This window comes from Jaculus jaculus, chromosome 6 (assembly GCF_020740685.1).
Source record: "Jaculus jaculus isolate mJacJac1 chromosome 6, mJacJac1.mat.Y.cur, whole genome shotgun sequence".
NCBI lineage: Eukaryota > Metazoa > Chordata > Mammalia > Rodentia > Dipodidae > Jaculus > Jaculus jaculus.
The window spans coordinates 43,769,985-43,842,073 of NC_059107.1; the positions used below are offsets into that span (position 1 = coordinate 43,769,985).

The 72,089-nt window shown below is 44.6% G+C and overlaps 1 protein-coding gene and 1 pseudogene across 1 annotated transcript; both read left to right on the forward strand.

Annotated features, from left to right (window-relative positions):
* The first annotated feature begins 27,882 nt into the window (after nucleotides 1–27,882).
* On the forward strand, nucleotides 27,883–28,250 carry LOC123461501 (annotated as a pseudogene).
* Nucleotides 28,251–31,114: 2,864 nt separating this feature from the next.
* Nucleotides 31,115–54,884, forward strand: Cd8b (CD8b molecule). The gene is made up of 6 exons (XM_045153600.1): nucleotides 31,115–31,196; nucleotides 35,028–35,384; nucleotides 41,034–41,123; nucleotides 49,715–49,804; nucleotides 51,891–51,927; nucleotides 54,738–54,884. The coding sequence occupies exons 1-6, from the start codon at nucleotides 31,154–31,156 to the stop codon at nucleotides 54,748–54,750; spliced, it is 630 nt and encodes a 209-aa protein (XP_045009535.1). The 5' UTR covers nucleotides 31,115–31,153; the 3' UTR covers nucleotides 54,751–54,884.
* The last annotated feature ends 17,205 nt before the right edge of the window (nucleotides 54,885–72,089 follow it).

The following is a 72,089-nucleotide window of genomic DNA, read 5'->3' on the forward strand; positions in this document are numbered from 1 at the left end:
ACAAAGTATGAAAATCTGAAAGAAATGGATGATTTCCTTGATCTATATGACCTACCTAAATTAAATCAAAATGAGATTAATCACTTAAATAGACCTATAACAAACATGGAGATCCGAGCAGTTATCAATAATCTCCCAACTAAAAAAAGCCCAGGCCCGGATGGATTCACTGCTGAATTTTACCAGACTTTTAAGGAAGAGCTAACACCATTGCTTCTTAAGCTTTTCCAGGAAATAGAAAAAGAAGGAATCCTACCAAACTCCTTCTATGAGGCCAGCATCACCCTGATACCAAAACCAGGCAAAGATAGAACAAAAAAAGAAAATTACAGACCAATCTCCCTCATGAACATAGATGCAAAAATTCTCAACAAAATATTGGCAAACAGAATACAAGAGTATATCAAAAAGATCATTCACCCTGACCAAGTAGGCTTTATCCCAGAGATGCAGGGATGGTTCAACATACGCAAATCTATAAATGTAATACATTACATAAATGGGTTGAAGGACAAAAACCACATGATCATCTCATTAGATGCAGAGAAAGCATTTGACAAAATCCAACATCCCTTCATGATAAAAGTCCTACAGAGACTGGGAATAGAAGGAACATATCTCAATATAATAAAGGCTATTTATGACAAGCCTACAGCCAACATATTACTAAATGGGGAAAAACTGGAAGCTTTTCCACTAAAATCAGGAACAAGACAAGGGTGTCCACTGTCTCCACTTCTATTTAATATAGTTTTGGAAGTCTTGGCCATAGCAATAAGGCAAGAGACACACATAAAAGGGACACAAATTGGAAAGGAAGAAATCAAGTTATCACTATTTGCAGATGACATGATTCTATACATAAAGGACCCTAAAGACTCTACTAGCAAGCTGTTAGAGCTAATCAAAACCTACAGCAATGTAGCAGGATACAAAATAAATACACAGAAATCAGTAGCCTTCATATATGCTAACAACAAACACACAGAGGATGAAATCAGAGAATCACTCCCATTCACAATTGCATCAAAAAAAAAATAAAATACCTTGGAATAAACATAACTAAGGAAGTAAAGAATCTATACAATGAGAACTTTAAGACACTCAAGCGAGAAATTGCAGAAGACACTAGAAAGTGGAGAAACATCCCTTGTTCCTGGCTTGGAAGAATCAATATCGTGAAAATGGCAATCTTACCTAAAGCAATCTACACATTTAATGCAATCCCTATCAAAATTCCAAAGGCTTTCTTCATGGAAATAGAAAAAACAATCCAAAAATTCATTTGGAATCATAAAAAACCTCGAATATCTAAAATAATACTGAGCAACAAAAAAGAGGCTGGTGGTATCACCATACCTGATTTTAACCTATACTACAGAGCCATAGTAACAAAAACAGCATGGTACTGGCACAAAAACAGACATGTAGATCAGTGGAACAGAATAGAGGACCCAGATGTAAGCCCAAGTAGCTATAGCCACCTGATATTCGATAAAAATGCCAAAAATACTCATTGGAGAAGAGACAGCCTCTTCAGCAAATGGTGTTTTGAAAACTGGATAAATATCTGCAGAAGGATGAAAATAGATTCTTCTCTCTCGCCATGCACAAGAATTAAGTCCAAATGGATTAAAGACCTTAACATCAGACCGGAAACTTTGAAACTGCTAGAGGAAAAAGTAGGGGAAACCCTCCAACATATTGGTCTTGGCAAAGACTTTCTAAATACAACCCCAATTGCTCAGGCAATAAAACCACAGATTAACCACTGGGACCTAATGAAATTACAAAGATTTTGCACCGCAAAGGACACAGTGAAAAAAGCAAAGAGGCAACCTACAGAATGGGAAAAAATCTTCGCCAGCTATATATCTGATAAAGGATTAATATCTAGGATATACAAAGAACTCAAAAAGTTAACTAATAAGGAATCAAACAGGCCAATCAAAAAATGGGCTAAAGAGCTAAATAGAGAGTTCTCAAAGGAAGAAATACGAATGGCATATAAGCACCTAAAAAAATGTTCTACGTCACTAGTCATCAGGGAAATGCAGATTAAAACTACATTGAGATTCCATCTCACTCCTGTCAGATTGGCCACCATCATGAAAACAAATGATCATAAATGTTGGCGGGGATGTGGAAAAAAAGGAACCCTTCTGCACTGCTGGTGGGAATGCAATCTGGTCCAGCCATTGTGGAAAACAGTGTGGAGGTTCCTAAAGCAGCTAGAGATTGATCTACCATATGACCCAGCTATAGCACTCCTAGGCATATATCCAAAGGACTCATCTCATTTCCTTAGAAGTACATGCTCAACCATGTTTATTGCTGCTCAATTTATAATAGCTGGGAAATGGAACCAGCCTAGATGTCCCTCAACAGATGAGTGGATAATGAAGATGTGGTACATTTATACAATGGAGTTCTACTCAGCGGTAAAGAAAAATGAAGTTATGAAATTTGCAGAAAAATGGATGGACCTGGAAAGTATTATACTAAGTCAGGTAACCCAGGCCCAGAAAGCCAAGCGCCACATGTTCTCCCTCATATGGGGATCCTAGTTACAGATGACTGGGCTTCTGTGTGAGAATGAAAATACTTAGTAGCAGAGGCCAGTAAGTTGAAAAGGAGACATAAAGGGTGGAGAAAGGAAGGGAAGAGGATACTTAATAGGTTGATATTGTATATATGTAATTACAATGATTGTAATGGGGAGGTAATATGATTGAGAATGGAATTTCAAACGGGAAATTGTGGGGGTGGGGAGGGAGGGAATTACCATGGGATATATTTTTTATAATCATGGAAAATGTTAATAAAAATTTAAAAAAAAAAAAATCTCTCTTAAGGGCTGGAGAGATGGCTTAGTGGTTAAGTGCTTGCCTATGAAGCCTAAGGACCCAGGTTCAAGGCTTGATTCCCCAGGACCCACGTTAGCCAGACATACAAGGAGGCGCATGCATTTGGAGTTAATTTGCAGTGGCTGGAGGCCCTGGAGAGTCCATTCACACACACACACACACACACACACACACACACACACACACACACACACTATCTCCCTCTCTCTCTCTCTCTATCTATCTATCTATCTCAAATAAATAAAAATGAACAAAAAAATTTTTAATCTCTCTTAATTAATGATGATTAGCCCATTGAACCTATGCTGACTTCATTCTCCTTTGAAGAATCTGTTTTTCTGTTTCAGAAGGCAGCTAGAATGAGGAGCTGAACCACGCTTTGCACATCAGCCAGGGCCCAGGCGAGACCTCAGAGGCACTGGAGAGACTGCTGCCTCCTCCGTGAGCCTGTCAGCCCACGCCAGGGGCATGGGGACAGACACAGGGGACACTTAAATTGCACCAAAGCAAAAATCTAGAACCTGCGGAGAGCACACCACCAAAGTAGACTTAAAACATACCCACCCGACACAGGGAGTTTTGCAGAAGAGGGGGCAGAGAGAATGTAAGAGCCACAGAGTGGACGGGAATGTCCAGAAGCACTGCCCCCCACCTTTACAATGGACTACTGATGTTCTCACATCCATGCCCCACAAGCCTGGGGGATACCAGCAATCCCACTAAGTAGGGCCCTCAGTGGAATGGGGATAGGGAGGATGGAAATGATGGTACTAACATGATGTAGCCATAAAACTTTCTACTTAATAAAAAGCAAACAAACACAAAAAATTTTTGTTTTGTTTTGTTTTCCAGGTAGGGTCTCACTCTAGCTCAGACTAACCTGAAATTCACTATGTAGTCTCAGGGTGGCTTCAAACTCACAGTGATCTTCCTACTTCTGCCTCCCCGCCGGAGTGCTGGGATTAAAGGCATCTGCCACCACACCCAATATGCCCCCCCACCTCAAGTAAGGTCTCACTCTACCCCAGACTGATCCAGAATCTCAGGCTGGTCTTGAACTCACAGCAATCCTCTTACCTATGTCTTCTAAGTGCTGGAATTAAAGCTGTGTGCCCCCGTGCCCAGCCAAATTGCTATTTTTATTTTTTTAATATTTTAATTATTTAAGAGAGAAAAAGAGGCAGAGGGAAAACGGGCACACCAGGGCTCCAGCCACTGCAAGTGAACTCCAGGTGCATGCATCACCTTGTTCAACTGGCTTACGCAGGTAGTGTGGAATTGAACCTGAGTCCTTAGGCTTCTCAAGCAAATCCCTTAACCAATTATAAGCCATCTCTCCAGCCTACTATTTCTATTTTGTATTTTGTGTCATATGTGATTTTTCAATACTTCTAGAGGCAAGTAAGAGTGAAAAAAGTAATTTTCACCACTCTCTCATTTAAAAAATATTTGAGTATATTTTTGTTTTAATGAACAGGTAATAGTTACACATACTTATGGGGTACAGTTGAACAGTTTGGCATTTCAGTATAGGCATACAGTATGTAAAGATCAGAGTAACTGACATATTTATCACCCCAGAAATTTACCATTTCTTTGTGCTAAGAACACTCAAAATCCATTCTCTGGATTGCTGTCAACCCTAGTTATCCTAGTGTGCAACAGAACTTTAGAAGTTAGTCCTCTCACCCAGCAGTACCCCTGCATAATTCTTTTCCCATCTCTTCTTCCCACCCCCTTCCCAGTCTTTGGGGGACCACAATGAAGTTACAATCTTTATTTTTTATTTTCTTTATTTATTTTGGTTTTTCGAGGTAGGGTCTCACTCTAGCCCAGGCTAACCTGGAATTCACTCTGTAGTCTCAGGCTAGCCTCAAACTCACAGTAACCCTCCTACCTCTGCCTCTCTGGGTGCTGGATTAAAGACGAGCTTCACCCCTCACTTATGCCTCATGTGCTAGTTATCAAAACTACCGCCTCTTAGAAGCAGTTGCAGCTTTGTTGAAACCGCCTTGTACACCAGTCTGGTTTTACCAGTTGGCCTGTGTGATTCTCTTCCAATAGAGGGCGCTAAAGTCATTGTAAATTAGTTTAGTTTTTTTTTGTTTTTTTTTTTTTTCTTTTTGGTTTTTCAAGGTAGGGTTCCTCTCTAGTCCAGTCCTGACCTGGAATTCACTATGTAGTCTCAGAGTGGTCTTGAACTCACGGTGATCCTCCTACCTCTGCCTCCCGAGTGCTGGGTTTAAAGGCGTGTGCCACCATGCCCGCGGTAAATTAGATTTTTTAAATATTTTTTTAATATTTTATTTATTTATTTTCTCAATTTTTATTAACATTTTCCATGATTATAAAAAATACCCCGTGGTTAAAATATTTTTATTTATTTGAAACCAGAGAGGTTGAGAGAGGCAGAGTATGGGTAGTGCACACATCTGGAGTTCATTTGCAGTGGCTGGAGGCCCTGGCGTGCTCATTCTCTCTCCTTTTTCCCCTCTTTCTCTGTCAAATAAATAAACAAAACAACAAAAAGCTACTACAGGCCACTCAAATACTTGGCAATCATTCTAGATCATTCTAGAACTGAAGGCTTCTCTGAAGAATCAGCACAGGATTGCAAGGGCCCAAGGAAAAGAGACCCAGTGCAGTAGCCAAGAATAAGCGTTCACATTCAAACAAAACCCCAGTAGCATATTACTAGAGTGAGCAACCTGCCATTTACTTTCCCCAGAGTTAGGAATTTATAACACACTGAAAGATCTTAAGTGGCCACTTGTAATTCTAGAATCAGGCAACACTGCAGCCTAGAAGATAGAATGTGTTCCTATGAATCATAGCTCCTCCCCTTCAATCAGTCTCTCTCTTATTTTGATGTCATTATCTTTTCCTTCTACTATGAGGGTCTTGTGAAGGTTTACTAGGCACTGCAGGGTCATGGATATCCAGGCCATTTTGTGTCTGGGGGTAGCACATTGTAAGGAGTCCTACCCTTCCTTTGGCTCTCACATTCTTTCTGCCACCTCTTCCTCAATGTACCCTGAGCCTTGGAAGGTGTGATAGAGATGTTTCAGTGCTGAGCACTCCTCTGTCACTTCTCAGCACTATGGTGCCTTTTGAGTCATCCCAGTGGTCACTGCCATCTGAAAAGAGAAGCTTCTCTACCCAAAAGTGAGAGTAGCATTAATACACGGGTATGCACATTAAGTAAAGTGCTTGAAGGGCCAGTTTGGTGAGCATAGTATATGCATTTTGCCAGACACCAGCAGACATTACACTCATAGGCTCATGACCTCCCTGGCCTCTCTTGATTTCTTAGTATACCTTGGCATGGAACTGTGCAGAAACTCAGTACACACCAATGACTGCTTCAAACTTCTCTATGAGACTGCTCAGCCATGAGTATTCATCATGGTATAAATGTGGAGAACACTACAGATTGAGACATGAAAACTTACCTATGCAAACATGCACGAACATGTACTGAGATAAACAGTCACACACAATAGCCTTGGGTCTCATCTGGGTCTCTCAATGGGTGATGTGCATTATTTTATTAAATAACATTGGAGGCCATTGTTTTGGACTAGGCCTCTGTACTGAGCCCCAACAGAACAGATTAAAAGTCAAAAGAAGACAGGCATGGTGGCGCACGCCTTTAGTCCTAGCACTCAGGAGGCAGAGGTAGGAGGATGGCTGTTCGAGGCCACCCTGAGACCACATAGTGAATTGCAGGTCAGTCTGGGCTAGAGTGAGACCCTACCTCAAAACAACAACAGTCAAAAGAGGTCTGGGGAAAGTGACGCAGTGGTTTAAGGTATTTGCTTGCATAACTTGAAGGCCCAGGCTCCATTCTCCAGTACCCATGAAAAGCCAGATACACAAAGCGATGCTTGTGTCTGTAGTTAATTTGTAGTAGCAGGAGGCCCTGGGCACCTAGTCTCTCTCTCTCTCTCCAAATACATAAATAAATAAATAAATCATACATGTATGCATACATAAATCCTCTATCTACATACATACATACATACATACATATATATATACATAGAGAGAAAGAGAGAGAATATGGGTGCGTCAGAGCCTCTAGCTACTGCAGATGAACTCCAGACACATGCTCCACCTTGTGCATCTGGCGTATGTGGGTCCTGAGGAATTGAACCTGGGTCCTTAGGCTTTGCAGGAAAGCACCTTGACCACTAAGCTATCTCTCCAGCCCCATCTCTTTTATTTTGATGTCATCATCTTTTGCTCCTATTATGAGGGTCCTGTATAGGTGGTGCCAGGCATTGTGAGGTCATGGATGTCCAGGCCATTTTGTAGCTGAAAGAGTGCATTGTAACATGTTTTACTTTTTTGAAACAGGGTGTCACAATGTAGCCCAGGCTGGCATTGAACTTGTAACAATCCTCCTGCCTCAACTTCCCAAGTGCTGGGATTATAGGCCAGAACCACTATGTCCAACTGAATAAATTATTATTATTAATATAATTTTTTTTTTGGTTTTTCAAGGTAGAGTCTCACTCTAGCCAGGCTGACCTGAAATTCACTCTGTAGTCTCAGGGTGGCCTGGAACTCATGGCAATCCTCTTACCTCTGCCTCCCCAGTGCTGGGATTAAAGGCATGCACCACCACCCCTGGCTTAATTATTTTTTAAATAAATTATTTTTAAAGAATATTTTATGGGCTGGAGGGATCGCTTCGCAGTTAAGGTGTTTGTCTGCAATGCCAAAGGACCCAGGTTCAATTCCTCATGACCACACATTAGCCAGATGGACAAGGAGGCACATGCATTTGCAGTGGCTGGAGGCCCTGACGTGCCCATTCTCTCTCTCTCCCTCTTTCTTTGTCAAATAAATAAAAAATATTTTTTTGTTGTTGTTATTTTTGTTTATGTATTTGAGAGAGACAGAGAGGGACAGAAAGAGGCAGATAGAGACAGGGAAAGAGAATGGGCACGCCAGGGCCTCCAGCCACGCAAACGAACTCCAGACACGTGCGCCCCCTTGTGCATCTGGCTAACGTGGGTCCTGGGGAGTCGAACCTCGAACTGGGGTCCTTAAGCTTCACAGGCAAGCGCTTAACCGTTAAGCCATCTCTCCAGCCCATAAAAAATATTTTACATGGCAGTGATCTTGGGATGACGCAGAAGATATCATGGTGCTGGAAAGAAGTGACAGGAGTGCTCAGCACTGCAATATCTCTATCACAGCTCCCAAGGCTCAGGGTCTATTGCAGAAGAGGTGGCGGAAAGAATATAGGAGCCAAAGGAAGCGCAGGACTCCTTACAACATGCACCACCAGACACAAAATGACCTGGATATTCATGACCTCACAGTGCCTGACATTACCTACACAAGACCATCATATTAGGAGGAAAAGATGATGACATCAAAATAAAAGAGAGACTGATTGAGAGGGGGAGAGGATATGATGGAGAATGGAGTGTCAAAGGGGAAAGTGTGTGTGGGGGGGAGAGGACATTACCATGGGATATTGTTTACAATCATGGAAGCTGTTAATAAAAAAAATTTGAAAAGAAAAAAAATATTATGCCAAGCGTAATGGCACATGCCTTTAATCACACCATTTAGAGAGGCAGATGTAGGTGGATTTCTGTGAGTTCAAGACCACCCTGAGACTAAATAGTGAATTCCAGGTCAGCCTGAGTTAGATTGAAACCTACCTTGAAAAAACAACAAAAAAATTATTTATTTATTTAAGAGAGATAGGAAGAGGCAGATAGACAGAATGGGCATAGCAGGGCATCTAGCCACTACAAACAAATTCCAGAGCCACCTGGTGCATCTGGCTTACATTGGTATTAGGGAATCAGATCTGGGTCCTTAGGCCTCACAAGCGAGTACCTTAATCTCTAAACCATCTCTCCAGCCCCATGAATAAATTATTTTTAACAAGAAGCTCACTCTGAGAGCTGGAATTGATGGGGGATGATAAAGGGTTTCTGTTTCTTTATGTAAAGATAAAAAATGTGGGCTGGAGAGATTCTTTTTTGTTGTTATGATGCTCATTTATTATTCATTCAGGGTCCTTCTTGTGGTGTGGTGGCCACGTATATTTCAGAAGTTCAGGAACTCTTACGAGCTCTCTGATGAGGAGGTCCACGAAGGCTCATGAAAGAGCAGAGGTTAAGGGAGTCTTGAGCATATGTGGAGAATTGATGACAGTCTTTTTGCATATTTCAGTGTCATAGGAACATTAAGTAATTTCACAATCAGTCTCAGGAGATAATTTTCTTGACTCTTAAAGCTGTTGGAAGATGCAGGAACAATGCATTATATTATGACCTTTTGTAATTGAATGACCCAAGATACTGTGTTAAAGCTTAGTAGAGATTTACATTTCTGAAATGATTAACACTAAGACCACAAAGGTTTTTTGTTTGTTTGCTTGCTTCTGGTTTTTTTTTATTCCCCCCCCCCCCGCCACCCCCAAGGTAGGGTTTCATTCCAACCCTGGGCTAACCCCTGGAACTCACTCCATAGCCCCACACTGGCCTGGAACTCACAGCTATCCTCCTACTTCTATTTACAAAGTGCTGGGATTAAAGATGTGTGCCACCACACTGGGCAAAGACCAGAAATTTAAAAAACATGTTAATGTTACTCCCAGAGTCTACAACATTATGCAGTAAAGAACTGCATGCTTTATCACTATTTACGTTCCAATCTCCCAGAACAACTGATAGTTAAGTACTACCTAATATATATATTAAAAAAAGAAAAAGACAATATAGGGCCAGGCGTAGTGACGCATGCCTTTAATCCCAGCACTCGGGAGGCAGAGGTAAGAGGATCGCAGTGTGTTCGAGGCCACCCTGAGACTGCATAGTGAGTTGCAGGTCAGCCTGGGCTAGAGTGAGACCCTACCTCGGAAAGAAAAAAAAGAAAAGACAATGTAGGGCTGAGAATGTAGCTTCATTGGCAGAGTATCTGACTAGCAAGCATGATGGCCAGCATTGAGTGAAGGGGCATAGTGACACATGACTGTAATCCCAGCACTTATGAGGTGGGAGCAGGGGGTCAGAAGTTCAAGATTATTCTCAGCCTACAGGATGAGTTCAAAGCTAGTCTGGGTTACATGAGACCCTGTCCAAAAAAAAATCATAAAGTAGTAATGGGTGCAGCCTACCTCAGATAATGATCCAATCCAGAAGGGTCGGGTGGATGAAGAAGAGAGCTGAAAGACAGGCTTTGTGATGTGCACAGAGCCAGTCTTTGTCAGAGGCCACCAAGTCCCCTCCCATCCTCTTGAGCACATGTCCTCAGAACAGCCAGAGGCACAGGCCAGAAGAATCTGTGCTACAATAGAGGATCCACCAGGCTGGCTAAGGGCCCCCTTCCCTCCCTGTGGTAGTTTGAACATAAAATATCTCCTATAGCTTTATGTGTTTTATAACTAATCTGCAGCTGATGGAGCCTTTGGGAAGTGCAGCCTTACTGGAGGAGGTGGACAGAACATGGGGTTTATCAGTCTAGCCCTGTGGGTGTTCAGAGCTTGCCCAGTCTTGCTACTTTCTCCCAGCGGATATATGATGATGTGAGCCCACTTCTTGCTGGTGCTATGCTTTCCCTGCCACGAAGAAGCTTCTCCTTGGAACTATAAGCCAAAATAAACCCCTTCCTTCCATAAACTGCTCTGGTTGGGTGTTTTGTCCCAGCAGTGAAGAAGGTAACCGCAGGCTGGAGATGGCTGAGCAGTTAAGGCCCTTGCCTGTGAAGCCTACAGACCTAGGTTCAATTCTCCAGTACCCATGTAAGCCAGATGCACATGGTGGCACATGCATCTGGAGTTTGCTTGCAGTAGCTAGAGGCCCTGGCATGCCCACTTCTCTCTCAAATAAATAAAAATAAAAATTTTAAAGAAGAAGGTAACTGCTAATATTTATTTTTACATTTTCAACATTTTAAAATTTTTTCAAAAAAATTTATTTATTTGCAAGTAGAGAGAGAGGAAGAGAGAAGAAGGACAGACAGAGAGAGAGAGCAGGTGTGTCAGGGCCCCCAGTTGCTGCGAACAAGCTCCAGATGCATGTGCCACTGTGTGCTTTAGGTGGGTGCTGGGGAATTGAACCCAGCTTGTTAGGATTTTCAGGCAAAACTGTCTTAACTGCTGAGCCATCTCTCCAGCCCCCATTTTCAACATTTTTTAATTAAGACACTAAGAAAATTAATTTGGAAAAACAAAATTAAATTTGTGCCTTTGGGGCAGTGGTGACTTTTCTATGGCTACCTGACTTTGAAATATAATATTGCACTTTAACCTGTACAGCATAAGCCAACCAGCCAAGTACGTCATAGTTTCATTGGCCTGTTGTGAATTTGGAAATCAACTTTAAAAAAATATATATTTATTTATTTATTTGAGAGGGAGAGGCAGATAGAGAGAAAGAGTGAATGGGTGCGCCAGGGCTTTTAGCCACTGTAAATGAACTCCAGACACATGAGCCCCCTTGTGCATCTATGTGGGTGCTGGGGAATCAAACCGGGGTCCTTAGGCTTCACAGGCAAATGCCTTAACTGCTAAGCCATCTCTCCAGCCCAACAATTTTGAGACAGGGTCTGTGTAGCTCAGTCTGAAACTTGAAGTCCTCCTGAGTTCCTGGATTACAGGGGAAATAGACTTTCCAAAGATTTTATTTGCTGTGCTTTTGGCATCTAATACAACCTCTTTCAACAGAAGAAATTCTGATTTCAGCCCTGCTCCCCCAACTGCCACCAGTGCTGAGGATTAAACCGAGGGCTTTCTGCACGCTAGTGCCCTGTGCCACCATGCCCGGCTTGTTTTCCACCCCCACCCCCCAATGCCCCAGGTAGAGTTTCACTCTAGTCCAGGCTGACCTGGAACTCATAGTGATCCTTGTACCTCAGCTTCCTAAGTGCTTTAACCTTGAACTTTGTTTTTTTTGACAATTTCCATAATTACAGGCAGTAAACCATGATAATTCCCTCCTCTCCTCCACTTTCCCCTTCACAAATCCACTTTGTAAATAGAAACTCAGGTATCCCAGGCTGGCCTTGAAGGTAGTCAAGATGACCTTGAATTTCTGGCCCGTCTGCCTCTGCTTTCTTAGTGTGTGCCAGCGATCTCAGTTTATGCAGAGCTGGAGATGGGGCCCCAGGCCTTATCAGCATTCTTTCCGCGGAGCCACATGCCCAGCCCTGGTCTTGAACTTTTGATCCTCCCGTCTCAGCCTCCCAAGCAGCTGGGGAGGCAGAACCGTCCCCCCCGGGCCCAGCTGCTCTGCTCTTACTGGTAAGAGTGGAATCACCAGCCTTGTACTTGAAGAGGATTATTCAACATAGTTTTGTTTCCACTTGGTTGGTTTGCTATTTGCAGTTTTTTCCTAAGACTAGAAAAGGAGATGTAGGCTTTTTTTTCCCCCCTTTGATTTGGTTTAGAACTAAATGTGAGATTTCCAAGTGGAAAATGAACACTGACTCAAACGAACAGCTTTTGTGCTTTTCACATAGTCCAAAGCAATCTCTGACAGACCCACCTCAACTGAGCTCATGTTGTGGATGTTTTCTGATTACAGTATTTTAATGGTTGCCTGTTCGGATGCTGGGTGGGGCTGAGCCCAAGGTCTCGTACAAGCTCTGCTACTCAGCTACGTCCCCAGCACTACTTTTTATTTATTTTTTATTTTAAAAGTATTTATTTATTTGAGAGAGAAAAGAGGTAGAAAAAGAGAGAGATGAGAGAGAGAGAGAGAACGAACAGGCACACCAAAGCCTCTAGCCACTGCAAATGAACTCCAGGTGAAAGTGCCATCCTGTGCATCTGGCTTTATGTGGGTATTAGGGAATTGAACCTCAGTCATTAGGCTCTGAAGACAAGCCCAGCACTACTTTTAAATGGTGTGTGTGCGTGTGTGTGTGTGTGTGTGTGTGTGCTCATGTGAAAATGCACGCACACGTGCTATGGGGATCGGAGGAGACCTCCGGGGCCAGGCCTTGTCTCCCGCCTTGCCTGAGGCAGGGTCCGGCTAGCTGCCCGGGAGTGTCTGCGGATTCTCCAGCCTCCACTGCGTGCAGGCCGATAGGAGGCCTGGGATTCCTCCCGTATGCTACTGCATCCAGCTTTATCTAGGTTCTGGGGATCCAGACTTAAGCCTTCACACTTACACAGCCAGCACTTTATCAGCTTGACATCTACACCCGTCCGTTTATCTATCCAGTCATTCCTTTAGCAGCGGTTTGCAGAGCGCCGTGGGCCTACCAGCTCAGCTGAAACAAGCAAGCGTTCAGCTTCACAGCCCTGACATAATACAGCACACTCAGCCTCACCAGGCCTGAACAATTCTTGTTTTGTGTGCTTTTAAAACAAACACTTAGAGCTGGAGAGATGGCTTCGTGGTTAAGGCATTTGCCTACAAAGCCAAAGGACCCAGGTTCGATTCTCCAGGACCCACGTTAGCCAGATGCACAAGGCGGCACATGCGTTTGGAGTTCGTTTGCAGTGGCTGGAGATCCTAATGCACCCATTCTCTCTCTCTCTCTCTCCACCCTCTCACTGTCAAATAAATAAATAGAAATAAAGTATTTTAAAACAAATATTTATTTATTTATTTAAAGGTGGGAGAAAGACTATGGGTACATCAGGACCTCTTGCCACTGCAGACTCCAGATACATGTGCCACTTTGTGCATCTGGCTTTACATGGATTCTGAGGAATAGCAAGCTTTGCAAGGAAATGTCATTTTCCTAGCCTGTGTGTGTGTTTTAATATTTTTATTAATTTGCAAGAGAGAGAGTGTATGGGCATGCCAGGGCCTCTTGGTGCTATAAAGGAACTCTAGACACATATAACCACCACTCTGTGTATCTGGCTTTATGTGGGTTCTAAAGAATTGAACAAAAGCCCACAGGTTTTGCAAGCAAGTGCTTTTAACCACTGAGCAATCTCTTTGGCCTGAGTGGTTTTTTGTTTTGTTTTTTTGAGACAGGGTCTCATGTAGCCCAGATTGGTCTTGAACTCACTAAGTTGCAAAGTGTACCAAAGATGACCTTGAACTTCCGATCCTCCTGCCTCCTCCTCCCAATTGCATCCACTACAGGTGTGTGCCACTATAACAATTCTTTTTAAAAAAATATTTTTTGGCGGGGGGTTCGAGGTAGGGTCTCCCTCTAGTCCAGGCTGACCTGGAATTCACTATGTTGTCTCAGGGTGGCCTCTAACTCACGGCGATCCTCCTACTTCTGCCTCCAAAGTGCTGGGACTAAAGGCATACACCATCACACTTGGCTTCTTCTTCTTGGTAGGATCTCACACTACTGATTCTAGCCCAGGATAGCCTTGAACTCACAGCAATCCTCCTATCTCATTCTCTCGAGTCCTGGGATTAAAAACGTGATTTTAATAGAGAGATTGGTTCCAGCTTCAGGTAGTTAGTTATAAACACTGAATGTCTGTCGATGTATTTGAAACACTTGAAAGTCACAGGAACGCTTCATACTGTGGCCCTGGCTTCCTTGGCCTCACTCATTAACTGTTCATAGCTTACCCCAGTCCATGTGGCTGTCAGACTGTCCTCAGTGTCTTTCTGAATCACTTCCATTTAGATGCTTTTTTGGTTGTTTGTTTTAATTTATTTATTTGAGAGTGGCAGACAGAGAAAGAGGCAGAGACAGAGACAGAATGGATGCACCAGGGCCTCCAGCCACTGCAAATGAACTACAGACGCAGGCGCCCCTTGTGCATCTCACTAACGTGAGTCCTGGGGAATCGAGCCTTGAACTGGGGTCCTGGGGCTTCACAGGCAAGCCCTTAACCGCTAAGCCACCTCTCCAGCCCCCATTTAGATGCTTTTAATGCCAGGTGTGTGCTGCCACTGGAGAGGGTGGAGAGCTGGAGACAAGCCATGGCAACGCAGTGAGGTCAGATCCCATCTCACGGGGAGAGGAAGGGGAGGGAAGTAAGAGGGAGTGAGAAGAATACCTTTGACTGGGACCCACTGACGAGCTCTTCAAATCTCCTAAAAGAGACCTAGAGAAGCTGCGCGTGGTGGCACACACCTTTAATCCCAGCACTCGGGAGGCAGAGGTAGGAGGATCACCATGAGTTCAAGTTCAAGGCCACCCTGAGATGACATAGTGAATTCCAGGTCAGCCTGGGCTAGAGTGAAACCCTACCTTGGGAAAAAAAAAAAAAAAAAGATGGCCAGAGAGATGGCTCAATGGTTAAGGTACTTGCCTTGGGGTTTGATTCCCCAGTACCCACATAAATAGCCAGATGCACAAAGCAGCACACCCAGAGTTCATTTACAGCAGCTGGTTTGCAGCAGCTGGAGGCCCTGATGTGCCTATTCTCTCTTCTCGCTCTCTCTCTATCCCACTTCGATTTCTCTCTCCTCTCTGTTTGCAAATAAATAAATACATAATTTTTTTTTTTTTGAGGTAGGGTCTCACTCTGGTTCAGGCTGACCTGGAATTAACTCTGTAGTCTCAGGGTGGCCCTGAACTCATGGCGATCCTCCTACCTCTGCCTCCCAAGTGCTGGGATTAAAGGCATGTGCCACCACGCCCAGCTAAATACATAATTTTTTAAAACAATTAAAATGTTGAAAATATAAAAACAAATATTCTGGTCAGGGAATTGAGGGGAATAGAGAGGGGAGCAACTGTCCTGCAGGCGGAGCATGCCAGTGACCTCGTTGCTGGGACAAAACACCCAACCAGAGCAGCGTGTGGGAGGAAGGGGTTTTCTTCAGTTCATAGATCCAAGGAGAAGCTTCTTCATGGCAGGGAAAGCATAGCATGAGCTGGGCACCTGGCATTTGTTTGTGGTGGCTACAGGCCCTGGTGTGCCCATCCCCCCCTCCTCTGTCTTAGTCTGTCTCTCTCTGCTTGCTAATAAATATATCTGTTTTAAAAATCCACTTAAGGAGAGGAGGAGAGTATAAGCAGATCCAGTGTCATGCCTGGTGTCATATACTCACCGAGGCCTGAGGACAAGTAGACATGCTAACAGGCCCTCTCTGCTATATCAGGGCGATGGATGCTTGACATGTAGCCACTTCCTTTTCCTCTTGTCCATTTTCCAGCGCACATGCAGTTTGGTGGAGTCCGTGTGACTGAGTTCAGGCCAGAGGAAAGTGAACAGAGTGGTGTTGCCAGTTTCAATCTTGGCCCTCGGGCCTCTCCCGATCCCCTCTATGAAGTCCCTGGATTCGCTTCTGTTGCATAGATCCTTGAAGCTATGAATTAAAGATGGGAAAATTTGGCTGGAGAGATGGTTCAGTGGTTAAAGTATTTGCACGCAAAGCCTGATGACCTGAGTTTAATTTCCCGGTACCCATGAAAAGCCAGATGAGCAAAGTGGCACATGCTTCTACAGTTTATATGCAGTGGCAGAAGGCCCTGGTAGCCCCATTCTCTGTCTCTCTTATTCTCTCTATCTCTGTCTTTCTACCCCTCCCTCTCTCCTCACAAACAAATAAAAATAGCCAGACATGGTGGCGCATGCCTTTAATCCCAGCACTCAGAAGACAGAGGTAGGAGGATCACTGTGAGTTCGAGGCCACCCTGAGACTCCATAGTGAGTTCCAGGTCAGCCTGAGCTAGAGTGAAACCTTACCTTAAAAATAAATAAAAAGGGCTGGAGATATGGCTTAGCGGTTAAGTGCTTGCCTGCAAAGCCTAAGGATCCCAGTTCAAGGCTCAATTCCCCAGGTCCCATGTGAGCCAGATACGCAAGGGGGCGCATGCGTCAGGAGTTCGTTTGTAGTAGCTGGAGGCCCTGGCATGCCCATTCTCTATCTATCTGCCTCCCTCCCTCCCTCCCTCCCTCTCTCTCTCTCTCTCTCTCTCTCTCTCTCTCTCTCTCGCTCTTAAATAAATAAAAATAAACAAAATTTAAAAAAAAAATAAAATACATAATTAAATTGTTTTTTTTAAATTAGCTTCAGTATAAAAACTGTACAGGACTTTCGGTTAAGATGGCGGCATAGGTACCACGCCAAAGCAGCCTAGGGGGGAAAAAGACCAAAAAAACTCAGCAAAATACACACGTTTACTAAAAAGTGGGGTGTATAGGAAATTAAGGTGGCAGCGGAGAAGTAGAAGAGTTATAGAGCATCCAGAGCCTGCACAGGCGGGAACAGTGGCTCCAGCGCCTCAGGCAGCTCGGCCAACCGCCGCAGCCGCGGCGCAGCAGAAAGCCACCAGACTCTTGACTCGAGCCGCAGGAAAAGCCAGGTGCGGGATTTTCCCCTCACACCGCGCTCTCCGCAACTCGGGAAATGTGAGGGGAGAGCGGCAGCGAGCAGCAGAGGAGAAGACCGCGAGGTAGAAGAACACGTGGAGCAGCGAGACAACCAGAGCAGCCATGGCTCCCTACCCTCCCCCAACGCCTAAGCCCAGCTCTAGCGAACAGAGCAGCGGCCCGGGACCCGGCCACGCCAACTTGGGCTGACAGCAGGACCCAAGCAGGAGCAGAGTTCGGCAGCAACTTCAGCGGCTCCAGCACTGGTACCAGCGGCCCCAGCAGCAGCGGACCCAGGAGCGGCAGCGGCGGCAGATCCCGCAGCAGCGGCTTCAGGGTGAGCAGCGGCGGTGGTCACGGCAGCAGCAGCTTCAGCAGCGGTGGTGGCTCTGGTGGTGGCAGCTATGGCAGCAGCAGAGGCATCAGCAGTGGCTCGGTTTGCCCCATAGGAAAAGCAAGTGCCCAGCTCCAGAAATCAGAACAGCAGCCCGACGACCCAGGCAGCAACTTGACTGAGACCAAAATCACCCAAGGTAACTGGGATTGCACCAGGGAAGGGTCTCACTTGGTCACAAGCTGACTTGGATCCCTCAACAGACCAGAAATCTAAACCTCTTTGTTGATAGAAGATCTGGTCATTATAATAACTACTCTTGCATACATACTCGGGGATGTTTTTGATTGAATGTGTACAGTGTTTAGTTAAATTTTAGAATCTACCTGTATTTTATTCCACTCAGCCTGCTTGAATATTCCTATAGCAGGGAAACTCAACCCCTAAGAACATCTTTGTAGATACTCTGAGAGTCTTAAGAGCCACACCTAATACCTTAAGGTCCTACCCTGAAAATATATTACATCAAATCAATTGATACAGCTAAGAATACACAGCTAGCTAGAAAATCCAAGCATTAACTTAATCCAAGATGCAAAAATATAAACATTATAGCACAAGAAACACTAAAAAGCAAGATGATATAAATCCACCTAAAAGTATTAATGCATCAGAAATGTCCTCCAGAGAGAAAGAGTTAGAGGAAATGCCTGAGAAAGAGTTCAAAAGAATAATTATAAATATGTTCAAAGAGGTCAAAGAACACATGAAAACAATCAAAGAAGAAATCAAAGAGGAAATCAAAGAGGAAATCAAAGGAATCAAAGAAGAGGCAGGACACCAATTTAATGAAATAAAGAAGGCAATACAAGACATAAATAGGGAAATAGAAATAATAAAGAAAAACCAGTCAGAATTACTAGCAATGAAGAACACAGTTAATGAAATAAAAAACTCTGTAGAAAATCTCACCAGTAGGATGGATGAGGGAGAGGACAGAATATCTAAGCTAGAAGACCAGATGGCAGACCTAATGCAGTCCAACAAAGAGAAAGACAAACTTATAGAAAAGTATGAGTGGGAATTTCAAGATATTCGGGACACTATGAAAAGATCCAATATAAGAATTCAGGGCATAGTAGAAGGAGAAGAACTCCACTCCAGAGGCATAGTAGGCATCTTCAACAAAATCATAGAGGAAAATTTCCCCCAAATTGGGAAAGAGGTGCCAATACAGATACAGGAAGCCTTTAGAACCCCAGCCAGACAAAACCCAGAAAGAACCTCCCCTCGCCATATTATAATCAAATTTCCAAACACACAAACCAAAGAAAAATTATTGAAAGCAGTTAGAAAGAAAAATCAAGTTACCTACAAAAGCAAGCCCGTCAGGATTACAGCAGATTATTCAACACAAACTTTTAAAGCCAGAAGGGCTTGGAGTGATATATTCCAAGTTCTGAAAGATAACAACTGTCAACCAAGGTTACTTTATCCTGCAAAGTTATCCATCCAAATAGATGGAGAAATAAAGACATTCCATGACAAAAGCAGGTTAAAGGAGTATCTGAAGACAAAACCAGCTCTACAGAAAATACTTGATAGAATCCTCCATGCTGAACAAAAGGAAAAGCACACATATAAGGAACCTAGAAAAAACCAGCCATACTCAAATACCAGTTAACAGAAGAGAGCACAGGTAGAACAAGTAACACACACACACACACAAATGGCAAACATAAATACACACCTTTCAATAATATCTCTTAATATCAACGGTCTCAATGCCCCAACGAAAAGACATAGATTTGCAGACTGGGTTAAAAAGCAGGATCCTACAATTTGTTGTCTCCAAGAAACTCACCTTTCTACAAAGGATAGACATTGTCTTAGGGTGAAAGGTTGGAAGACGGTGTTTCAAGCAAATGGGCCTAGAAAACAAGCAGGGGTTGCTATCCTAATATCAGACAGGGTGGACTTTAGTCCGAAGTTAGTCAAAAAAGATAAGGAAGGTCACTTTATATTGATTAAGGGCACACTACAACAGGAGGACATTACAATCCTAAACATATATGCACCTAACATGGGGGCTCCCAAATTCGTCAAACAAACACTATTAGAACTAAGGTCACAGATAACACCAAACACGGTGGTGGTGGGTGACTTTAACACCCCACTCTCATCAATTGACAGGTCATCCAGGGAAAGAATAAACAGAGAGGCATCTGGACTAAATGAGGTCATAGAAGGAATGGACCTAACAGATATATACAGGACATTTCATCCAAAGGCTGCAGAATATACATTCTTTTCAGCAGCACATGGAACATTCTCTAAAATAGACCATATATTAGGACACAAAGCAAATCTTAACAAATTCAGGAAAATTGAAATAATTCCTTGCATTCTATCTGACCACAATGGAATTAAACTACAAATCAGTAGCAAGAAAGGCTATAGAGCATACACAAAATCATGGAAACTAAACAATACACTACTAAATGATGAGTGGGTCAATGAAGAAATCAAAAAGGAAATCAAAAAATTTATAGAGTCAAATGATAATGAGAACACAGCATACCAAAATCTCTGGGACACAATGAAGGCAGTTCTAAGAGGTAAATTTATAGCCTTAAGTGCCTATATTAAGAAATTAGAAAGGTCTCAAGTAAACGACCTAATGCTTCGCCTTAAAGCCTTGCAAAAAGAAGAACAAGGCAAACCAAAAAGTAGTAGACGGGAAGAAATAATAAAGATTAGGGCAGAAATTAATGAAATAGAAACAAAAAGAACAATCCAAAGAATTAATGAAACAAAGAGTTGGTTCTTTGAAAGGATAAACAAGATTGATAAACCCTTAGCAAATCTGACCAAAAGAAAGAGAGAAGAGACACAAATTAATAAAATCAGAGATGAACAAGGTAACATCACAACAGATTCCAGAGAAATTCAAAAAATTATAGGGACATACTATAAAAGCATATACTCCACAAAGTATGAAAATCTGAAAGAAATGGATGATTTCCTTGATCTATATGACCTACCTAAATTAAATCAAAATGAGATTAATCACTTAAATAGACCTATAACAAACATGGAGATCCGAGCAGTTATCAATAATCTCCCAACTAAAAAAAGCACAGGCCCGGATGGATTCACTGCTGAATTTTACCAGACTTTTAAGGAAGAGCTAACACCATTGCTTCTTAAGCTTTTCCAGGAAATAGAAAAAGAAGGAATCATACCAAACTCCTTCTATGAGGCCAGCATCACCCTGATACCAAAACCAGGCAAAGATAGAACAAAAAAAGAAAATTACAGACCAATCTCCCTCATGAACATAGATGCAAAAATTCTCAACAAAATATTGGCAAACAGAATACAAGAGTATATCAAAAAGATCATTCACCCTGACCAAGTAGGCTTTATCCCAGAGATGCAGGGATGGTTCAACATACGCAAATCTATAAATGTAATACATTACATAAATGGGTTGAAGGACAAAAATCACATGATCATCTCATTAGATGCAGAGAAAGCATTTGACAAAATCCAACATCCCTTCATGATAAAAGTCCTACAGAGACTGGGAATAGAAGGAACATATCTCAATATAATAAAGGCTATTTATGACAAGCCTACAGCCAACATATTACTAAATGGGGAAAAACTGGAAGCTTTCCCACTAAAATCAGGAACAACACAAGGGTGTCCACTGTCTCCACGTCTATTTAATATAGTTTTGGAAGTCTTAGCCATAGCAATAAGGCAAGAGACACACATAAAAGGGATACAAATTGGAAAGGAAGAAATCAAGTTATCATTATTTGCAGATGACATGATTCTATACATAAAGGACCCTAAAGATTCTACTAGCAAGCTGTTAGAGCTGATCAAAACCTACAGCAATGTAGCAGGATACAAAATAAATACACAGAAATCAGTAGCCTTCGTATATGCTAACAACAAACACACAGAGGATGAAATCAGAGAATCACTCCCATTCACAATTGCATCAAAAAAAAATAAAATACCTTGGAATAAACCTAACTAAGGAAGTAAAGAATCTATACAATGAGAACTTTAAAACACTCAAGCGAGAAATTGCAGAAGACACTAGAAAGTGGAGAAACATCCCTTGTTCCTGGCTTGGAAGAATCAATATCGTGAAAATGGCAATCTTACCTAAAGCAATCTACACATTTAATGCAATCCCTATCAAAATTCCAAAGGCTTTCTTCATGGAAATAGAAAAAACAATCCAAAAATTCATTTGGAATCATAAAAAACCTCGAATATCTAAAATAATACTGAGCAACAACAAGGAGGCTGGTGGTATCACCATACCTGATTTTAACCTATACTACAGAGCCATAGTAACAAAAACAGCATGGTACTGGCACAAAAACAGACATGTAGATCAGTGGAACAGAATAGAGGACCCAGATGTAAGCCCAAGTAGCTATAGCCACCTGATATTCGATAAAAATGCCAAAAATACTCATTGGAGAAGAGACAGCCTCTTCAGCAAATGGTGTTTTGAAAACTGGATAAATATCTACAGAAGGATGAAAATAGATTCTTCTCTCTCGCCATGCACAAGAATTAAGTCCAAATGGATTAAAGACCTTAACATCAGACCGGAAATTTTGAAACTGCTAGAGGAAAAAGTAGGGGAAACCCTTCAACATATTGGTCTTGGCAAAGACTTTCTGAATACAACCCCAATTGCTCAGGCAATAAAACCACAGATTAACCACTGGGACCTAATGAAATTACAAAGATTTTGCACCGCAAAGGACACAGTGAAAAAAGCAAAGAGGCAACCTACAGAATGGGAAAAAATCTTCGCCAGCTATATATCTGATAGAGGATTAATATCTAGGATATACAAAGAACTCAAAAAGTTAACTAATAAGGAATCAAACAAGCCAATGAAAAAATGGGCTAAGGAGCTAAATAGAGAGTTCTCAAAGGAAGAAATACGAATGGCATATAAGCACCTAAAAAAATGTTCTACGTCACTAGTCATCAGGGAAATGCAGATTAAAACTACATTGAGATTCCATCTCACTCCTGTCAGATTGGCCACCATCATGAAAACAAATGATCATAAATGTTGGCGGGGATGTGGAAAAAAAGGAACCCTTCTGCACTGCTGGTGGGAATGCAATCTGGTCCAGCCATTGTGGAAAACAGTGTGGAGGTTCCTAAAGCAGCTAGAGATTGATCTACCATATGACCCAGCTATAGCACTCCTAGGCATATATCCAAAGGACTCATCTCATTTCCTTAGAAGTACATGCTCAACCATGTTTATTGCTGCTCAATTTATAATAGCTGGGAAATGGAACCAGCCTAGATGTCCCTCAACAGATGAGTGGATAATGAAGATGTGATACATTTATACAATGGAGTTCTACTCAGCAGTAAAGAAAAATGAAGTTATGAAATTTGCAGAAAAATGGATGGACCTGGAAAGTATTATACTAAGTCAGGTAACCCAGGCCCAGAAAGCCAAGCGCCACATGTTCTCCCTCATATGGGGATCCTAGCTACAGATGACTGGGCTTCTGTGTGAGAATGAAAATACTTAGTAGCAGAGGCCAGTAAGTTGAAAAGGAGACATAAAGGGTGGAAAAAGGAAGGGAGGAGGATACTTAATAGGTTGATATTGTATATATGTAATTACAATGATTGTAATGGGGAGGTAATATGATTGAGAATGGAATTTCAAATGGGAAAGTGTGGGGGTGGGGAGGGAGGGAATTACCATGGGATATATTTTATAATCATGGAAAATGTTAATAAAAATTAAAAAAAAAAAAACAAGCTATACTCAAATACCAGTTAACAGAAGAGAGCACAGATAGAACCAGTAACACACACACACACACAAAAATGGCAAACATAAATACACACCTTTCAATAATATCTCTTAATATCAACGGTCTCAATGCCCCCACGAAAAGACATAGATTTGCAGACTGGGTTAAAAAGCAGGATCCTACAATTTGTTGTCTCCAAGAAACTCACCTTTCTACAAAGGATATACATTACCTTAGGGTGAAAGGTTGGAAGACGGTGTTTCAAGCAAATGGGCCTAGAAAACAAGCAGTGGTTGCTATCCTAATATCAGACAGGGTAGACTTTAGTCCGACATTAGTCAAGAAAGATAAGGATGGTCACTTTATATTGATTAAGGGCACACTCCAACAGGAGGACATTACAATCCTAAACATATATGCACCTAACATGGGGGCTCCCAAATTCATCAAACAATCACTATTAGAACTAAGGTCACAGATAACACCAAACACGGTGGTAGTGGGTGACTTTAACACCCCACTCTCATCAATTGACAGGTCATCCAGGGAAAGAATAAACAGAGAGGCATCTGGACTAAATGAGGTCATAGAAGGAATGGACCTAACAGATATATACAGGACATTTCATCCAAAGGCTGCAGAATATACATTCTTTTCAGCAGCACATGGAACATTCTCTAAAATAGACCATATATTAGGACACAAAGCAAATCTTAACAAATTCAGGAAAATTGAAATAATTCCTTGCATTCTATCTGACCACAATGGAATTAAACTACAAATCAGTAGCAAGAAAGGCTATAGAGCATACACAAAATCATGGAAACTAAACAATACACTACTAAATGATGAGTGGGTCAATGAAGAAATCAAAAAGGAAATCAAAAAATTTATAGAGTCAAATGATAATGAGAACACAGCATACCAAAATCTCTGGGACACAATGAAGGCAGTTCTAAGAGGTAAATTTATAGCCTTAAGTGCCTATATTAAGAAATTAGAAAGGTCTCAAGTAAACGACCTAATGCTTCGCCTTAAAGCCTTGCAAAAAGAAGAACAAGGCAAACCAAAAAGTAGTAGACGGGAAGAAATAATAAAGATTAGGGCAGAAATTAATGAAATAGAAACAAAAAGAACAATCCAAAGAATTAATGAAACAAAGAGTTGGTTCTTTGAAAGGATAAACAAGATTGATAAACCCTTAGCAAATCTGACCAAAAGAAAGAGAGAAGAGACACAAATTAATAAAATCAGAGATGAACAAGGTAACATCACAACAGATTCCAGAGAAATTCAAAAAATTATAGGGACATACTATAAAAGCATATACTCCACAAAGTATGAAAATCTGAAAGAAATGGATGATTTCCTTGATCTATATGACCTACCTAAATTAAATCAAAATGAGATTAATCACTTAAATAGACCTATAACAAACATGGAGATCCGAGCAGTTATCAATAATCTCCCAACTAAAAAAAGCACAGGCCCGGATGGATTCACTGCTGAATTTTACCAGACTTTTAAGGAAGAGCTAACACCATTGCTTCTTAAGCTTTTCCAGGAAATAGAAAAAGAAGGAATTCTACCAAACTCCTTCTATGAGGCCAGCATCACCCTGATACCAAAACCAGGCAAAGATAGAACAAAAAAAGAAAATTACAGACCAATCTCCCTCATGAACATAGATGCAAAAATTCTCAACAAAATATTGGCAAACAGAATACAAGAGTATATCAAAAAGATCATTCACCCTGACCAAGTAGGCTTTATCCCAGAGATGCAGGGATGGTTCAACATACGCAAATCTATAAATGTAATACATTACATAAACGGGTTGAAGGACAAAAATCACATGATCATCTCATTAGATGCAGAGAAAGCATTTGACAAAATCCAACATCCCTCCATGATAAAAGTCCTACAGAGACTGGGAATAGAAGGAACATATTTCAATATAATAAAGGCTATTTATGACAAGCCTACAGCCAACATATTACTAAATGGGGAAAAACTGGAAGCTTTTCCACTAAAATCAGGAACAAGACAAGGGTGTCCACTGTCCCCACTTTTATTCAATATAGTTTTGGAAGTCTTAGCCATAGCAATAAGGCAAGAGACACACATAAAAGGGATACAAATTGGAAAGGAAGAAATCAAGGTATTATTATTTGAAGATGACATGATTCTATACATAAAGGACCCTAGAGACTCTACTAGCAAGCTGTTAGAGCTGATCAAAACCTACAGCAATGTAGCAGGATACAAAATAAATACACAGAAATCAGTAGCCTTCATATATGCTAACAACAAACACACAGAGGATGAAATCAGAGAATCACTCCCATTCACAATTGCATCAAAAAAAATAAAATACCTTGGAATAAACCTAACCAAGGAAGTAAAGAATCTATACAATGAGAACTTTAAAACACTCAAGCGAGAAATTGCAGAAGACACTAGAAAGTGGAGAAACATCCCTTGTTCCTGGCTTGGAAGAATCAATATTGTGAAAATGGCAATCTTACCTAAAGCAATCTACACATTTAATGCAATCCCTATCAAAATTCCAAAGGCTTTCTTCATGGAAATAGAAAAAACAATCCAAAAATTCATTTGGAATCACAAAAAACCTCGAATATCTAAAATAATACTGACCACCAAAAAAGAGGCTGGTGGTATCACCATACCTGATTTTACCCTATACTACAGAGCCATAGTAACAAAAACAACATGGTACTGGCACAAAAACAGACATGTAGATCAGTGGAACAGAATAGAGGACCCAGATGTAAGCCCAAGTAGCTATAGCCACCTGATATTCGATAAAAATGCCAAAAATACTCATTGGAGAAGAGACAGCCTCTTCAGCAAATGGTGTTTTGAAAACTGGATTAATATCTGCAGAAGGATGAAAATAGATTCTTCTCTCTCGCCATGCACAAGAATTAAGTCCAAATGGATTAAAGACCTTAACATCAGACCGGAAACTTTGAAACTGCTAGAGGAAAAAGTAGGGGAAACCCTTCAACATATTGGTCTTGGCAAAGACTTTCTGAATACAACCCTAATTGCTCAGGCAATAAAACCACAGATTAACCACTGGGACCTAATGAAATTACAAAGATTTTGCACCGCAAAGAACACAGTGAAAAAAGCAAAGAGGCAACCTACAGAATGGGAAAAAATCTTCGCCAGCTATATATCTGATAGAGGATTAATATCTAGGATATACAAAGAACTCAAAAAGTTAAATAATAAGGAATCAAACAAGCCAATCAAAAAATGGGCTATGGAGCTAAATAGAGAGTTCTCAAAGGAAGAAATACGAATGGCATATAAGCATCTAAAAAAATGTTCTACGTCACTAGTCATCAGGGAAATGCAAATTAAAACTACATTGAGATTCCATCTCACTCCTGTCAGATTGGCCACCATCATGAAAACAAATGATCATAAATGTTGGCGGGGATGTGGAAAAAGAGGAACCCTTCTGCACTGCTGGTGGGAATGCAATCTGGTCCAGCCATTGTGGAAAACAGTGTGGAGGTTCCTAAAGCAGCTAGAGATTGATCTACCATATGACCCAGCTATAGCGCTCCTAGGCATATATCCAAAGGACTCATCTCATTTCCTTAGAAGTACATGCTCAACCATGTTTATTGCTGCTCAATTTATAATAGCTGGGAAATGGAACCAGCCTAGATGTCCCTCAACAGATGAGTGGATAATGAAGATGTGGTACATTTATACAATGGAGTTCTACTCAGCGGTAAAGAAAAATGAAGTTATGAAATTTGCAGAAAAATGGATGGACCTGGAAAGGATTATACTAAGTCAGGTAACCCAGGCCCAGAAAGCCAAGTGCCACATGTTCTCTCTCATATGTGGATCCTAGCTACAGATGACTGGGCTTCTGCGTGAGAATGAAAATACTTAGTAGCAGAGGCCAGTAAGTTGAAAAGGAGACATAAAGGGTGGAGAAAGGAAGGGAGGAGGATACTTAATAGGTTGATATTGTATATATGTAATTACAATGATTGTAATGGGGAGGTAATATGATGGAGAATGGAATTTCAAATGGGAAAGTGTGGGGGTGGGGAGGGAGGGAATTACCATGGGATATATTTTATAATCATGAAAAATGTTAATAAAAATTAAAAAAAACAAACTGTACAGCTGGGCATGGTGCATCACACCTTTAATCTCAGTACTTGGGAGGCAGAGATAGGAGGCTCACCATGAGTTCGAGGCCACCCTGAAACTACATAGTTAATTCCAGGTCAGCCTGGGCCAGAGTGAGACCCTACCTCAAAAAACAAAACTGAAATAAACTAAAACAAAACAAAAAAACTGTACACCCTGGCATGCTTATTCTCTATCTCTTGTCCCTTCTTTCTCTCTGTTCACAAATAAATAAACACATTATAAAAGAAGAAAAAAAAACTGTACAAAGCCTGGAGTGGTGGCTCACTCCTTTAATCCCAACACTTGAGAAGCAGGGGTAGGAGGATTGCTGTGGCCAGCCCGGGCCAGGGTGAGCCTCTACCTTAAAAACAACCACTTTCTCACTCCCTGGCCACCTTGGCGGCTGCTGTTGGTTGGGGCCCGTCCCGCACCTGAGGCAGGAAGATGGTGGCCACAAAGAAGACGAAAAAGTCCCTGGAGTCCATCATCTCCAGGCTCCAGCTCATTATGAAGAGTGGAAAGTACATGCTGGGTACAAGCAGACTCTGAAGATGAACAGGCAGGGCAAAGCGAAACTGGTCAGACTTGCCAACAGCTGCCCAGCGTTGAGGAAACCTGACACAGATGAGTGTGCTATGTTGGCCAAAACTGGCGTCCATCACTATTATGGTGGCAATCACATTGAATTGGGCACAGCATGCGGTAAAGATTACAGAGTATGCACACTGCCTATCATTGATCCAGGTGATTCTGACATTATTAGAAGCATGCCAGAGAAGACTGGAGAAAAGTTATGTAAAATTTTCCTTTAGTAAAACTTGCCTCGAGCCGGGCGTGGTGGCGCACGCCTTTAATCCCAGCACTCGGGAGGCAGAGGTAGGAGGATCGCCGTGAATTCAAGGCCACCCTGAGACTACAGAGTTAATTCCAGGTTAGCCTGGACCAGAGTGAGACCCTACCTCAAAAAAACCAAAAAAAAAAAAAAAAAAACTTGCCAGAAGCTTGTTTAAAGAAAAAAGTGAGCCAGGTGTGGTGGCGCACACCTTTAATCCCAGCACTTTGGAGGCAGAGGTAGGAGGATCACTGTGAGTTCAAGGCCAACCTGAGACTGCATAGTGAATTCCAGGTCAGCCTGAGCCAGAGTGAGACCCTGCCTTGAAAAAAAAACAAGTACAGGTTTTTGTATATCTAATGCGGATCTTTGTGGAGAAATTATATTTCTAAGAATGCAGGTCATAGCTTTTATGTTTTGGAGTTCACTATGTAGTCTCAGGCTGGTCCCGAACTCACAGCAATCCTCCTACCTCTGTCTCCTGAGTGCTGGGATTAAAACATGCACCACCATGCCCTGTAGGTCATGGCTTTCTGAGGAGCTACTACTAGCATTTAGATTTTTAAGCTTTTGATGATCAAATGTCCCTAAATATTTTATGGCTTTTTTTCTGATCTTTTAAAATTTTTATTTATTTATTTATTTGACAGAGCAAGAGAGAAAGAGGGAGAAAGAGAGAGAGAATGGGCGCAGCAGGGCCTCCAGCCACTGCAAATGAACTCCAGATGTGTGTGCCACCTTGTGCATCTGGATTACGCAGGTCCTAGGAAATTGAACCAAGGTCCTTTGGCTTTGCAGGCAAACACCTTAACTGCTAAGCCGTCTCTCCAGCCCATTTTATGCCTTCTTTAATTTCTTTTTTAAAAATATATTTCATTTATTTATTAGAGAGAGGGACAGAGAGATAGAGACAGGTAGAGAGAGAGAGAGTATTGGTGCACCAGGACCTCCAACCACTGCAAACAAACTCCAAATGCATACACCATCTTGTGCAGCTGGCTTACATGGTTACTGGGGAAGCAAACCTGGGCCCTTAGGCTTGGAAAGCAAGTGCCTTTACTGCTAAGACAACTTTCTAGCCCCTTTAATTTCTTATGTATGGTAGAACAGCAAACTTCATAGGAATTCATGAGACTAGTACATTTTGGAATTTCTAGGCTATTGAATATTGTTTTTTATTTTTTAAATTATTTTTTGGGGGGGTGTTTCAAGGTAGGGCAGTTTATTTATTTATTTATTTTGGGTTTTCAAGGTATGTAGGGTCCCACTCTAGCCCAGGCTAATCTGGAATTCACTATATAGTCTTAGGCTGGCCTTGAATTTATAGCGATCCTGAGTGCAGGGATTTAAAGTCACGCATCACCATGGGCATCAGAGAGACAAAGGGAATGGGCTTGCTGGCACCTCTAGCCACTGCAACTCCAATTGCCTCCCTCCGTTTGTGCATCTAGCTTTATGTGGGTACTGGGGAATCAAACTTGGGTCCTTAGGATTTGCAGGCAAGCACCTTAACCACTGAGCCATCCATCTCTCAGCCCTTTCAAATGGCTCATTTTGTGTTATGTGCATTTTACCCCAAGTTTTAAAAGTACTGTTGTATGATCTCCCTGGGTCTATCTGCTCTGTGTATGTCCAAGGCTTGGCAGCTGCTCCGGGAACAATGACAACAGGACTCAGTGAGGACACCAGGCAGGCTGTGGGACAGCTGCTCACAGGACATGCAATGCTTTTGTCTTCCCTCCAGTGTGAACTGCTGCCGGTCACCAGCAATGTGCAGGAGCGGCATGGAAAGAAGGCTGGATTTGGACACTGAAGTGACGTTGTCCTCCACCTGCTGCTGGCTTTAGCCTCCAGTGATACCCTGTCCCCTTCTGAAACTTCTGAGGTCCAATTTCCCTGGACAGCCCTCCCCGGACTTGCCTCTGCTAACCCCCACAGGTCAAGCCAGGTGGCCTCTGATACGGGTCTTTCGGCAGTCAGAGAAGCCACACGGCACACATGGGCAGGAAAGCGTGGAAAGGAGAAGGAAGAAGCCGGCCAGTCCTTGGGGCTTTAAAGGTCTGGGTTTTGCTTCCAAGTAAGGTGGAGACCCCTGCCTAAAGTCCTAGCTCTCCCCACCCCGTTTCACTGAAGGCAAGGACCTGTGTCTTCAAAGCCAGCGGAACCCTGGCGCCCGGGAGATCCTCAGTAGCTGCTCAGCTCTGCTTCGTGATGCACACAGGTGTGAGCCCAGCCCAGCGGTGTCGGATGAGCGCGAAATCCACATACAACATGCAAACTGTGAGTTCATGGAGGGTCGGGGCATGCACTCCAGTGCTCCCGGAACGGACTGCTGGCAGCTTTCATTGAGATTCCGGCCGTCAAAGCTGTGGGGAGTCCGAGCATAGGACAGATCACCAGATCGCATCGGATCAGATCGCGAGTTGTTTGTTTAGGTGTATTACATCAGGAAATCTTTGGAGAGGCTGTGAGTTTCCTGTCTTCAAGAAGCTCCTCCCAAGACCCACAGTTTTCCATGTCCCCAGGCTCAACCTGCTCAAAGATTGGCCTTATTCCATCCAGTTAGTTTGATCTCCAGTGATCAAGAGCGCGCGCGCGCGTACACACACACACACACACACACACACACACACACACACACAGCTGCGTGTCCCCAAGTCAGCACTGCCACTTCCTTACCAGAAAGCAAAGGGTCTTGGTGAGCTCTTTGAAAACGCAGACAAGACTTTTGATGCTGAAGCGGGTGAGGGCGGAGACGGGAGGGGGGGCCCTCCAGCAGCACCCCGCCCCCACCCAGTGAGCCCCGCCCGGCGGCGCTCCATCCACCCCCTGCCTCAAGGTCACCGCAGAGCTGCGGGGGAACAGGTGTTGGGGTGCGCCAAGATGCAGCCCCCGCGCTGGCTCGTCCTGGCTGTGCACCTGGCAGGTAAGGGTGAGAGATTGGCACTGGGGAGGGGGCGCGCAGGAGGGACTGGAAGGTGGGGGACGGATCCCTGTCCCCGTGCGGGGACATGGGGTAGGGGTGGGTGGCTTGGCAGGCACAGTCCCTGAGGGTGGGATTCAACGACGAAGTGAAAATGCCCTTAATCCAGAGTCCCCACAGAGAGGCATTCCCAAGGAAGGTACCAAGGGCCCCAAAGTTGGCAAAGGACTCTGGCGACAACACTTTAATGACTTCCAGAGAAGTATTTCTGGTACAATTGGGCAGCCCTGCAGTTGCCAGTTCTGGGACTACGGAAGAGTACTCCCTCTGCCAAGGCCCCCGTGCCCCCTGGCGTTCTGCGCAGTGTGGCTGGCTCCCCTAGTAAGCAGCGCTGCAGTTGGGGTCGTGGAGCCCAAGCCGGAATGTGGGTGGAGACTGTTCCCTCGGACCAAGCCCAGCCATGCTGCCTCTTGGAAGAAGCCCCCTCGGCTGCCCAACGACCCCATGCCCAGCAGTCTGCAGCTCCCAAAGCCCTGAGCTGATTCTCTTGTTGGGAGAAGGAAAAGGACACAAGTCCTACCGTACCCCAACTCGGACCAAGTTAGCGCAACTACGTCATACACGGTACCAAGCCTACACCATTCAAAGGCACTAAGGCTATGGGTGATCATTCTAGAAATGCCAGGTCCCTCTGAAATGGAATCCCTGGGCTTCGGAGATCAAATGAGACCACATGTGTGTTGAAGGCAGTATGTGTATCAGGTACTAGGTACGGCTCAGTCACAGCCCAGAGGCCTTTAAAAAGCAAGTGGGCTTAGAGAGAACAGGACAGAGAGAGAAAAAAAAGAGAGACAGACCAGTCAGGCATGGCGGCCATAGTCATTTCTGGGCTTTCTTGGAAGGGCCATCCGGGCATTTGTGGCCCCACTATATGTTCCGAGGTACACACCATTTTGGAGAGGATCATAGGCTTCCTCCATTCTGTGACCCCAAACTCAGGTACTGATGTCCTGTGACCTGGGTTTGAGGACAGTCACAGGTTGCATGACCTTGAGAACCTTTCCCTTCATGAGTCTGTTTGCTCCTGTATAAAATGGGCACAAAACAGTCTCTTCCTCATAGGATTTGCCAAAGTTTAAATAAGTAAATTTATTTTTAAAATTTTTAATAAATTTATTTATTTGTAAGCAGAGAGAGACACAGTGAGAGACAGAGGGACAGGTCTGTAGCCGGTGCAATTAAACTCCAGATGTGTGTGCCAACTTGTGCATCTGGTTTTATGTGGGTACTGGGAAATTGAACCCCAGTCATTAGGCTTTGCAGGTAAGTGCCTTAACCACTGAGAAATCTCTCCAGTCTCCATTTGTCAAAGTTTAAGTGAGATAATGCAGGCACCATGTCTGACACAGCTTAATAAATATTGGCACCATTATTTTTTTTTACATCATTCTTTTTTAAAATATTTATTTCTTATTTATTTATGAGAGAGAGAGAGAAGGGGCATGACAGGCATCCAACCACTACAGACAAACTCCAGACACATGCATCACCTTGTGCATCTGGCTTACATGGGTCCTGGGGAATCGAACCTGGGTCCTTTGATTTTGCAGGCAAGCACCTTAATTACTAAGCCATCTCTCCAGCCTCCAATATTATTAACTCCCCTCAAGAGGTCCAGTACCAAAACAATGGAAACCTCCCATTGTAGCAGAAAGGAAGTCTAATGTCTTGGGGGGAAAAGAGAGGGTCTGGGAGGACGTGGGCTGCATATGCACATTCATTCTCGCTCCTTGCAAGTGGAAGCTCTGAGCTCCGAGTATGGAGTCTAAGGCTTTGAGCGGTGGAGAATTAGCCTAAGTACAGACCATAGCCCAGGCTGCTAACTCAGGCAACCGGCTTCTCCTGGGCCGACACATATATGTGAGCACACACACACATGCTCACACCCCCTGACTTGTCCTCTTTGTGCCTTGAGATGATCTGCAGGGTGGTCCTCTTCCCCAAGCCAAAATGACAAGCTAGCCAGTTCAGATTGGGTTTGTTGGAAACTGTGTAGTCTTGGCTAGGAAAGGGGTCTGTTCTAAGTTTTCTTGGGATTTCTTTTTGTTTAAATTTTTATTTATTTTATTGATTTGAGAGAGAGAGAGAGAGAGAGAGAGAATGAGAATGGACACACAAGGGCCTCCAGCCACTGCAAAAAAAAAAAAAAAAAAAAAAAAAACAACTCTAGATGCATGTGCCACCTTGTGCATCTGGCTTATGTGGGTACTGGGGAATGGAACCTGGGTCCTTAGGCTTCATATGCAAGTGCCTTAACCACTAAGCAATATCTCCAGCACTAGGATTTCATTTAGTGCCAGTAACAACCCCTAAGACTGTGAGAGTCATAGACAAACATTTACCTATGTACAGTGTTTCATAGTTTGTAATGATTTGTTGGGCATCCTTCATTTTTTCTTTTTCTTTTTTTTTTTTTTTTTTGTTCCTTTTTCTCTGAAACTTGCCTAGGCTGGCTTCAGCAAGAGGATTACAAGTGTGAACCACCATGCCTAGTTCCTTTCATGTATTTCTTTCTCTCTTCCTTCCTTCCTTCCTTCCCTTCCTTCCTTCCTTCCTTCCTTCCTTCCTTCCTTCCTTCCTTCCTTCCTTCCTTCTTTCTTTCTTTCTTTCTTTCTTTCTTTCTTTCTTTGTTGTTGTTGTGTTTTGTTTTTTGAGGTAGGGTCACGCTGTAGCCCAGGCTGACCTGGAATTCACTGTGTAGTCTCAGGAAGGCCTCACTCAAACTCACAGCAATCCTCCTACCTCAGCCTTTCCTGTCTTTCTAACCTTCCACAGCAAGCAGGACATCGATACAGGCAAATCATCCCTCTTTTCACAGGAGAAGACAGGCTCTGTGACCTGCCTGAGGTCCCATAGCTGGGAATGGCCAGAGGCTGGGCCCACAGTCAGGTCTGCTGCCCCCGCTTGCCGGGTCTTCCCAGCGAGGATGAAATAGAGTCCAGCTGTGTTCCTGTCCTTCCGCTGGGAAGGGATATCCAGTGTTGGATCACTTGTTGGACGGGGCAGTGAGCTCTGGTCCAGAATTGGTGGTGCAGAGAGTTGAGCCCGAGAGGTGAAGAAGGGCCCTGACTTCGGCTCTTAGGGGTTGATTTTGTTGTTTGTGGGTTTTGTTGTTGTTTTTATTTAGATTTTTCAAGGTAGGGTCTCGCTTTTGCCCGGGCTGACCTGGAACTCACTATGTAGTCTCAGGGTGGCTTCGAACTCACAGCGATCCACCTACCTCTGCCTCCCGAGTGATGGGATTAAAGGCGGGCGCCACCACACTTGGCTCCTGGCAGTTGAATCTCAATGCGAATCAGAACCAGTTTTCCCATCTGTGTAATGAGGGTAAAAACCCTGACGCCACTTTGAAACTTGGTTAAGGACATGTATGCCAAGGCTCAGATACGTACTATCAACAAACGGCCACGTTCTTCCCTGTGCTCATGGAAAAGCTGGTTATAATGAACCCCACTTTACAGTTTGTTGTTCATGAGCTCTGGGTGGAGGAAAACATCTGGACTCTTCCTGGTAGGTTCTTACACAAATATGCCCATAAAACATAGTTCATAGCTGGGCATGGTGGCTTGCGCCTTTAATCCCAGTACTTGGGAGGCAGAAGTAGGAGGATCGCTGTGAGTTCAAGGCCACCCTGAGACTGCATAGTGAATTCCAGGTCAGCCTGGGGTAGAGTGAGACACTACCTCAAAAAAAAAAAAAAAACCATAATTCATGTAATTCTGATGTGGCCAGGAAAATATGCTAACGATGTCTGCTCCTTCCTGCTTCTTACAGCTCTCCATGGAAGCTCTGCCCTCCAGCAAGCTCCGAGGTCCACAGAAGTTCTGACCAACCAGTCGGTCGTTATGTCCTGTGAGACGTCCTTGCAAAGCGCATCCTCCATCTACTGGCTAAGGCAGCGCCGTGCCCCCGGCAAGGACGGCCGCTATGAGTTCCTGGCCAGCTGGAGCCCTTCCAAAGGGACCACGCATGGAAGCGGGGTGACAGAGGAAAATCTAACTGCATTTTGTTACCTGACCCGGTGCAGTCTCAATCTCACCAGCGTGAAGCCTGCGGACAGTGGCACTTACTTCTGTGTGACACTTGGGAGCCCCGAGCTGAACTTTGGCCAGGGAACTCAGCTGAGTGTGGGTAAGAGTGAGCTCAAGGCTATAAAAGATCATTGCACACTTATTTAAAAATATTTTATTTAGTATTTTTTTTATTGTTTTTGTTTTCAAGATAGGGTCTTATTCTAGCCCAGACTAATCTGGAATTCTTTATGTACTCTCAGAGTGAAATTGAACTCATGGCAATCCTCCTACCTAGGCCTCCTGAGTACTGGGATTAAAGGCGTGCACCACCACGTCTAGTCTGAAATATTTTTTATTTTTTTGTTTTTTGTTTTTTTAAATTTTTATTAACATTTTCCATGATTATAAAATATATCCCATGGTAATTCCCTCCCTCCCCACCCCCACACTTTCCCATTTGTGAAATATTTTTTAATTTAGCTGCAAGCAGAGAGAGAGAGAGAGAGAAATAAGAGTGCGTATGTGAGAAAGAAGGTGGGCACTCCAGGGCCTCTTGCCAGTGCGAATGAACTTCAGCTGCATGCACACTTTATGCATCTGGTTTTATGTGGGTACTAGGGAACCGAAGCCAGGCTGTCAGGCTTTGCAAACAAATACCTTGAACTGATGATCCATCTCTCCAGCCCATACACCTATTTTTTGCCAGGCACTAGCTAGGTGCTGGGCAGCTCCACCTTCAGTGAGATTCACTGTGCAGCCATGGCTTAGCCCTGCTTCTAAACAGAAAATACACGTTGAGATTGTTCACCAGCAAGCAGTGCGCACAGTCATGTCGCTTAATGCCGCCATCCAGCCAGAAGATGGTATGTTACAACTCTGGTTTCATTTATTTATTTTTGCCTTTTCAAATCTGTACATTTTAAAAATTTTTTGGCTTATTTTTATTTATTTGAGAGTTACAGACAGAGAAAGAGGCAGAGAGAGAGAGAGAGAGAATGGGCATGCCAGAGCTTCCAGCCACTGAAGACGAATTCCAGATGCGTGCGCCCCCTTGTGCATCTGGCTAACGTGGGACCTGGGGAACTGAGCCTCGAACCGGGGTCCTTAGGCTTCACAGGCAAGCGCTTAACCACTAAGCCATCTCTCCAGCCCTCAAATTTGTACTTTCATACATTTTTGTATTAAAAAGAAAAGCATGAGCTCCAGTGGCACACGCCTTTAATCCCAGCACTAGGGAGCCAGAGGTAGGAAGATGGCTGTGAGTTCAAGGCCACCCTGAGACTACATAATAAATTCCAGGTCAGCTAGAGTGAGACCCTACCTGCCTGGATAAACCAAAATAAAAATTAAAATAAATAAAAGCATTATTACCAAGATGACAAAAGCAGGACTAGAATAATGAATGAATCACTTCAGCCTGGAAAGCAGATACTCTCAATAATGTCAATGTTACAACACAACTCACTTGAGTATTTTACATGTGTTGGCCCTTTTGTCTGTGATATCCTAGCACAGAGTGAGGTGAAGCACTACGAGCGGACAGTGGTATTTAGTTTTTTGAAGGGCAAGTTAAGTTAGGGAAGAAAGCAAAGCAGAAAGCTCCTGACTTGGGGGGGCGGCGTTTTGAGTGGGAGACTCAGAAAGAGCTGGATCCAGGTCAGAGATGGGTGCTGCGCCTCGATGGCGACGGGGCCGTGCTGCCCTTTGCCCATGCCGGCCCACCTGGGGCTGAGGCTGCCTATGAATAAGACCCTGTCCTAACGGTGGTCTCAGAACCCTGAGTGTTCACACGGGGACGGTGGCTCTCATTCCTTGGGTGCGCCCACACAATGGGTGCTTGCTCACCATGCACGAAGCCCTGGGTTAGATTCCCCAGCACCGTGTACACCTGGTGTGGTGCTGCAGTTTGCCATGTGCCTTTGGACAGATTGATCCCCTCCCATGGCCTTAGTTTTCTCATCTGCCCCATGGGGAGACTGCCCGCACCCTCCAGTTGTGGGAAGCTGCCGTTCTATACATTAAGTTAGCCTATGCGGTGGAAATATATTACAAGTCATATTTATAATTTTAAATTTTTATCAAGCAACTTTAGTATAAAGAAACAAATGAAATAAATACATATATAATATATATATATTTTTTGGTTTTTCCAGGTAGGGTCACAGTCTAGCCCAGGCTGACCTGAGATTCACTATGGAGTCTCAGGGTGGCCTCGAACTCATGGCAATCCTGGTACATCTACCTCCCGAGTGCTGGGATTAAAGGCATGCGCCACCATGCCTAGCTCATATATAATATTTTATTGGACCTAACTTATCAAGGTATTACCACTTCAATAGATCACCCGTATGAACATTATTATTGAACTGTTTTTCACTCCTTTTAAAAATTTTTTTATTTTTGTTTTGTTGTTCATTTTTATTTATTTAGTTGTGAGCAACAGAGAGAGAGAGAGAAAGAGAGAGGGGGAGAAAGAGAGAGAACAGGCACGCCAGGGCTTCCAGCCACTGCAAACTAACTCCAGATGCATGCGCCCCCTTGTGCATCTGGCTAATGTGGGTCCTGGGGAATGGAGCCTTGAACCGGGGTCCTTAGGCTTCACAGGCAAGCGCTTAACCGCTAAGCCATCTCTCCAGCCCTTTCACTCCTTTTTTAAATTTTGGTTTCTCTCACTCTAGTCCAGGCTGACCTGCAACTCTATAGTCCCAGGATGGCTTTGAACTCACAGTGAGTGCACCCCACACTGGACTCCTTTTTCACACATGGTGTTTAATGTGTGTTTTATGGTCCAGCGCATCTGTTCAGACTTGGCCACACTACATGCTTAGCAGCATGAGGCCAAGGCCTGCGACACTGGACACAGGATTCGATTGTGGAGGGTGGGAAGGGATCGTGGCAAATTCTCCAAGGTCAGGGGCTGGCAGGAGCCCCTGTGCAAGCTCAGCCCGTGGCTGGGCATCCCACTGCCCTGATGTGTTAGAGTCTAAGAAAGGTGGCTGGCGAAATAAGCGCAAGTGGTTTTCAGATGCTTCCAGGCATCTTCTACTCCATCTCCAGCCACCCCCTCCTAGCTTCCATGTTTCCCAGGCCTACGTGCTACCCAGTACCCTCAGAATGGTGGTGCTTCCCCAAAGCTTGGTCTTTTTTTTTTTTTTTTTAGTTTTTCGAGGTAGGGTCTCACTCTGGTCCAGGCTGACCTGGAATTAACTCTGTCATCTCAGGGTGGCCTTTGAACTCATGGCGATCCTCCTACCTCTGCCTCCCGAGTGCTGGGATTAAAGGCGTGCACCACCACGCCCAGCCAAAGCTTGATCTTATAACCATACCATCTCCCAGGAAGGAAGTACATAGAACCAGAATCCAGCCGTCCAGGTAAAAGTCCCTGTGTTTTAGAGAAGCCTGTATAGCAGAGAAAGTATCAAGGGAAAGCCAAGCCTTAAGCCTTTTAAGTGCACCAAGGGCTCCGAGGATTTGTCCCTATCAGAGAAGACAGAGGAAGAGGTTGAACTAAAGGGCCAGGAGGCATCAAGGAAGTTCTGGCTCCAAGCAAGATGAACTTAAAATAGAACAACCCAAACTGGACACATAGCTTGGCTGGTAGGATTTAGGAGGTGGAGGGTAGAAGCAGGAATATCAAAATTTCAGGGTCAGGGAAGCTTTATAAGCAAGCACATTTAACCACTGAATTTCTCTAGCCCACAAGGCACTTTCTTACAAACCCTGCTGGCCTAGGTTTGATCCCCCAGTACTTACATACCCACAAAGTGGCACCTGTCTGAATTTTGTATGCAGTGGCAGGGTGCTCTGGTACATTCTCTCTCTCTCTATCCCAAATAAAAATATTATTTTTTAAAGTTCAGAGTTGTGGGAACTGGAGGAATGGCTTAGTGATTAAGATACCTGCCTGCAAAACCTAAGGACCCAGGTTCAATTCCCCAGTATCCACATAAGCCAGATGCACAAGGTGCCACATTCATCTGGTGTTCATTTGCAGTGCTGGAGGCTTTGGCATGCCCATTTTCATTCTCTCTACCTATCTCTCTCTCATAAATGAATAAGTAAATAAAATTGTTTTTTTGTGCACCACCATGCCTGGCTCACCGTGGTGCAATAATTTGTTGTTGTTGTTTTGTTCTTTTGTTTTTCGAGGTAGGGTCTCACTCTAGCTCAGGCTGACCTGGAATTCACTATGTAGTCTCAGGGTGGCCTCGAACTCAGTTGATCCTCCTACTTCTGCCTCCCGCATGCTGGGATTAAGGACATGCGCTAGCATGCCCGGCAAATAAAATATTTGAAACAAGAAAAGTTCAGAGTTGGTGCCGGGCATGGTAGTATACACCTTTAATCCCAGTATGCAAGAGGCAAAGGTAGGAGGATCACTATGAGTTCGAAGGTAACCGGGCACTCCATAAAAAAAAAGTCCAGAGTCATCCTCAGTTACATAGTGATTTTTTAAAAATTTTGTTTATGTTTATTTATTTGAGAGCGACAGACGGAGAGAGAAAGAGAGAGAGAGAGAGAGAGAGAGGGCGCGCCAGGGCTTCCAGCCCCACTGCAAACGAACTCCAGACGCGTGCGCCCCCTGTGCATCTGGCTAACGTGGGTCCTGGGAAATCGAGCCTCAAACCGGGGTCCTTAGGCTTCACAGGCAAGCGCTTAACCGCTAAGCCATCTCTCCAGCCCTACATAGTGATTTTGAGGCCAGCATACATGAGGCTCTGTCTCAAAATAAATACATATGTACATGAAATAAAATAAATCCCCTCTCATCAGACCCACACCCTGTGCTGAGCCAAGGCACTAAGGGCTGTAGAGCTGGTTCCCTCCATGGCTCACCCCAACCAGTAGATTCCCTGCTCCCCTAAGTATAGAATGAGGCAAATGGAGCTACTTTTTTCTTTTTACTTTATGTATTTATTTGCAAGGAGAGGGGGAGGGAGGGGAAAGAGTATGGGCACATCAGGGCCTCCAGTCACTGCAAACAAACTCCAGATGCATGCGCCACTTTGTACCTCTGGCTTTCTGTGGGTCCTGGAGAGTCAAACCAGGGTCGCTAGGCTTTGCGGACAAGTGCCTTAACCACTGAGCCATCTCCCATCGCTAGTGGAACAACTTCTGGGGTCATCACACCACACCTCAGAACCACCATGCCCTCCTAGATCAGGTTGCTAGTCCCACCCTTTGGGGTCAGAATGAAGAAGTGGGCCCACCCAGGGTCAGGAGAAGAGGGACAACTGAGAAGGAAGATAAAAATCTCTAATCAGCAACCTGCACAGAATTGTTGAAGGAAAGGGCCCTGGCTTCCTGTCAGTGGGCTTCCTCTGCCAGCTTAGGGGTAGGCAAGGAGGGTTAAGGGGCCAGTCATGTCAGGGGATGGAAGTGTTTCTACCTTACCTCGAGGTTGCCGCCCAAACCCATTTACTACAGACACTGTCTCTTTAATTATCACAACCAAGTGGGAGCCGTTTTCGTTACAGAAGATGGACAGGTTGAGACACACAAAGTGCCCTGACCTGCCTCAAGTTGCACAGTGGTTCCTCGTGGGTACTCAGCTCTGCTCAGGTCTGACAGCTGCAGAATCTGCCTCCAGGACTCCAGGCGGACACCTCTTCCCTGAGACGGGAAAGCGCATCAGGACCTTGGCTCTGTGACTTGAGGTCCTGTGCAGAAGCCTGAGGGGTAGGGTTTGAATTTCTGCTCTGGGATGTGAGGCACACCATCTGCCTGCTGCTTCTCTGGCTGAGATGCTCATCTTGTTGCTTTGTAGTGGACTTCTTTCCTACAACGACCCAGCCCACCACGAAGACCAGCCCCAGGAGGAAAGTATGCCGGCTTCCCAGCCCAGAGATCCGGAGAGGTGAGTTCTCTATTCCTTGCATCCTCAGGTAAGGCACGCTAAAGTTTGGATGAGCCTGAAAATATGCAATACAAGGCCAGTCACAAAAGACCACACATTGTGTGATTTTTGTGGATGTGGCATGTCCACTGGGTCATTTCATAGACACAGAAAATGGACAAGTACTTGCCCAAAGCTGGAGGTTGGGGGAGCATGAGAAGTGACCCCTAATGAGTACTGGGCTTCCTGGGGGACTGAAAGTGTTCCAAAGTTAGGTTGTGGTGGTGGTTCCACATGCTAAGAGGATTTTCAAAGCCATTGAACTGCATACTGCGCGTGCGCACACACACACACACACACACACACACACACACACGCTCCATATATATGTATTGACCTAGGATTTTGCCATCTAGATCTAGTCTGTCTGGAACTTGCTATGCAATCCAGGCTGATTCCAAACTCACAATCCTCTAGCCTTCATCTCAAAAGTTCTGGGATCACAGGGATGTGTCACCACACTCGGCTCAACACTGTACACTTTAAACAAGTGGACTTGACGATTTTCAAATTATGACCACATGAAAGTTGTTGACAAATAGGAAGACCCAGCCTGAACAACAGCATTTTAAGTTTTTTTTTTAAGCCAATTTTTAATTTTTATTTCTTTATTCAGGAGGGGGGGGGAATGGGCACAACAGGGCCTCCAGCCACTGCAAACAAACTCCAGATGCATGTGCCACCTGTGCATCACATTTGTCCAGTTTTGAAGCCCAGCAGAGGACCTAATACAAAAGATGGGCTTAACATATGTTAGTGAGGGAACAGACTGCTCCCTACACTGCAAACACCAGGCATGTCAACTGGAGTAGGCACATGTGTGCTCCAACAAACCCACGTGCATGCACTAAACCCATTAGCCCAAATGTGTTTCTGGAAAAATACTGACTTCAACCCCACAGTTCCTGGTGATAGACAGAAGTGCCACCTGCTGCTGCCCAGAGAGCAAACCCAAGCAGCAGTCTGCGATGCTTTGTACTGCTTGAGTCTCTTTGTTTTAACCTAAGAAGAACCAGAAAAGCGCTTAAGGTGGGGCATCCTTGGAGATGGGGTCACAGTGGAAAGAAAACCAGATTCCAGACAGGTGTGTTGGCCTATCAGTAATGCTAGCACTTACAAGGTAGGAAGACAGGAGTTCAAGGCCAGCCTCAGCTCTACAGTGAGTTGAGGTCATCCTGTGCTGTATGTGACCCTGTCTTAAATAAAACAAAATAAGACCAAAAGGGAAGGGCAAAGGAAAGCAGGATCATGAGCAGAAAAGAAAGTCTCACAGAACATGAAGATAGAGACAGAGTGACACCATCACATAAAAATACAGTGTGCCTTGACATCTTCATCTAAAGGACTTCAGTCAGACTACAATAAAAAAAAAGAAAATGGTGATGGAGAATGGAATTTCAAAGGGGAAAGTGTGAGGGTGAGGAGGGAGGGAATTACCATGGGATATTTTTTTATAATCATGGGAAATGTTAATAAAAATTTAAAAATTAAAAAAAATGGTACAAGGGGCTGGAGAGATGGCTTAGCAGTTAAGGTTGCCTGCAAAGCCAAAGGACCCAAGTTCAATTCCCCAGGACCCATGTAGCCAGATTCCCAAGGTGGCACATGCGTCTGGAGTTCGTTTGCAGAGGCTGGAGCTGGCATGCCCATTCTCTCTCTCTTTCTGCCTCTTTCTCTCTCTCTCTCAAATAAATAACAATTTTAAAAATGGTACAAGGGCTAGAGAGAATCTTAGCAGTTAGCCAGGTATGCCCATTCTTTCTTCTTTTTAAAAATATTTTATTCATTTATTTATTTGAGAGAGGGTGGTGAGCAGATAGAGAGAGACAGACAGACAGACAGAGAGAGAGAGAGAAAGAGAGAATGAGTGCACCAGGGCCTCTAGCCACTGCCAACAAATTCTAGATGTATGTACCACCTTGTGCATATGGCTTATGTGGGTACTAGGGAATCGAACGTGGGTCCTTAGATTTTGCAAGCAAACACCTTAGCTACTACGACATCTCCCCAGCCCTCTCTTCTTCTTTTTCTCCTCCTTCTCCTCCTTCTCCTCCTTCTTTTTCTTTTGATTTTTCAAGGTAGGGTCTCACTCTAGCCCAGGCTGACCTGGAATTCACTATGTAGTCTCAGGGTGGCCTCAAACTCATGGCAATCCTCCTACCTCTGCCTTCCAAGTGCTGGGATTAAAGGCGTGCACCACCATGCCTGGTCTCTCTCTCTCTTCTTGTAACTAACTAACTAAAAAATAAATATTTTTTTAAATGTTTTTCATTTTTTATTTATTTGAGAGTGACAGAGAAAGAGGCAGAGAGAATGGGCGCTCCAGTCACCTCCAGCCACTGCAAACAAACTCCAGACGCGTGCGCCCCCTTGTGCATCTGGCTAACGTGGGTCCTGGGGAATCGAGCCTCGAACCGGGGTCCTTAGGCTTCAGAGGCAAGCGCTTAACCGCTAAGCCATCTCTCCAGCCCCAAAAATAAATAATTTTTTAAAACGATGATATCAAGGGCCATCAGGGTAGGTAGGTGTGGAAAAGAAGGCATTTGGTTCTGGGTATGGTGGCGCACGTCTTTAATCCCAGCACTCAGGAGGCAGAGGTAGGAGGATCGCCATGAGTTTGAGGCCACCCTGAGACTACATAGTGAATTCCAGGTCAGCCTGGGCTAGAGTGAGACCCTACCTCAGAAAAAAAAAGGGGGCATTTGGCAACATCTACTACAGTTGAAAGTGGACAAAGTCTATGGTTTAGTAGTTGCCACTCTTAGAGTTTCTCAGGAAAGCACCTGCAGGCACAAGTGTGCGGGATGTTCTCTGCAGGGCTGTTTGTAAATGTAAAACAGAAAACGACCGAGATGCCTGCAGATGGCTGAAATGGTACATCCACACGGCCACCTGTTCCTCCACTGGGGTGAGGTTAAGGGAAGGGAAAAGTGTTGCCAAATAATATGTACAGAGCAATTTACTGCATTTAAAATTTTTTTGAGGCACACTGTGTAGCTCAGATTGACCTTGAGCTTGCTATGTAGCTGAGAATGACTTTTCACTATGTGGTCTCTGGGGAGCCTCAAACTCATGGGGATCCTCCTGCTTCTGCCTCCTGAGTGCTGGGACTAAAGGCATGCGCCACCATGTCCAGCTAGCTCCATCTTTAAAAAAAAATATTAATTTCAGCAGGGCATGGTGGCGCATGCCTTTAATCTCAGCACTCAGGAGGCAGAGGTAGGAGGATCGACAAGAGTTCGAGGCCACCCTGAAATTAAGTAGTGAATTCCAGGTCAGCCTGGGCTACAGCAAAACCTTATCTAGAGAAACAAATGAAAAAATTAATTTCATTTTTAATGTCTTACTGATCACTTCCATTAATATAGACAAAACACCGTGATCATAGTCACCTCCCAATGCCCTCCCTTTCTCCCCATCCTTTGATTGTATCTCTTATTTCCAACTAGTTTCTCTTCTATTTTTTTTTTTCAATTAGGTAGAAACTTGGTATGGACACATCATGTGTTGGTACCATTATTTCCCTCCTTCTTGACCCCATTCCACTGAGGGCCCTCTTCAGAGTGATTGCTGGTATTCACCATAAGGTGAATTGTGAGTTATGAGTTGTGAGAGCAACAATCAGTCATTGTGGGGGCTAGGAAGGAATGCCTCTGGATAGTAGTCCCTCTCACCCTGTGGCTTTCATAATCTTTCCACCCCTCTTCCACAAAATTCCCTGAGCTGTGGTGAGTGTGCTTTAAGTCTACTTTTTTTTTCTCAGCAGCTTCTGGATCTCTGCTTTGGTTTGCGTTGAGTATCCTCACTGTCTCCATCCCCCTGGTGCAGGTTGTCAGGCTTGCAGTGGAAGCAGTACTCTTCCTCATCTTACCAGTTCCTCTGTGGTTTCACCTGGGCCCTAGCTGATGTGTGAGGGGTGGTTCATCTCCTGCCAGGGAGTCAGCTATCTTTTCTTGTCTTGCTAGTAGAATTTGCTTGTCCTCGGTTCTCACTCCCTGATTTCACCCCTAGAGCTTTAGTGTGGTTATGAGTCTGCCATCTTGACCAGAATCCCTCTCTTCTCCCTCTCTCTACCTTCTAAGTAGTAAGGCTTCAGGTGTGTGCCATCACACTGGCCTGACTCACTACTTGTTTTTAAAAATACATATGACTATGTATGTATAAATGCAAAGGGGAAGATTACCATGTTATCAATGCTGGTTACTTCTATGAAAGAGCAAGGACATCTATAGGCATTCTAGTATTTAATCTTTTTTTTTTCTTATTAGTTCTTTTTTTCATTTTATTTTTTTATTTTTATTTTTATTAGTTTTCTATTCTGCAAGTACAGGCAGTTTGGTACCATAATTAGGCTCATCCGTGGCCTACCCCCACCCCATTGGCCCCTCCTTGTTGAGGTATATGGGTCATGCATTGTGGAGTTAGCCCACAGTTATTGGTACGATAAATGTCTCTGTATATCATGACCCAACATGTGGCTCTGACATTCTTTCCACCCCCACTTCCAAAAAATTTCCCTGAGCCATGTTGGGTTCATTTTTGGTCTGCTTCAGTGATGAGGTGTTGGGGGCCTCTGGGGCTCTGGCTCTCTGATTTGGTAGGCGTTGATTTTTCTCTGTGTTGGTCTCCTTCTCCCTTGTGCTGGTATCCAGTTCACCAGGAAAACAGCACCCTTGCTTGTTTCACCAATTTTCCTTAGTTTCAGCCGGGGCCCTTTTGAGGTATAATGGGGTGGCTCTCTCCTTCAGATCTGCATCTATGTGAAAAAGAGAAGCAGATTCTCCAATGGAGAGTAAGTTAGCACCAGGACAAATGAGATAACCCTTACTTTTTTTATCGAGAACTTAATAGGTGTAGGCCATCTTGTAGCCCATGATTGATGGTAGCTTGATATTGGAGAGTGAGCTTATGTTTGGATGTGGTTCTGACTTGTTTCCCAGCTCTAGCTATGGGTCTCGTACCACTGAGGGGATCAGTTAGCCGAATCATGAGCAGTTGGTTCCCCACCATGGCTGTGTACCACTATTGCACTTGTGTGGGCATCACAACAGGTTATTTGCTGCTAAGTAGGTTGGACCATGAGTTGCTTGCACAGATATTGGTCGTTTCCCCCAGTCGCCCATGTAGCACCTTCTGGCACTAGACGTGCTGACTGTCTGGGGACTGACTCTCTGCTGGCTTCCAGCCATGCCGTTCCATTTTACATGTCAGCTGCATATGGTGTCTTCAGCAATAGGGTCTTACCACTAACCTTTGATGGGTCATCAAGTAGCCTGACAAAAATCTGTCATTCTTTTAGAAAACCTTGTAGGTTTCTCTGATCAAAAGCTCATTGTGGATGATAGCCCCATGATGGTACTGGGAGTTACAGGTCAGTGTAGTATTTAATCTTTTACTGAAAATATAGCCAACTACTTATTTTCTTCCTTCCTTTCTTCCTTTCTTCCTTTCTTCCTTTCTTCCTTTCTTCCTTTCTTCCTTTCTTCCTTTCTTCCTTCCTTCCTTCCTTCCTTCCTTCCTTCCTTCCTTCCTTCCTTCCTTCCTTCCTTCCTTTCTTTCTTTCTTTCTTTCTTTCTTTCTTTCTTTCTTTCTTTTTTCTCAGTAGGGTCTCACTCTATCCCAGGCTAACCTGGAATTCACTAAGTCATCTCAGGGTGGCCTCAAACTCATGATGATTCTCCTACCTCTGCCTCCCAGTTCTGGGACTAAAAGCATGCGTCACCACGCCCAGCCCCCAGCTATTTCTTATGAAATACAAATAAAAGGATTTTTGTTTATTTGTCTTTTCAAGGCAGAGTCACTGTAGCCCAGGCTGAGCTAGAACTTACTCTAAGTCCCAGGCTGGTCTCAAGCTCTCAGTGATCCTCCTACTTCAGCCTCTTGGCCTGGGTTCAATTCCTCAGAACCCATGTAACGCTGGGTGCAAATTGGCACATGAAACTGTGGTCTCAACATGCCTATGATAAGGGGAGGTAGAGCCAGGAGAATCTCACAGGCCAGCTGGTCTGATTCTTTTGCAGTCTGACAGGATTTTTGCAGCATAAAGAGATAAAAAGAAGCCAGGCATGGTAGTACATGCCTTTACTCCCAGAACTTGGGAGGCAGAGGTAGGAGGGTCACCATGAATTCAAGGCCAGCCTGAAACTACATAGTGAATTCCAGGTCAGCCTGGGCTAGAGTGAGACCCTACCTTGAAAAAAGAACATAAATAAATAAATATAAAAAAATTTTAAAGAGATAAAATGAAAGTTCAGGGCAATAATCCCAGCACTCAGGCAGCTAAGGTAGAGGATCATTATGAATTTGAGGGTAGCCTGGGGCTATAGAGTGAGTTCCAGGACAGCCTGGGGTATAGTGAGGCCATACCTTAAAAATGTAAGAGATGGAGCTGGGCGTGATGGCGCACGCCTTTAATCCCAGCACTCAGGAGGCAGAGGTAGGAGAGTTGCTGTGAGTTCAAGACCACCCTGAGAATACATAGTGTATTCCAGGTCAGCCTGAGCTAGAGCGAAACCCTACCTTGAACCCCCCCCCAAGAAAACAAAAAACAAAAAAATAAAATAAAATAAAAAGTAAGAGATGGTAGCCAGGCATGTTGGCACACGACTTGAATCCCAGCACTTGAAAGGCAGAAGTAAGAGGATCACTGTGAGTTTGAGGCCAGGCTGGTACTGCACAGAGTTCCAGGGTCAGCCTGGGCTAGAGTGAAGTGCTACCTCGACCCCCAACCCCAACATAAAAATGTGAGAGACGCGCCAGAGAGATCACTCAGTGGTTAAAGGTGCTTACTTGTAAACCCTCATAGCCTGGGTTCAATTCCCCAACACACATGCAAAGCCAGATGCACAAAGTGGTGCATTTGTCTGGAGTTCCTTTGCAGAGGCAAGAGGCCCTGGCATGCCCACTCTCTCTCTTGCGCTCCCTCCTTCTCTCTGCTTGCAAACAAATAATAAAAATAGTTTTGTAAAAAGCGGGGGAGCTGGGGAGATGGCTCAGCAGTTAAAGGTGCTGGCCTGACAGCCTGGGTTTAATTCTCCAATGCCTACTTAAAGACATAAAGTGGTGCATGCATCTGGAGTTTGTTTGCAGTGGCAAGAGGCCCTGGTGCTCCCATTCTATCTCTGCTTCCCTCTTTCTCCCTGTCTGGTGTCTGTCTCAAATAAATAAATAAAAATATGTTTAAAAAGAGGCACATACCTTTAATCCCAGCACTTGGAAGGCAGACAGAGGTAGGAGGATCACTGTGACTTCAAGGCCACCCTGAGACTACATAGTGAATTACAAGTCAGCCTTTAAAAAAGAAGTATATTTTTTTAAAGAAAGAAAAATAAAATGGAATTCTTTTCAACAGTATGGAAAGGAGAAACTGTGAAATCTGCAAGGAAATGGATGAATCTGGAAGGAATCATATTAAATGAAGTGACTCAAACCATATGTTCTCTCTGATATGTAGGTCTTAGCTTGTAATATCTATAAGCACGTGTATGTGTATATGTATGTGTGTGTATGTATATATATGGAGAGAGAGAGAGAGAGAGAAATGTGGGTAAAACCTATAAAAATAGAACCATAACCAAACGTGACTGTAAAGAGGTGAGCTAGATGAGGGGAAAATATGGGGGAGAAGGGTGCATGTGAGGGCTGGAGAAATTAGATTGATCAATGGTTAAGGAGCTTGCCTACAAAGCCTAATGACCCGGGTTTAATTCCCCAGTATCCATGTAAAGCCAGATGCACAAAGTGGCACATTCATTTGGAGTTCCTTTGCAGTGACTGGAGGCCCTGGCATGCCAATTCTCTCTGTCTCTCTTCTCTCTCTCCATACAAATAAATAAATAAAAATGAAATAAAAAGAGTACATGTGACATGTAAACAGGAGGAAAACACAGCCCCAGAGCAGCTGGGGGAAAGCAGGGATAAGAAAAAGGATGGTAATAAAAGAAAAAAATTGTTATTTGAAAATGCCAAAAAAATAAGTCAAAAATAAACCTTTTCCTTCCATTAACAAAAAATGAGAGAGAGAGAGCCTGTCTCACTCTGTGGAGCACAGGCACCTCAAAGCTGACCTCTTACTTCTATATACACTATGGCATGCATATACACACACAAATAAATGAATTTTTTTAAAAATCATATTACTCTCATTAGTGGTGACCCATGCCCTTAATCCCAGCACTCAGGAGGCTAAGGTAGGAGAATTGCCTTGAGTTCAAGGCCAGGTTGGATCTGTAAAGTGAGTTCCACATAGCCTTGGCTAAAATAGGACCCTACCTTAAAAAAAAATCTTATTAATAAGCATGAGAATTGGCTATCTCCTTTGAAAAAGTAGCTTCTGAATTTAACTTTTTAAATTTTAGATGTAAGATATGACATTTTCTATATAAAATTATTTTATAAGTACATTAAAAAAAAGACTAGAAGGAAGTCTGCTCAAAAGGTAACTGGTGGCACTCCCTGGGAGGTGAGGCTCTCAGGGGATTGTTCTTTTCTTCTCCTTGCGTCTGTGGACCCGAATCTTTCAGTGCTGAAAACATGACATGTGTCTTGTGCAGGCCCAACGTGTGGCTCCATCCCCCTCAGCCTGCTGGTGGCCGGGATTGTGGTTCTGCTGGTGTCCTTGAGTGTGGCCGTCCGCTTTCACTGTGAGTCACCCTGGGGTCACCTTGTGCCGTAGTGTCCCCATTCAGCTACTCGAAGTGTCCCTGCAGTGGCTTTCTTCTCTAGGCAGCAGAGTAGATGGTAAATTTGCCCCAGAGAACTTAGTATTTCTCCACATGGTTCTTCCTGTTTTTAAGGGGTTGCAGGAGATCGAACCCAGGACATCACACATGCACTTTCCCTTGGAGCCAGACACCCTCGGACCCGGAGGTCAGCATGAGAGACCATGGGTCTCTGTAGCCAGAGAAACCTAGGTTTGGATCCAGGGCTGTTGTTCCTTCCTCTGGGGACCTTGGGCCTTGGGTGCTTCACCCGGTAGAATACTGCCCAGCTCCCAGGGTGCTCTGTGTGAAGTCATATGGATCACAGGTGGGCTCTCAAGTACGCAGCAGGTCCAGTACCTGGAGGAGTTTGCTAGTTGTGTTTGAATGCTGTTCCCCGAAGTCCCCCTCCCCAAGCCCCCCAGCCCTCACCACTCAGTGACATGTGGGGAAACTCACACAGCTGCTGCTCTTGGCTCCCCTGGACATGGGCACTTCTCTTTCCATGTTTCCCAGGCTCTTCAGGCACTGGCCTCATAATGGGAACAGGGAGGCAGAGAGGAGCCCAGGCTGCCCCCCTATGCCGTGCCCCGCACCACCTTCAGCATGGGACTCTTCCTCAGGGAAGCATCAGGGGCATCTACTGGATAGGTGGCTCTTTCCTTTATAAGTCACAGATCACTTTGAACATTTGGCAGTTGTACACCCGCTCCTCAGAGTGATGAACCGGTGTGTGCAGTTCTGCACACGGGTCTGTGTACACCATTGTAAGAACACCACTGATGTTCAGTGGTCTGGCCAGGCATAGTGGTGCATGTCTGTAGTTCCAACACTTGGGAGATGGAGACAAGAGTTCAAGACCAGCCTCAGTTACATATTAAGTTGGAAGTCAGCCTGGGCTACATGAGACCCTATCTCAAAGAAACAAAACAGAGAAACAAAAAAGAGTTCAGTGGAAGGAGGCACACTTTACTTTCCTCCTGCCTCCCAGGAGGAACACACAAGCTCTTGGTTGGGCTGTCCCTCTGTACTTTCATGGCTGACCTGCTGTAAAGGGCAATAGCACTTGTTCTGTGCTGGGATTTGAACAGAGAGTCTTCTCTTACTAGGCACCACCAAGCTATATACATCCCTAGCACCAATCCCCAATAGAGCTTATTTAAGGCACAGACTAAGGTAGAAATGATGCCTTTAATTCAAGCTTCTCTGCTTGGCTTTGGGCAAGTTACTCAGTAACTCAGTACTCAGTTTCCATATATGTAAGATGGGCATAGTAATGTGCAGTTCAGAGATTGTTTGTTTTTTGTTATAGAAATTAACCTATGTATTGTAGGCTAGGGATGTCTCAAATAATAGGGTTCCCACTGATCCTTCAATTCCTTCAGTATTTTTCATGTGTTTTTGATTGTTGTATATTTTTTTTTTTGACGTAGGGTCTTGTTCTAGCCCAGGCTGCCCTGGAATTCACTATGTAGTCTCAGGGTGGCCTCGAACTCATGGTGATCCTTCTACCTCTGCCTCCCGAGTGCTGGGATTAAAGGTGTGCGCCACCATGCCCAGCTCAATCTCTCAGTCTCCTGATGGCAGACTTGACTGTGATGGCAGAGGTCCCCTTGTAGATCCAGGACCCACCAGCCACCATTGTCATGAAGAAACCACAGTGCCAGATGCTTGCAGCCCCTCGCTTCATCTTGGCATTGCCACAGGAGGAGCAAGAGCACTGAGCATGCTGGCTGATTTCAACCTCCTTCCCCACTTGCCGGAGGGAGGCACCATACGGGTCCCATACTTACCAACGATGCCCACCTTCTTGGTGCAGTTGGTCATGTCGTTGTGTCTTGAGACAGACCACAGAGAGCAGTTCACAGGTGTAGAGTGGGCATGAAAAGAGCTAAGTGTGTGAAATGCTTGGGTCAAAAACTCGACCAAGAATGAGGCGGAAGTGTTGGCTAAGCGCCGTGGTGCTCCTCCTCTGAATCCAGGGCTCTGGTCTCACCACACTGACGGTGCTTTCGCTCTGCTCTTTCAGGCTTACGGAAGAAAGCTCGACTTCGCTTCATGAAACAGTGAGTTGCTGTCCAGGGGTGGCCCTGGATTCTTTAGTCCCAACTGCTGTTTTTAGCCTCCAACTGCCACAAGGAACCAAACTCAGACAGCACCTGCAGAAAAATAATGATAAACAAAGCCGGGCGTGGTGGCGCACGCCTTTAATCCCAGCACTCGGGAGGCAGAGGCAGGAGGATCGCCGTGAGTTCGAGGCCACCCTGAGACTCCATAGTGAATTCCAGGTCAGCCTGGGCCAGAGTGAGACCCTACCTCGAAAAAAAAAAAAAAAAGAAAGAAAATAATGATAAACAGATGAGGTGACAGTGGTCAGGACCAGGGGTGACCTAAACAAACACAAATGTTGAGTAGTCATAAACATAGATTTCATGCAAGGTTAGTTCTCAGCTCTTCTGGTGATAGCAGTCAACGTTCACATGCTCAGAACACCGAGGGCATCCTGTACCCAAGCCCTGCTCCATGAGGCTATGAGAGGCAAGGTCATTGCTTCCCTTTTTCAGATCAGTGGAGTCAGAAGGCCAGCTTCTCCACCAGCAGCGACTTCCTTTCCCAGCCTGTCCTCATCCATGTACTGCCCTGGACCCCACCAGGGCTACAGGATGAGTCTTGCAGAGCAGAGACTAAAACAAAGGTGTCTGACCTTCGGTCTTCTCTAGGCCACATTGGGCGAAGCACTGTCTTGAATAACACCCCAGTCAGGTGTGGTGGCACACACCTGTAATCTGAGGCAAGATCCAAAGCCTAGCCTCAGCCAGGCGTGGTGGCGCATGCCTTTAATCCCAGCACTTGGGAGGCAGAGGTAGGAGGATCTCCATGTGTTCGAGGCCACCCTGAGACTACATAGTGAATTCCAGGTCAGCCTAAGCTAGAGTGAGCTCTTACCTCAAAAAAAAAAAACAAGCAAACAAAAATCCTAGACTCTATAGTGAGTTCCAGGTCAGCCTGCACTACAGACCTTGTCTCAAAAATAAGTAAGCAAATAAATATTAACTAGTAAATGAAATGCCAAAGCAGAAACCCAGAGGTTCTCAGAGCTCATCACTGAAGTAGACTTAAAACACACCCATCAAGGCTCAGGGAATTTTGCAGAAGAGGGGGCAGAAGGATTGTAAGAGACACAGGTTGGGATGTCATGCCTAGAGGCATTACCTCCCCCACAAAAATAACTGACTGCTGTCCCCACAATATATAGCCAACAACCCCATGGGGAAATACCAGCAACCCCACTGAGGAGGGCCCCCTATGGAAGGGGGGCAGGAGGAAGAAAAAGATGGTACCAACACACGATGTATCCAAAGTATGTTCTTTTTTTTTTTTTTTTTTTTTTTTAGGAAAACAGCTTATTTTTATTTTTTTCTTATTTTTCTTTTTTCTTATTTTTTATATCTTTTTAAATTTTTATTAGCATTTTCCATGATTATAAAAAAATCCCATGTTAATTCCCTTCCTCCCCCCTGCACTTTCCCCTTTGAAATTCCATTCTCCATCATATTACCTCCCCATCTCAATCATTGTACTTACATATATACAATACCAACCTATTAAGTACCCTCTTCCCTTCCTTTCTCCACCCTTTATGTCTCCTTTTTAACTTACTGGCCTCTGCTACTAATTATTTTCATTCTCACGCAGAAGCCCAATCATCTGTAGCTAGGATCCACATATGAGAGAGAACATGTGGTGCTTGGCTTTCTGGGCCTGGGTTACCTCACTTAGTATAATCAAAGTATGTTCTTAATGAAAGGAAACAAAGTTAAAAAAAAAAAAAAAAGAAGAAGAAGAAGAAAAGATCTCTTTAGGCCACTGCGGCAAGCCCCAGGAGAGCCAGAGGCCACAGCTGCTCCCCGCCTCACCTGCTCCCCAAGGCTGGAATCCACCCTCAGCCTCAGGCCAAGCAAGCAAGTCTCTTCACCTCCCAAAGCCTCCAGTTCTGCATCTATAAAATGGGATGGCAGCTTTTGTGACAATTACTGGGAGAATGGTCATTTAGCCCCTAATCCCATCAAGTCAAAGCACATACTGTGAGGCCAAATACCAAGCAACAAAATCTACTTTTAAATAGAACTATAACTTCCGTATTTATTCTCATTAGTACATGCTCTGTGTTATTATGTGTAAGAATTCCTTAAACTAACTGGCTGCATTTTTTTTAACTCGTAGTGTAGAATAGACTATGAAAACTGGTTCTGTTTGTCTATTTATTTATTTATTTATTTATTTATTTATTTATTTATTTATTTTTGCTTGTGTATGTATTTGAAAGAAGTAGAGAGAAAGCAAAGGGGAACATGGGCACTCCAGGGCTGCTGCAAATGAACTCCAGACGTATATAGCACTTTGTACATCTGGCTTAAGTGGGTGCTGGGGAATTGAACCCAGGCTGTCAAACTTGGTAAGCAAGCCTTAACCAATGAGCAATCTCTCCAGTTTCTCTTTTGCTGGTTTTCCCTGCTGTACTGAATGGGTAATTTGCAATGACAATCTAGATGATGTGTGATTTTCACTTCATGGGTTGGTTAGAAACCACCCCTCACCCAGAGATAAGACTTCAGTGTATCAGGGACAAGACTTCCAAGAAGTTTTGTGCAAAATCTTTATTATGAGTGAGTGACCTTTTATGGAGACCCAGCCAACTCTGAGCACTGCCCATGATTTGTCTCCCCCCACACACGTTCTCTCTCTCTCTCTCTCTCTCTCTGTGCCTTTTTCTCTCTGTCTGTCTCTCTCAAATAATAAATAAACAATTTTTTTTAAAAAAATTAAGACCCAAATTTTTTTAAAAAGAAGTCTTAAAATTTGCTGTTGCTTTCAGGTTTTACAAATGACTGGAGACTGCGCCATTGCTGCCCTGCTACCTAAGGCCTGTGATGAGTGATGGGCAGGCTCTGGACGGAGGCGAGAGAAGGAATGCCCCAAATGGTGGAGCGTTCACTGCCTTGCTCAAGCTTCCCGCTTTGAACTCCTGCAAACTCTGCTGTAGACCCCATTCGTGGGGACACCTTGTTTCAGGGAGGCGTCTCCAGGGCCCCGGGCACTCACAGAGGATGCCAGGGGACCAAGGACTCCTGCTATCACTCCGCTGCTGGTTCTTGGGCTGGGCTGGGCTGAGACCTGGAGTGGGTGACCCAGCTGCCATCTTTTGAATTATTTTGCCCTGGTAGGCAGTGCCATTGGCTCCTGAGTCTCACTGGATGGAGCTTGGATGGCACCAGTAGGTCTTCTCAGAGTAGGCTGCCCCCCCTCACACAAAGAGGCCAGCTTATGAACAAGGCTCCTGGGAGGAAGTGCCCAGCTCCTGGCAGCCACCTTGCTCCCTGAGGCTCCTGTGGGGCTGGGAACCCGGTGCATCCTGAGAAGGAATTTCACTTCCCCTCCCAAAGGGAAATTTCTCAGCCTTCATTTCTCCTTTCTCATGGCTTGTTTAGTTCATCTCTCACTCTCTGTCCTTCTTATGAAAATATCTGTTATAAAAAATAAAGTATTAGGGCTGGAGATAGCTTAGTGGTTGATCTCTTGCCTATGAAGCCTAAAGACCCTGGTTCGAGGCTCGATTCCCCAGGACCCACATTAGCCCGATGCACAAGGGGGCGCATGCATCTGGAATTCGTTTGCAGTGGCTGGAGGCCCTGGTGCACCCATTCTCTCTCTCATTGTTCTCAAATAAATAAATAAAAAGCACTCCTTGGGCTGGAGAGATGGCTTAGTGGTTAAGCGCTTGCCTGTGAAGCCTAAGGACCGCGGTTCGAGGCTCGGTTCCCCAGGTCCCACGTTAGCCAGATGCACAAGGGGGCGCACGCATCTGGAGTTCGTTTGCAGAGGCTGGAAGCCCTGGCGCGCCCATTCTCTCTCTCTCCCTCTATCTGTCTTTCTCTCTGTGTCTGTCGCTCTCAAATAAATTTAAAAAAAAAGCACTCCTTCCTATCCTTTAAAAAAATAAAAATAAAATAAAGTATTAAGTTAAAGACACAAGTGACTCCTGTGTTATCTAAGGACAAAACCCCTCGATGGGAAAGATGATGACCTCCACTGAAAAGACACAGTCAGGATGGGGGAATAGTTAAGTAGAAGAGTGATTGCCTAGCATGTACAAGGACGGAGATTCAGTCCTTAGCACCAAAAACATAAAAAAGATACAATAAGGACAAAAATAATATATTCTTGTTTTGTATCTGTTGCAGTCCGGTTCGCATTGCTAGTAGAAATCACCCAACCAAGAGTAGCTTCTGGGAAAAAGAGATTTATTTTGGCTTACAGGCTCGAGGGGAAGCTCCACGATGGCAGGGGAAAACGATGGCATGAGCAGAGGGTGGACATCACCCCCTGGCCAACATAAGATGGACTACAGCAACAGGAGGGTGTGCCAAACACTGGCATGGGGAAACTGGCTATAAAGCCCATAAGCCCGCCCCCAACAATACACTCCCTCCAGGAGGCATTAATTCCCAAATATCCATCAGCTGGGGAGCTAGCATTCACAACACCTAAGTTTATGGGGGACACCTGAACCAAACCACCACAGAATCCAAGACCATCCTTTGGCCACACAATGTGCCATAGCTTGAACTGTGGATAGAGAAGTTGAGAAGCCCCTAGGACTCCCAGAGCCAGGCCATGCTGCCCCTGAGCGCCTATCCTCCCCACCCATGCCCAAATGCCTTCCCTGGCACTGATACCAGGTGCTCTGTCAGTAGAGAAAAAGAGTGGGCATTTCATCAGATCGTTGAAAGGTTTGGGGATGGGGTCTGTTCCTCATAAAGATGGTGGGTTTTTTGCATGTGTGTATAGTATGTGTGGTGTATACATGTGTGTGCAGATGCTCATACCACATGCACATGTGTGTGGAGGCCAGAAGAGAACACTGGGTGCCCCTCTATCACTCATCCATCCACCTATTTTCTTTTTAAAAATACTTTATTTATTTATTTGCAAGGGGAGAAAGAGAGAGAATGGGCGTACCAAGGCCTCTAGTCAATGCAACCCAACTCCAGATACATGCACCACTTTGTGCATCTGGCTTTACGTGAGTACTGGGGAATCGAACCCAGGATGCTAGGAATTATAGGAAAGCACCTTAACCACTGAGCCATCTCGCCAGCCCCCAATCCACCAGTTTTCTTAAGACAGGTTCTCACTGATTCCACAGCTTGCTATTCTCATAAGCCCCAAGAATTCTCCAGTCTCCACTCCCCACAGCACTGGGGAGTTACAAACATGTGTGGCATACCAGCTGTTTGTAGGTGCTGGGGACTCAACGTCAGGGGGCCTCTGGCCTTCTCAGGCCCTCATGCTTACATGGGAAGAACTTTGATTTTCTGAACTAGCTCTCCAGCCCCAGATGGTGTTCCGAAAATCTCTTCCTCATGTCATAAGGGAATGCCCTTGTAAGATGCAGAATTTTTCCCTGAAGACTCTTGGAATGTCCTATTCCTGATGGGATTTTCTCTCTTGTATAATAAGGTAAGGGATAAAGAGCAGACATAGCATATACATGGCTCACACAGGGAGGAAGAGACTTCTGATGGGTAACAGGTTTTATAGACCAGGGGCATGAGAACCTATCATCTTTTGTTCCCTGTGTCCCATTTCAATTTCAGCACTTGCTCATGAGGATTGAGCCCCTGGCCAGAGAGGGAACATGGGCTGAGCTAGAGTTGGAATGGAGAGGAAGAATCTGCCATTTAAAAACATTTTAGTGAGCTGGGCGTGGTGGTGCCTTTAATCCCAGCACTCAGGAGGCAGAGATAGGAGGATCATCATGAGTTGGAGGCCACCCTGAGACTACATAGTGAATTCCAGGTCAGCCTGAGCTAGAGCTCAAAATAATAATAATAATAAGAAGAAGAAGAACGCATCCTATTTTTTTATGTGTATGTGTGTGTGGTATGTATGTATATGTGTGTGTGGGCACACAGATGTGCCTCTGTATGTGTGTGTGTCTCGTGTGGAAGCCAAAGGTGATAATGAATATCTTCCTTTATTGCTTCTCCACCATGTTGTGTGTGTGTGTGTATTTTTCTGAGGTAGGGTCTCACTCTGGTCCAGGCTGACCTGGAATTCATTATGTAGTCTCAGAGTGGTCTTGAACTCACAGTGATCTTCCTACCTCTGCCTCCCAAATGCTCGATTAAAGCCGTACAGCACCATGCCCACCTGGATTGTTTGTTTGTTTGTTTTGGTTTGGCTTGTTTTGGTTTTTTCAAGGTAGGTTCTCACTCTAGCCTAGACTGACCTGGAATTCACTCTGTAGTTCCAGGCCTCAACTCATAGTGAGACTCCTACGTCTGCCTCCCCAGTGCTCGGACAAAGGCATGTGCCACCGTGCCGGGCACTGTACGTGACTGCGGGGCTGTGAGCTCAAGGCCTCATGCTGGAGCAGCAAGCACTCTTCCTGCTATCTCCCCAGTCCCAGATCCTGCCACTTGAAAAAGTCCCTGAGTTCCCTTTCTGCCTATGCCATGGGCTCTAGCAGCCTTGGAGCCACTGAGCCAAAACCCTATGTCAATGGCATCTGCACTCACAGAAATGCCAGGCCAGGTCTAAGGACAGGGGAGTCCTGCCTGTTCTTCGTGGGTGGCACTCAGGCCTCTGGACATCACAGAATGTAGAAATATTGCAGAAAAGATGGCTCCAAGGCTACCTGTCAGTGTCTGAGGTGTGGCAGGTGGGAACCAGAGGGCATAGACAGACCATGTCCTCAAGAGGAGCAAAAGCTCTCAGAATTTCCATCAAAATTTCATGAAAGAGGGGGGAAAAAAAAAACTGAGGTGGCAGAATTGTGTTTTGAAGCTAGCCTGGCCTACATAACAGCTTTCAAAGAACCAAACACACATACATAAAAATCTTTACACCTTAAATTGTAAGAGCTTTGGCATACACATAATGAAGTTCAAGCTACAGGAGGGGGTTCCTTACAAAGTGCGTGCCATATCTAATAATTCATACATATGACTTAGTTCGTCCCAGCTCCAGTATCAATGTTCTTCCTGCCACGATCTAACCAAGCAGTCCTTGAACTTGAGAAATTCAATTGATTTACTCTCTCTCATCCTGTGTTCATGAGGGATGCAGTGTATTTTTCTTATAATGCTGTCATCTAGTTTTCATAAGGTATAATAATGAATTTATGCACTTTGGGCTTTTGGTATATTTTTATAGTGGTTCCTCCTCTAGGAATAGATGATAGATAGATAGATAGATAGATAGATAGATAGATAGATAGATAGATAGATAGATAGATGACAGACAGATATACAGATATAGACTACACAGAACAAATATAAGCAAATATGAAAAAATTTAATTTTTGATTTTTTTAAGATATGCAGATCTTACCCAGTCTATGCATGAGCTAACACTGTACTAGGTCAGGTAAAATGCATTACATTTGTAACCATGTGGGCTCCTTTAATCCCACTTCCCACTAGCCTTTCTGGTAAAGAAATATATATTTTAATTTAATATATTTTTATTTTATAATTTAAAATATCATATATATTTTATCTAAGCCCATTCTCTTAAGACTGAGACAGCATGGTGGCTCAGGTCTTTAAACCTAAAACTCATGAGTCTGAGGCAGAAGGATTGCCATGAGTTTGCAATCAGCCACAGCTACAAAGCAAGTTCCAGGTCAGCCTGGGAGAGAGTAAGACCAAGCCACACACAGAAAACCAAATCTTCTTAGACAGTGGGATAACTTTCTGAGAAGAATAAAATTAGTCTTTCTTGCTTATACAGATATTTACCATTTTTCTCCCTAAAAATTCATCAGATATCATTTCCCTTCAGCTTGGAGAATTTCCATTAAAATTTCATAAAAGGGGTGGGGAGAAAGCTCTCTGTCCAACAATGCTGAGGACAAGTGACGGGCCACCTTCCAAAGCTGGGGGGAGAGGCAAAAAGCTTTACCACCAGGGGAACCAGACTCATCCAGGTTCATTGTTTTCCTTTCTTTTCTTTTTTTTCTTTTAAGTTTTTTCAAGGTAAGGTCTCACTGTAGCCTAGGCTGACCTAGAATTTACTATGTAGTCTCAGGGTAGCTTTGAACTCACAGCGATCCTCCTACCTCTGCCTCCCTAGTATTGGTATTAAAGGTGTGCGCCACCACAGATTCATTGTTAAGGTGGGATCCTAGCTTTTTAATTAATTAATTATTTTTATTTATTTATTTGAGAGTGACAGAGAGAGAAAGAGGCAGAAAGAGAGAGAGAATGGGCACATCAGGGCCCCCAGTGACTGCAAATGAACTCCAGATGCCTGTACCACCTGTGCATCTGGCTAACGTGGGTCCTGGGGAATCAAGCCTTGAACTGGGGTCCTTAGGCTTCACAGGCAAGTGCTTAACCACTAAGCCATCTCTCCAGCCCTCTGGCTTTTTGTCCCACCATATCATGAAGGTGGTGAGAGTGCAATCCACCCTATGTGCAGCCTGCTCTCCAGGAAGGCTCACACATTGTCCGTGACAGAAATAAGAACAGGCCTCAAGGGCCCATCACGCCACCCCAGGCACGAATATATGAGGCGTCTCCCTACTGCAGTCTCCAAAATTGCATTTACTGGTTGACAAGTTCAAGTGGGGCTGGCTTGGGGCGCAGGTGGTTGGCGTTCCTGCAGCCGGGCTCTATGCAGCAAGCCGCTGCTGAGGCAAGCTTAGCTCTGGCCAGCCGCCTGGGCAGCCAGAGGAGCTGTGGGGTCTGTGGTTAGGAGGTCTGTACCTACCACCTGACTCTTCCATTGAAGAAGAAACTGCTTGTTACCCCTGCCTGGAGAGCCTTCATGGCAAAATATATAGATGTATGTAAAACTCAATCTAGCTATCTTCTGCGTTTATCTTCAACAGGTCAACAAAGGCCATACACAAATGTTCCTTGTAGTTCTACTGGTTAGCCAAACATTGGAAACACTCAAATGCCCATCGAAAGGGATGAACTACCTGGCATGCCCAAAGCCCTGGTACAACACTGCCTGCACTAGAAAGGAGAGAGGACAGTTAGATAAGTGATAGGCCAGCATTATAAAGAGGTTTATCCAGCTGTTAAGAAATGTCCTGCAGGTTGGGGAGATGGCTCAGTGGTTTAAGGTATTTGCTTGCAAAGCCTGCTGGCCTAGGTTCAATTCCCCAGAACCCATGTAAAGCTAGATACACCAAGTGGCATGTGCGTCTGGAGTTCTTTTGCAGTGGCAAAAGGCTCTGGAACACCCATACACCTATAGGACCCCTCTTGCTCTCTCAAATAAATAAATAGTTTTTTAAATACTTAATTTATTTATTTATTTGAGAGAGAGAGAGAATGGGCATGCCAGGGCCAGTGGCTGCAAACGAACTCCAGACAATGTGCCACCTTGTGCATGTGCCTTACGTGGGTACTGGAGAATCAAACCTGGGTCCTTAGGCTTGCAGGCAAGTTCCTTAACCACTTAGCAATCTCTTCAGCCCAACATTTAAAAAACAAAAGAGAAATGTTAGGCTGGAGATATGGCTTAGCGGTTAAAGCGTTTACGTGCAAATCCAAAGGATCCCGATTTGATTCTTTAAGTCCCACGTAAGCCAGATGCACAAGGGGGAAGCACACGCGTCTGGAGTTCATTTGAAGTGACTAGAAGCCCTGGCACGCCCATCCTCTCTCTCTCATAAATAAATAAAATATATTTTAAAAAATAAATGCACTAGATCCATGTCTGCTGACATCAAGCAATGATCACTGCACATGTGCATTTTTAACAACATCTGTATTGATTGTTCTCTTTGTAATACAAAACACGGTGCAGTATATGCTCACTGTTACAACTCAAGCATGAGTGGAAAACAGGCAAAGCAAATCGACATTTCTAGAAGTTGGGAGAGGGCAACACAGGGAGCAGTGTTGTCATCAGAAAAGAGCATGAGGGCCGGGCATGGTGGCGCACGCCTTTAATCCCAGCACTCGGGAGGCCAAGGTAGGAGGATCACCATGAGTTTGAGGTCACCCTGAGGCTACAGAGTGAATTTCAAGCCAGCCTTGGAGAGAGTGAGACCCTACCTGAAAAAAATCAAAACCAAAACCAAAAAAAGAAAACAGCATGGGGTTTCAGGGATAGCTGTTCTGTTTTTCCATCACTTCACAAACACCCACTGAGCTGTGTGTTGACTTTCACACACATATGACTGTAGACACAGACTGTACCTCACCATAGAATGTACCTTATACCTGCATGCTGACACGGAGAATTGCTACTCATCGTTTTTAAACATCTAAGTGTAGGATATTGCAGAAATGTGAAATTTACTATTTGAAAGCTTCACATTCTTCCATATTTTTCTGCACTAACTTTTTAAAAGAAAATTAAATTATTATAATATAATATATAAAATAGATAGGTATAGAAAATTTAATCTCACTGTCCTGAAAATCCAATATGGTCTCATGATCTACCAAGGCCTTTTCACATATGTATTTTATATGCATAAGAAAGGATCTAGGGCTGGGGAGATGGCTCAGTGGTTAAAAGTACTTGCTGTACAGTCCTGCAGATCCAAGTTCAACTCCTCAGCACCCACAGAGAAGCCAGAAGCAAAATGGCGCACATGGCTGCAATACCATCTCCCCTACGGCAATGGGAGGCAGAAGCAGAAACATCTTAAGCTCACTGGCCAGCTAGACTAGTCTTCCTAGCTGCAAAAAGAAAGGCAGAGAGAGAGAGGGAGGGAAAGAAGGGGAGAAAGAAAAGGAAAAGGAAAGAATGTACTACAATTGTCACTGGCAAGTACTTCGGGGTATTTCCATTTCTGCTTTTAAAAGTCAAAGAACAGCCAGGTGTGGTGGCGCACGCCTTTAATCCCAGCACTTGGGAGGCCGAGGTAGGAGGATCGCTGTGAGTTTGAAGCCAGCCTGAGACTGCATAGTGAATTCCAGGTCAGCCTGGGCTACAGCAAGATTATACCTAAAATAACACAACAAAGTCAAAGTCCAAAGGTTGGAAGTGTAACTCATTTTGTGCAAGCATGAAATTCTAGGTTTGATTCCCCAGCACCAAATAAACCAGGTGTGGTGAAGCATGCCTTAAGCATGTGGAGATGGAGGTGGAGGCAGGAGGATCAAAAATTCAAAGTCAGGTTGAACAGATGGCTTAGCGGTTAAGGCACTACTTGCCTGTGAAGCCTAAGGACCCAGGTTCGATTCCTCAGTACCTATGTAAGCATGATGCACAAGGTGGCCCATGTGTCTGCAGTGGCTAGAGGCCCAGGCACACCTATTCTACTCATACACACTATCTGCCTCATTCTCTCTCTCTCTCCCTCAAGTAAATAAATAAATGTTTTTTAAAATAAAAATAACTTAAAGTGTAAAAATCTAATACAGAATATTGCAGAGATGTGTAAAATCAGGGGTTGGGAAGATGGCTCAGCAGTTAAAGGCACTTGTTTCCCAAGCCTGTTGCTCCAGGTTCAAATCCCAAGATGCCCACATAAACCAGATGCAAAAAGTGGCACAAGTGGGCTGGAGAGATGGCGTAGCGGTTAAACGCTTGCCTGTGAAGCCTAAGGACCCCGGTTCGAGGCTCGGTTCCCCAGGTCCCACGTTAGCCAGATGCACAAGGGGGCGCACGCGTCTGGAGTTCGTTTGCAGAGGCTGGAAGCCCTGGCGTGCCCATTCTCTCTCTCTCCCTCTACCTGTCTTTCTCTCTGTGTCTGTCGCTCTCAAATAAATAAAATTAAAAAAAAATAAAAAAAAAAGTGGCACAAGTATCTGTCATTTGTTTGCAGTGCTAAGAGGCCCGTGCAAGCCTCCCCAAACACACACACATACGTGCAAATAAGTTTTTTAAATGTGTAAAATCAGACTTTGAACTACTACTGTGGAATGTTGTCTTTACAATCATATATTTCTTTCTTTCTTTTTTTTTTTGGTTTTTCGAGGTAGGGTTTCACTCTAGCCCAGGCTGACCTGGAATTCACTATGGAGTCTCAGGGTGGCCTCGAACTCATGGCGATCCTCCTACCTCTGCCTCTTGAGTGCTGGGATTAAAGGCGTGCGCCACCACGCCCGGCTACAATCATATATGTCTTTTATAATGGAGGAGTGATGAAAGTTTGGAAAAAAAGAAACAACTTTTTTAACGATTCTGATCATTGTTAATGTCAAAAAAGGAATAATTTAAATATCCAAATATGAGCAATTTGTTCATAAATCTACCATGGAAATCATTATGAGGTAGGTGCGAGGCCGCTGCAGGCCTGGTGCCTAGCGCCTGACCTTGACCTTGACCTTGGTTGAACTGGTGACCTGTGAGCCTGGAGTGCCTCTTCTGAGACATCAGTTAAGCATCTCCCTCTCGGCCCTGGGGTGGGCCTCAACTGACAATGGTTGAGTAGAAAGATCTACAAACAGTGCTGGTGCCCTCCCCTCCCTTTTTCAGTGGGAAGCAGCCTGCAGGTGCGGCACCCACCCAGCCTGATCACGGGGCTCTGACACCAGGCCCCCCTTTCATCCTGATGCCTCTCACCCCATCCCCCCACAGAGTTCAGTCTCTGCCTGTAGGAAGTGGGCAACTTGTTTTCAGAAAGAGGTCCCCAGCCCCCTGTGGGCTGTGAATCTGATCTGAATCTATCACCCAGTCAAAGGGAAAGAGAGAAACAGCCCTGTGTTCACAGGCCTTTCCATGTGGTGGGTGACAAAGAGATCTCCTCTGTCACTTCTTGGGAAACCTCCTTGATGCGTCACTGACACTCCTCAGGGACGTGAGTCATTGGTTCCTGGAGTCTCCCTAGTCACATAACATGGTATATGGACTCAGATAAAACTCTGAAGTTATGTGCTTATATTCTGGGAAACAGAAATATGGTCGACATGGCACCTGGTTGTTTGTTTGTTTGTTTGTTTGTGACACAGTCTCATGTAACCCAGGCTGGCCTCCAGTTTGCTATGTTGCTGAGGATGGCTTTAAACTGCTGTTCCTCCTGCTTCTACCTCCCACACAGGCATGCACCTCCACACACACGGCTTTTATTTGCTTATTTTGTTAAGAGACAGAGTGGGTCTCACATAGCCCAGGCTGGCTTCCAACTTGCTGTGTAGCTAAGGATGGCCTTGAACTCCTGATCTTACTGCCTCCATCTCCCAAATGCTAGAACAACAAAAGTGCAACACTGAACCCAGCTCCATACGTTTCCAACTGCAGACCATCACCCCTGATCCCCATCTAGAACTGAATCCATCACCCCAAGCCCTCTCCTAGGGAACCTTCTATATGCCCAGCTGGCCCTGGACAGGGACCAAGGGTGCAACCCGGACAGGACAGAGCCAGAAGGACTCCAGGCTCAGGTCTTGCTCATGAACAAATTACCAAAGAGGGCTCTTGGGCGGCCCCTTCAGCACCCTCCTTACCAGCTGAGGCCTTTGGGAGCCCGCTGGCTCTTTCCTGCCACTCATACAAATGACCAGTGTTCCCAAGCCTGGAGCCAGAAAGCAAGCAACTGAGCAAAAACCAGAGCAGCTTTCCACAGCCGACTCCTCTCATGAAGGGAATGAACCAGAGCAAGGGTCCTGCAGGCGCCCTTGGTGGGGGTCCCCACACACCCCCTCTCTCTGACCCCTCCAGGCTACAAGCTCGATGGCTTAGATATTCACTGTGGACATGTGCTCCAGGCGTGGAGATTCCGCATAGACACTGTCCCCAAGCTCATGAGTTGCCACTTGTGGAAGCCTTGTCACAGCCAAGGCCCGCACTTGCATGGCTCTAAGAACCAGCCCTGGACAAGAGAACGTAGAAAGGCCTGGAAAGAAGTCTTAGCGGCCTCTCACTGTGAAGGGCTCTGCGGTAAGGGGGGGGGGGCAAAGTTCAGAGGGAAAGATGTGAGGCGCTGTGGGTTGAGAGTAGACACCCGTCTTCCCCAGCGCTCCCCTCCCCAGAATCCTTCAGCATCCTGTGGGTCTAAAAAGCTGGCAGCTTGGGCTAGAGTTGCTGGCTGGGCACCGCCAGGCGAGGCCAGAAGGAAGCTGTGACCCTGTCCTGCACACTCACTCCTGCCGTCCTCAGGGGACACAGAAATGGAAAGCTCAGTCGGGTGCAGTGGCGCATGCCTTTAATCCCAGCATTAGAGAGGCAGAGGTCGGAGGATCCAGAGCATTCAAGGCCAGCCTGAGACTGCATAGTGAGCTCCAAGTCCACCTGGGCTAGAGCGAGACCCTACCTCGTGAAAACCAAACACCAGCCGACACTGTTTCTGTGTCAAAGAGAGGAAGGCTGACTCCAGGTTATCATTTCTCCTGCCATTATTTCTACACACACACACACACATATGTATGCATGTGTATGTATATGTAAGTGTATATATATTTCAAATTTTTTAAATTAAATTAAATTTATTTATTTGCAAGCAGAGAGAAAGAGATAGAGAGGAGAGAGAGAGAGAGAATGGGCACGCCAGGGCCTCTAGCCACTGCAAACGAACTCCAGAGGCATTCGCCCCCTTGTGCGTCTGGCTTAAGTGGGTACTAAGGAATCAAACCTGGGTCCTTTGGCTTCCTTAAGCCAAGTGCCTTAACCGTTAAGTCATTTCTCCAGTTCTCAAAATATCTTTTTTTGTTTGTTGGGTTTTTGAGACAATGTCCCCTTATGTAACCCCAGGCTGGCCTCAAACTCATGATCTTCCTGCCTCTGTCTCCTGAGGACTGGAATCACAGGAATGCCGCACCATGCCCAGTTCTCTGGATCTTACATTCTTATTCTTTTTTTTTTTTTTTTTTTTTTTTTGAGGTAGGGTCTCACTCTAGCCCAGGCTGGCCTGGAATTCACTATGTATACTCAGGGTGGCCTTGAACTCACAGCGATTCTCCTACCTCTGCCTCCCAAATGCTGGGATTAAAGGCATGTGCCATGCCCAGACTTCTTTTTCTTCCCAAATGTTGTACTTATTTCTTTATGTGGGTACTGGGGATTGAACTCAGGTCCTCATGCTTGTAAAGCAAACACTTTGCCAGCTGAGATATCTCTCTGCCCACCCCCTTTGTGAGCCAGGGTCTCATGTGTCCCAAACTGGCCTCAAACTTCCTTCTACATAGACAAGGATGACCATGAATTTCTGATTCTCCTGCCTCCACCTCATAAATTCTGGGTTTATAGGTGCCCTCTACCACACCCAGGGTGCCAGAGATGGAACCCAGGGCTTCCAGCACGCTAGGCAAGCAGTCTACCAACTAAGTTATATCACCAGCTCCCAATCTTATCTTCATAGTATGAGTTATATCTTTTTTTTAATTTTTTATTTATTTATTTGAGAGTGACAGACACAGAGAGAAAGACAGATAGAGGGAGAGAGAGAGAATGGGTGCACCAGGGCCTCCAGCCTCTGCAAATGAACTCCAGACGTGTGCGCCCCCATGTGCATCTGGCTAACGTGGGACCTGGGGAACCGAGCCTCGAACCGGGGTCCTTAGGCTTCACAGGCAAGCGCTTAACCGCTAAGCCATCTCTCCAGCCCATGAGTTATATCTTGAGCACAGTTAAGAACCATTTTTCAGCCGGGCGTGGTGGTGCACGCCTTGAATCCCAGCACTCGGGAGGCAGAAGTAGAAGGATCACCATGAGTTTGAGGCCACCCTGAGACTAGATAGTGAATTCCAGGTGAGCCTAGGCTAAAGCGAGACCAAAAAACAAAACAAAATAAAATAAAATAATCAACCTCTTTTCCAGGAAGGCCTAGCAGAGCACACCTCTAATCCTAGATTGCTTTCTACCACCAGGTGTGGTGGCGCACACCTTTAATCCCAATACTCATGAGGCAGAGGTGGGAAGATCACTGTGAGTTTGAGGCCAGGCTGAGACTACATAGTAAATTCCAGGTCAGCCTGGGCTAGAGCAAAACCCAACCTCAAAAAAAACATTTATTGCCAGGTGTGATAGTGATGTCTTTAATCCCAGCACTCAGGAAATTGAGGTAGGAGGATCACTGTAAATTTGAGGTGAGCCTGGGGCTACAGAGTGAGCTCCAGGTCAGCTGGGCTAAAGTGAGACCCTACCTCGAAAATGCCACACACACAAAAATCCCCTAAAACATTTATTTATTTGCACATGCATGAGTGTGTGTGTGTTTGTGTGTGTGGTGGGGGGTGCTAGGGGCTCTTCCTACTGCAAACAAATGCCTGTCCAGCTTTACATGGGTGGTTAAGGTACTGAACCCAGGCCAGCAGGCTTTGCAAGCAAGTGCCTTTAACTGTTGAGCCATCTCCATAGGTCCCTTTTTTTTTTCTCAATTTTTATAAACATTTTCCATGATTATAAAAAGTATCCCATGGTAATATCTTCCTCGTCACACTTTCCCCTTTGAAACTCCATTCTCCATAATATCCCATCCCCCTCTCAATCAGTCTCTCTTTTATGTTGATGTCATGATCTTTTCCTCCTCTTATGATGGTCTTGTGTAGGTAGTGTCAGGCACTATGAGGTCATGGATATCCAGGCCATTTTATGTCTGGAGGAGCACGTTGTAAGGAGTCCTACCCTTCCTTTGGCTCTTACATTCTTTCCACCACCTCTTCCACATTAGACCCTGAGCCTTGGAAGGTGTGATAGAGATGTTACTCAGTACTCCAGTCACTTCTTTCCAGCACTGCGATACCTTCTGAGTCATCCCAAAGTCACTGCCATCTGAAAAGAGAAGGTTCTCAAAGCTTTGCATGGGCTCTTGGTGGCTGGGAGAGCTGCACAACTGGGTGGGCGCGGTGAAGATTCAAATCCTGACCACCTGAGCAGCAACACTCAGGCTCCGTCTCTCCTGGCCACCCACAGCCCTGGGCTGCCTCTTGAGGTAGAGGCGGCCAAAGGTGCCGCCCACCTGACCTTTGGTGAGTCGCCCTGGATTCATGCAGACACAGCCAAAGATGTCCTTTACAAAGTACCTTAGCTGTGACGGGACTATGAAGACATCAGGGGTGACCAGTAACTGTGCATAAGCATAGCAGTTCTCATAGTCTATGGCCATGTCCTCGTGGGGTGGGTACAGTGGGTAGTAGCTCCTCTGGGTCAGGATGTGCCTCAGTATTCGGCTGAATCTGTCTGAAGTCCCCGAAGAACTTGTCCCTTCAATAATTGTTGGCAGGCACTGCTTGCAAACATCTTCGAATGGACTTGTCAGTCAGCAGTTCTCCACCTGTTCATGCTTTGCATCCAGGAAAGGACCAAGCATCTTACAGTTCTGGAGATCAGCAGTCCTAATCAAGGTGTCAGCAGGGCCGCACAGCTTCTGGAGTCTCTAGGGGGTTCTGTTTCTTTGCCTTGCTACCTACTACAGGCTTCTTGTGCTTCCAGGTTCGTGTCCCATCCTCCACCTTCAAAGTCAGCAGCCTAATGTTTCTGCTCTGGGCCCTTTTTTTTTTAAAGTTGTAAATAAAGTTTTATTGGGACTTTGGTTTTTCTTCTGCAGGCAGAATGTTTTTTTTCAGCTTTCTGTCAGCTGGTCTACATGGAGGAGGTTATCAGCTCTGTTCCAGCAGGATTTCTCAGTGGCCTTGCAGCCCAAGTGTGTGGAGTCTTCAGCAATATCCCCAGGTCCATCTTTAACCTTTTTCCTTTTTTTTTTTTTTTTTTTTTTGTTTTTCAAGGTAAGGTCTCACTCTAGCCCAGGCTGACATGGAATTCACTATGTAGTCTCATTCTCATGGCAATCCTCCTACCTCTGCCTCTCAAGTGTTAGAATTAAAGGGGTGCACCACCACACCTGGCACAACATTTTTTTTAAATTTTTATTTATTTATTTAAAATATACTTTATTTACTTATTTGAGAGAGAGAGAAAGAAAATGGGTACACCAGGGTCTCCAGCCAGTGCAAACAAATTCCAAACACATGTGCCACCTTGTGCATCTGGCTTACACGCATCTGGGGAATCGAATCTGGGTCCTTTGAGTTTTGCAGGCAAGTGCCTTAACTGCTAAGCCATCTCTCCAGCCTCAATTATAGAGTTTAATTTCTTATCATGAGAACCCACAGTTCTGGCATCACAGAACTTTCACTCCCTCTCTCTCCCTCTCTCTTTCTCTCCTTGAATATGATCTTTGCTTTCTACTTTGCCCAGCCCCCAGCCGGCTGGTGATGTTCTGAACTCTGGATTCTCACTTCCTCATCATGATGTCTCATCTTTCTCATCAGTGGATCCCAGCAGAAGTAAAACTTTCAGAAATGGAGAAATGTAACTCACTCACTCACCAGTTTATTATTTACTTTCTCTTTTCTTTTCTTTTCTTTATTTTTTTTTTAATTATGTTTTTCCAGGTAGTGTTTCAGTCTAATCCAGGCTGACCTGGAATTCACTAAGTGGTCTCACAATGGCCTTGAACTCATGGGCATCCTCCTACCTGTGCCTCCCGAGTGTTGGCATTGAAGGCGTGCGCCACCACACCCAGCTACTTTCTTCTGAGTTTTGATCTTGTTGTGTTGTCGAGGCTAGTGTTGAACTCCTGGGCTTAAGTGTGCCCACTTCAGCCTCCTGAGTGGTGGGAACTACAGACACAGCACAGACAAGCATTTGCACACACGCGTACATGCACCCCCCACACACCACACCACGCATGCTACACACACAGACCTTACCACTGTTATGCCCAGTTCTCGGCACCCCCAGTGACCACCAAGGAGAACCAAACACGTTTACAAGGACAAGGAGCTTTATTTCGGGCTTAAGCTCAGTCTCTTGACTTCACTAACGCAGGTAGATCCACACAAGAGCCCTGAGTAGCAGGAGGGTAGGTTTTTATAGGGATTTGAACATAGAAGGGGATGAGGACATGATTGGTTGATTTAAACAGTGTACTCTTCTGATTGGCTTAGGATTTTGGCGGGCAAAGTTGGCGGGTGGGGCTAGGGGAATTGAATTTATCTAGGACTACAGGAATGTATCGCATAATCAGTTTCCAGTAACTGTTAAGCCCACCCTTACCGGAAAATAAAAACTTAGATCTTGCCGGGAAACAGAAACTTAGGCCTACTGAGGACTCTGAAGCCTGTCATGGTGCCCATCTGGATCCTGAGTCCTTCAACCACACATACTAGACCCCACTCCCCCAAGAAAGAAAATGAACAAGAGACCTAAAACCCACACAACTCATGAAAGAAAACATCAGGGATAGGCTCCTGGACACTGGGTTTGACAACGAACTTTTGGACATGACACCACAAACTCAGGTTATCAGAGTGAAAGGAGATGAACGGTACTGCATGAAACTAAAAGAACTTCTGCACAGACAGCCAAGGAAACAAACAAAAAAATGAAAAGACAGCCTATGGACTGGGAAAAAAAATATTTGCCCAACACATATCTAATAACTAGTGAGTACTCCCTAGCAGCAACAAAAACATTTAAAAATGAAGAAAAGTACTTTTAGCCAGGCATGGTAGCTCACACCTCTAATCCCAGCACTTGGGAGGCAAAGGCAGGAGGATGGCTGTGAGTTCAAGGCCACCCTGAGACTACATAGTGAATTCCAGGTCAGCCTGAGCTAGAGTGAGACCCTGCCTAGAAAAACGAAACAACAAGCAAACAAACAAAAACATACTTTTAAAAGAAGACATAGAAATGGCCAACAGGTGTATGAAGAAATTCTTATCATTACTGATCACCAGAGAAATGTAAATCGAAACCAACATAAGAAGCTAGAGAGATGGCTCGGTGATTATGGCACTTACCTGCAAAGCCTAAGGAAGTTTCATTCTCCCTCTCTCTCCTCTCTCTCTCTCTCTCTCTCTCTCTCTCTCTCTCTCTCTCATCTGCCTCTTTCTCTATCTCAAATAAATAAAATATATTTAAGAAACCAACACAAAATATTACCTCATACACTTAGGATGGCTATACTAAAAAGATGGGAGATAAATGTTGCTGAGGATACAGAGAAAAGGGAACCCAAACATGCTATTTTGTGGGAATATGGATTGGTATAGCCATTATGGAAAACAGTATGGAGGTTCCTTAAGATATTACTAATCGAATTACCGTAGAACTCAGGAATCCCTCTTGTGGGCATATAGCAAAGGTCATAAGGATGACTGCTCTCTGGTCATCACAGCACCATAGGGAAACAACCTAGGTGTCAGTTGACAAATGAATGGATAAAGAAAATGTGATGTATATACCAAGTGAAATATTATTGCACTATAAAAAAAGAAGATTCTGGGCTGGGGAGATTGCTCAATGACTA

Excerpts from the sequence above, each read along its gene's own strand:
- Cd8b (XM_045153600.1), top strand. The coding sequence starts at position 31,154 with ATGCAGCCCCCGCGCTGGCTCGTCCTGGCTGTGCACCTGGCAG. Across the intron at positions 31,197-35,027 it reads CCTGGCTGTGCACCTGGCAG|CTCTCCATGGAAGCTCTGCC; the intron begins GTAAGGGTGAGA and ends TGCTTCTTACAG. Across the intron at positions 41,124-49,714 it reads CAGCCCAGAGATCCGGAGAG|GCCCAACGTGTGGCTCCATC; the intron begins GTGAGTTCTCTA and ends TGTCTTGTGCAG.